This window comes from Mirounga leonina, unplaced genomic scaffold (assembly GCF_011800145.1).
Source record: "Mirounga leonina isolate KUSES-001 unplaced genomic scaffold, KU_Mleo_1.0 Mir_173, whole genome shotgun sequence".
Taxonomy (NCBI): Eukaryota; Metazoa; Chordata; class Mammalia; order Carnivora; family Phocidae; genus Mirounga; species Mirounga leonina.
In genome coordinates, this window is record NW_023270447.1 from 1,864,748 (window position 1) to 1,925,461 (window position 60,714).

The 60,714-nt window shown below is 36.2% G+C and overlaps 1 protein-coding gene across 5 annotated transcripts; it reads left to right on the forward strand.

Annotated features, from left to right (window-relative positions):
* The first annotated feature begins 20,462 nt into the window (after window positions 1–20,462).
* Window positions 20,463–37,149, forward strand: LRIF1 (ligand dependent nuclear receptor interacting factor 1). Of its 5 annotated transcripts, XM_035017797.1 has the most exons (5): window positions 20,463–21,028; window positions 21,771–22,049; window positions 31,899–33,408; window positions 34,575–34,847; window positions 35,836–37,149. In XM_035017797.1, the coding sequence occupies exons 3-5, from the start codon at window positions 31,912–31,914 to the stop codon at window positions 36,271–36,273; spliced, it is 2,208 nt and encodes a 735-aa protein (XP_034873688.1). In that variant the 5' UTR covers window positions 20,463–21,028; window positions 21,771–22,049; window positions 31,899–31,911; the 3' UTR covers window positions 36,274–37,149. The 5 variants fall into 5 exon arrangements, with proteins under 5 accessions (XP_034873688.1, XP_034873687.1, XP_034873691.1 ...); XM_035017796.1 differs by lacking the exon at window positions 21,771–22,049; XM_035017800.1 differs by lacking the exon at window positions 31,899–33,408 and having other exon boundaries at window positions 20,487–21,028.
* The last annotated feature ends 23,565 nt before the right edge of the window (window positions 37,150–60,714 follow it).

Below are 60,714 nucleotides of genomic sequence, written 5' to 3' on the forward strand. Positions count from 1 at the left end.
AGAAAGAAAGAAAGAAAGAAAGAAAGAAAGAAAGAAAGAAAGAAAGAAAGAAAGAAAGAAAGAAAGAAAAAGAAATAGCAGTGGGAGTCCATGGGAAGGTTTTTAAATATACTGATTCCTGATCTTCAATTCTAGAGTTTGTGGGTCTGAGGAAGAGTTTGGGGATATACATTAGTTTGGGTGAAATGTATATTATTGATGAAAAAATCCCTACAATATTGATTCATTTCCTGGTTAATTAACTTAGGATATAATTTACATTAAATAAAGTTCAGTGACTTTAAGTTCAGGAAAAACAAAGGGGGGGGCCTATCCACCAAGAACATCTAATAATTGTAAATATTTATGCCCCCAACATGGGAGCAGCCAATTATATAAACCAATTAATAACTAAAGTAAAGAAACACATTGATAATAATACATTAATAGTGGGGGACTTCAACACCCCACTCACAGCAATGGACAGATCATCTAAGCAGACGATCAACAAAGAAACAAGGACTTTGAATGACACGTTGGACCAGATGGACTTTGTAGATATATACAGAACATTCCATCCTAAAACAACAGAATATTCATATTTCTTGCAAGGCTGGTTTAATGATCACAAACTCCTTTAGTTTTTCTCTGTCTGGGAAATTCTTTATCTTGCTTTCTATTCTGAATTATAGCCTTGTTGGATAGAGTATTCTTGGCTGTGGATTTTTCCCATTCAATACTTTGAAAATATCATGCCACTGGTTTCTGGTTCACTAAGCTTCTGTTGAGAACTCTCCAGGTTGCCTTTTGGGTTTTGCCTTGTAAATTAAGGACTTCTTTTGTCATTGCTTTTAAGATTTTTTTTCTTTATCAGTATATTTTGCAAATTTAATTACAATGTGTGTTGGTGTTGACCTACCTTTGTTGATTTTTTATTATTTTCAGTTAGCCAGCATAGAGTACATCATTAGTTTTTGATGTAGTGTTCAACGATTCATTAGTTGCATATAACACCCAGTGCTCATCACAACACAAGTTCTCTGTACCTCCTGGATATGGATGTCTGTTTCCCTTCCCATATTAGGGAAGTTTTCACCTATTATTTCCTCGAATAAATTTTCTGCCCCCTTTTCTCCCTTTTCTTCTTCTGGGACTCCTATAATATGAATCTTATTACCTTTGATGGAGTCACTGAGTTCCCTAAGTCTATTCTTGTGTTCCATAATTTGTCCTTCTCTCTTTTGCTCAGCTTCACTATTTTCCATTATTTTATCTTATATATCACTTATTCATTCCTCTACTTCTTCCATCCTTGTGTTCATTACATCAAATCATTGTGAATATTGGTTAGTGCATTTTTCATTTCTAACTTAGTGCTTTTAACTCTTTTATATCTTTGGTAGGTGCCTCCCTGAAGTCTTCCATTCTTTTCTCAAGCCCAGTGAGTAACCTTATGCTTACTGCTTTAAAGTCTCAATCAGGCATGTTACTTATATCTCTTTCACTCATCTCTGGCCATAACCTTATCTTCTTCTTTCATTTGGCATGAATTCCTCCATCCTGGCATTTTATGTGTCTCTGCCTTCTTCTGTGTATTAGAAATTTCTGTTATGTTTCCTGCTCCAGAGACTAATGGTTTCATGAAGAAGAGATCATATAGTGTAGGACCTGATGCTTCAGAGGGTGTCTCTTTTATGTCCTGTGTGTGTTCTGCTGTTGTGTTTTGACTGCCCTATCCTTCAGGCCAGTCATCTGCAGGGGCTCTCCTTTCCTGCAGTGGGCAGGGTCTGGACCTTTGCCAGAATGTGTTGAGTTTTACCTAGGTGTGCTCTGGTCTGCTTGTTAAATGAGACCTGATACTACTTCCACTAGAACTGAAGCCCTGCAGAAATGTCTGGTTGGGAGAAGTGGTGTGAGCAGGGGTTTCAGCTGGTCTTCTGGGGAAGGGGCCTGCCATGCTGGGACTTAGACAAACTTAATGAAGAAGAAGGTCAGTACTACCAGAGTGCAAGGGTGTGGGATTCAGTGTAAGCAGGTAGGTAGCCAGTTTTGTTGCTGTGCTGCTTATTGCAGGTTGCTCTCATCTTATCCTGAGGGGTAGGGGAAGAAAGTGGGGCCAGTCAGTTTCTTTGTCCCTGGAGCAGTGCCTCCATGCTTGCTGCTCCTCTGGGAAGCACTCCAAGAAGAGCAAATAATTTTCCCCTTGGGTGTCCTAGGGATTTTTCAGATGGCTGTTTCCACACTGTCTGCCTCTGGGTTTTTTGCTGGCTTTCACTCAAGGAGCAGGGCAGTGCTCCCAGGTCTACCCCGGCCAAACCTACCAACTTTTAAAACTCCAGTCTTTAAGCCCTGGTGGTCACAAGTACTCACAAAAATAAGCCCCTCCTGTTTTCCCAGCCAATGACTTTGGGGAAATGTTCCCCCTGTGTATTCATCTGTGTGCTCCTCTTTCTTGCCTTTCTCTGCAGCAATGGCTCCTTCCCTTCTGCAGCACCCACAACCCATTTCTCTCCCAAACCATGTCTCCCACTTTCTACCTTTTTCAATGTGGCTTCTTCTCTCCCTTTAGTTGTGGAATTTGTTCTGTCAGTCTTAGGTTTATTTCTGGGGTTTTTAGAATGATTTGATGGTTATTTAGTTGTGTTCAAGGGATGAGACAGCCTAGAGTCCTCCTACTACACTACCATCTTAGCTCCCTCCTATCCCATATACTTAAAATTTATATAGTTTATTGTATGTAAATAATACTGATTAACAAATTCTTACTTTTATGAAAAAAATTATTTAAAAAATCAAATTCTCTAAAAAGAAATGCAACTTAAAAGGACTCAAGAATCAACACAAACAAATTTCCAAGAAACATGATTTCACATTCAGAAACCTTACTCAGAGACAATGGATAGCAGAGTAAGTTCCTCAAAGATTTTTAGGTACTGAAGTAATCAGTAAGTATCAAGGTATAGGAGAATATGTTCACTGTATTTACAGAGTAAAATAAAGTTAGAAGACATAAACACGTATTAAAAGCCATAGACAAACAGAATTGAAAAGGAACTGGATATCCTAGGAAGGAAAATTATAAATATTGAAATTAAGGAATCAGTCAGCTGTCCTGAGAAAACTTCTAGTTCTAACTAGGATAGAGTAGGTTATATTTTACTAAGCCTGTTTCATATAAATAAATATATGTGTGTGTGTGTATGTATGGTAAAAAATCTATATAAGACAAAATTTTAAAGGCATTGGAGAGCAAATAATGGAGTCAGGAATTGAGGAACTATGTTCCTTGTGAGAAAAAAAGCATATAACAAAGAATCATATTTATTCTGACCTATTTTCTGAGGGCCTTTTCCAACATGGGGACTACAGTCAAAGTATAAAGCACAGTCATTTTATTTTTTAAAAAAAAATTTTATTTGAGAGAGAGAATAAGTGGGGAGAGGGGCAGAGGGAGAGACTCTTCGAATAGACTCTCTGCTGAGCACAGAGCCCAACACAGGGCTTGATAGCATGACCCATGAGATCATGACCTGAGCTTACACCAAGAGTCAGATGCTTAACTGACTGAGCCATCCAGGTGCCCCAAAGAGCAGTCATTTTAGAATAAATTGGCAGATATCAAAGTTCAGAGATGCTATGTGGCTGGGATTTAAGAAAATTTCAATAAGGGAAGAAACCATAGTGAAAAAGCCCAGCTACAAATACACCTAAAATCATTGGCCAAATCCCTAACTGCACATACAAAGGCAGAAATACAATAAATTCATCAAAGAACAGCAGTTGGGAGGTTAACAAACTGAGCACAAGTTTCAGAATCCATGTTTTACTGATTAAAGAAAGATTGGAGTTCAAAGCTTGCTATGTGAAAGGGTTTTTATAAACATTCAGGGTTTCAGTTGAGAATCCACAATGGCCACACTCTAGAAATATGGACCATGCCATAGAAGTAATAATAAACCTGAAATAGATTAGTCCTAACATAGTCTCAAACCAACCCTCTAAAGGTTTAATATGGTCCCTTGGTACTCTATCTGCTTGCCAGAAAATAGGTTAATCCTTAAACATTTTAAACATACAATGCCCAGCATTAAACAAAAAATTATAAGACATCTTATAAAACAGGAGAAAATGACAAAAACAAAGAATAAAGTAGACAATAAAACAGACCCTGAAATGAGTTAGACTGGGAGCTAACAAACAGTATTTTAAAGTATAATTAACAGACACATGAATATAAATTTTAAAATGGAAAACTTTATTAGACACAAAATATAAAAAAACAATTAAAATGAAAGTTCTACAACTGAAATTACTAAATTAAAAGTAAGAGTTACATAGATTGGTAAAATAGTTTGTTAGACATTATTTTTTTTTTAGTTGGTAGAGATTTTATTTATTTGCTTATTTTTATTTTTAAAGAGAGATTATCTGTGTACCTCAAAATCATTTTTCCCCTAACATGTTTACCCATGTTACAATCTCATGTTTGTGCTTTCACATGAATATCTTAAAAACAAAACAAAAGAAAACAAAAAGGAAACAAAAGTAAATACATTTAACCTTTTAACAAAAATATGTCATAGCATCTGTTTATAGAAATAGGATATTCATGGGCACCTGGGTGGCTCAGTCTGTCAAGCATCTGCCTTCGGCTCAGGTATTAGACATTATTGCACAGAGATTTGGTAAACTGGAGAATAGGAGAAAAGAAAATATTCAGATCAGATAATAAAAATAATAAATATTGAATAGATATAGGAGATATATGGGACATTGGTCAAAGGTCTAACACAAGTGTAATTGAAGTATAGAAAGGTGTGGGGGGGGGAGTGAGGGAAAGAGAGGGAAGGAAAGATAAAGAAGGAAAAGAGAAGGAGAGAGGAGGAAAGAGAGACTGAGAATCAATATTTGAAAAGGTAGGGAATTTTCCAGAATCAATTAAAGTCATCAAAACACAGATTCAATAATCTGTGTATTTCCTAAACAAGATAAATCAAAGAGAATCATACCTAGGGTCTAAGCTTTAAAGTTCACTTTCATTTTTTCTGAAACATCTAGTCCTCCATTAATCCAATCCAGTACATTTTTCTATTTCAGCATTGTAACTTTCTTCTCTGGGAAATTTTATTTGGATTTTCTCTATATCTTCCATGTCTTTGCTTAAATTTCTGAACATACGATATACAGTTATAATATTTGTAGTAATATCCTTCTTTCTAGTTGTAACATCTGGTTCAGTTTTGCCTGAACGATCATTCTCATTATGGATCATATCGTATTGCCTCTTTGTATGCCCAGTAATTTTGGATTGGATTCTAACATTGTGGATATTTCCTTGTGGAGTGCTGGATATTTTTGTATTGCTACATATTTTCTTGAATTTTGCTTTGGGATACAGTCATTTTACTTGGAAACAGTTTGATACTTGAGGTCTTGTTTTTATAATTAATTAGGTGGATCTGGAGTGTAGAAGTACCCTATACAATACCCATGAAATACGAGTTTTCCAGTCCAGATGTTCAAACAGGCACTATTTCCAGCCTTGTCTGAGTGCAGGTACTTTCCCTATTCCTTTTGGATGGTTCTTTATCCAGCTCTGGATTGTTTCCTTATAGGTATGTGCTCATCAGTACTCTGCTGAATACTCAAGAGAGACAGCCAGCAGATCTCCGGTATTCTGTATAATTATTTCCCCTCTCTGATAGTCTATCCTATCAACTCTAGTTGCCTTTTTCCCTGGAGTCTCAGCTCCATTTTCTTAGCTGAGCTAGTTTTCCTTATTCTGCCTTAGTTTCAGTTTCCTGAGCTGTGGTCTGGAAAATCTCAAAACAGTAACCTAAGGCTTACTCATTTGTTTTTTGGCTTTTAGGAATCAGTCTGTTGTGGACTGAATGTTTGTGTCCCCCCAAAATCATCTAACCTAACAACACCCCTCCCCAATGTGATGGTATTAGGAGGTGGGGTCTTTGGGAGATAATCAGGATTAGAAGGCATGTAGGTGAGTCCTCATGAATGAGATTAGTGTCCTTATAAGAGTCAAGAGAGAGCTTGCTTCTTCTCTCTGTTCTCTGCCATGTAAGGATACAATGAGAAGTCAGTAGTCTGTAACTCAAAAGATGGCACTCACTAGAATCTGACCATACTGGCACCCTGATCTTGGACTTTCAGCCTCCAGAACTATGAGTAATAGGTTTTTGTTGTTTATATGCCACCCATTTTATGGTATTTTGTTATGAACAGCCTGAGCTGACTAAGATATTGTTCTTCATTGTCTGAGTCCAGTGTCTTGAAAAGTGTTGTTTCATGGGTTCTTGTCTGGTTGTTGTTATTGTTGCTTGAAGTAGGAGGACAAATCCAGTCCCTGTTACCCTGTCTTGTCCAGAAGTGGCTTTACAAAGGTTTTTTATTATCTTTGCAGTTTTGATATAACATGACATATACATTCCTAAAATCACCACACTATGCAAAATTATACAGTAAAAACCCATTATGCTCATGGGAAAATGAGGTTAGGACCACAACACCAAAAAATTCTGAGACATAAACAAAGAGATAGGGACCAAATAAAAATGGAAATACAGTTTTTAACATGTTAAATGGTTAATAAATATATAAATAGTGTAATAAACATGGTACTTTATCTTGTAAAAGGACTGAGATTTATTGTGGAAGTAAGTGCATGCTTGTTCTCCTGCCAGCCTGTCCATCTCCTGCCCCCACCATGCTTTATGGGTGAGGAAGAGAACAAAAGAGATATTTTTTAAAAGGAAAGAAATTGTATATATACAATGGAATATTACTCAGCCATAAAATAGAATGAAATCTTGCCATTTGCAATGATGTGGATGGAACTAAAGGGTATTATGCTAAATGAAATAAGTCAGTCAGAGAAAGGCAAATACCATATGATTTCATTCATATGTGGAATATAAGAAACAAAACAGATGAACATAGGGGAAGGGAAGAAAAACAAAATAAGAAAAAAAAACAGAGAGGGAGGCAAACCATAAGAGACTCTTAATTATAGGGAATATACTGATGGTTGCTAGAGGGGAGGTAGGTGGGGGGATGGGGTAACTGGGTGATAAGCATTAAGGAGGGCACTTGATGTAATGAGCACTGGGTTTTATATGCAACTGATGAATCACTGAACTCTACATCTAAAACTAATAATACACTATATGTCAACTAAATTGAATTTAAATAAAATTAAGAAAAAAACCCAGCATGCCCTTCCACAACATGATAAAGGACGTTTATGAAAAACCCACAGTGAATATCATCCTCAATGATGAAAGACTGAAAAAGCTTTCTCCCTAAGATCAAGGATGCCTTTCTCACCACTAATGGTATTCAACATTGTACTGAATATTCTAGTCAGAGAAATTAGACAAGAAAAATCAATCTAAGGCATCCAAACTGAAAAGGAAAAAATAATACTATCTCTATTCACAGATGACATGATCCCAAAGAATCTACAGTAGCTAAAAAATGAACTCAGCAAAGTTGCAGAGTACAAGATGATCACACAAAACTCAATTCTCTTTCTATTTACCAGCAATGAACAGCAATCCATAAAGAAAATTAAGAAAGCAATCACATTTATGATATCATTTAAAGAATAAAATACCTGGGAATGAATTCAACCAAGGAGGTGAAAGACTTGTACACTGAAATCTATAAAACATTCCTTAAAGAAATTAAAGAGGACCCAAAGAGGACATCCTGTGTTCCTAAATAGGAAGACAAATATTGTTAAGGTGTTAATACTACCCAAAGTGGTCTACATATCAATATGATCTCTATAAAAATTCCAACAAACTTTTTGAAGAAAAGAAAAAGGCATTCCTCAAATTCATATTAAATTTCAATATGAATTGCTAAAGTAATCTTGAAAAAGAAGAACAAAGGTGGAGGACTCCCACTTCCGGATTTCAAAACTTAGTAAAAGCTAAGGTAACCAAAGCTGTGTGGTTCTGACATAAGGACAGACATAGAGACCAATGGAATAGAATTGAGAGTCCAGACCAAAAACCAAATAATCCAATTAAAAAATGATGGGCATGAAGGAGGGCACATGCCGTGATGAGCCCTAGGTGTTATACGCAACTAATGAATCATAGAACACCACATCAAAAACTAATGATGTACTATATGTTGGCTATTGAATTTAAATTAATAAAATAAAATAAAATAAAAATAAGCAGAGGACATGAACAGACATTCTCAAAAGAAGACAGACAGATGGCTAACAGACACATGAAAAGATGCTCAACATCATTGATCATCAGGGAAATGCAAATCAAAACCACAATGAGATATCACCTCACACCTCTCAGAATAACTAAAATCAAAAACAAAGAAACATATTATGAGTAACTATATGCCAACAAATTAGGCGATCTGGAAGAAATGGATGCATTCCTGGAAACTTATAAACTATCAAGACTGAAACAGGAAGAGCTTGAAAGTCTGAACAGACCAATAACCAGTAAGGAAATTGAAGCAGTAATCAAAAAGCTCCCAAAAAACAAGAGTCCAGGGCCAGATGACCGCCCAGGGGAATTCTACCAAACATTTAAAGAAGAAATCATACCTATTCTACTGAAGCTGGTTCAAAAAATAGAAATGGAAGGAAAACTTCCAAACTGGTTTTATGAGGCCATCATTACCTTGATCCCCAAACCAGACAGTGATCCCATCAAAAAGGAGAATTACAGACCAATATCCCTGATGAACATGGATGCCAAAATTCTTGCCAAGATCCTAGCCAATAGGATCCAACAGTACATTAAAAGGATTATTCACCACGATGACGTGGGATTTATTCCTGGGATACAAAGGTGGTTCCACATTTGCAAATCAATCAACGTGATAGATCACATTAATCAAAGAAGAGACAAGGATCATATGATCCTAATTGATGCAGAAAAAGCATTTGACAAAATACAGCATCGTTTCTTGATTAAAAGCCTTCAGAATATAGGGATAGAGGGAACATACCTCCATATCATAAAAGCCATCTATGAATAGCCCACAGCAAATATCATTCTCAATGGGGAAAAACTGAGAGCTTTTCCCTTCAGGTTAGGAACATGACAGGAATGCGCACTCTCACCACTATTGTTCAACATGGTACTAGAAGTCCCAGCCTCAGCAACCAGACAACAAAAAGAAATAAAAGGCATTCAAATTGACAAAGGAGACATCAAATTGTCTCTTCACAGATGACATGATACTTTATGTGGAAAACCCAAAAGACTCCACCCCAAAATTGCTAGAACTCATACAGCATTTCAGCAATGTGGCAGGATACAAAATCAATGCACAGAAATCAGTTGCATTTCTATACACTGACAACGTGATTGAAGAAAGAGAAATCGAGGAATCAATCCCATTTATAATTGCACCAAAAACCATAAGGTAACTAGGAATAAACCTACCAAAGAAGTAAAGGATCTATACTCTAGAAACTACAGAACATTTATGGAAGAAATTGAGGAAGACACAAAGAGATAGAAAAACATTCCATGCTCATGGATTGGAAGAATAAACATTGTGAAAATGTCTATGCTGCCCAGAGCAATTTACCCTTTCAATGCAATCCCTATCAACATACAATTGACATCTTTCACAGAGCTGGAACAAACAATCCTAAAATTTGTATGGAACCAGAAAAGACCCCAAATCACCAGGGGTTTGAAAAGAAAACCAAAGCTGGGGGCATCACAATGCCTGACTTCAAGCTATTTGACAAAGCTGTGATCATCAAAACAGCATGGTACTGGCACAAAAACAGACCCATAGATCAATAGAACAGAATAGAGAGCCCAGAAATGGACCCTCAACTCTATGGTCAAATAATCTTTGACAAATTAGGGAAGAATAGCCAATGGAAAAAAGTCTCTTCAATAACTGGTGCTGGGAAAATTGGATAGCCACATGCAGAAGAATGAAACTGGACCATTCTCTTACACCATACACAAAGATAAACTCAAAATGGATGAAAGATCTCAATGTGAGAAAGGAATCCATCGAAATCCTAGAGGAGAACACAGGCAGCAACCTCTTTGACCTCAACTGTAAAAACTTCTTGTTTTTACACGTCTCCAAAGGCAAGGGAAACAAAAGCAAAAATGAACTTTTGGGACTTCATCAAGATAAAAAGCTTCTGCACGGCAAAGGATACAATCAATAAAACTAAGAGGCAACCCATGGAATGGGAGAAGAGATTTGCAAATGACATATCAGAGGAAGGGCTAAAATCCAAGATCTATAAAGACTTGTCAAACTCAACACCCAAAAATCAAATAATCCAGCCAAGAAATGGGCAGAAGACATGAACAGACACTTCTCCAAAGAAGACATACAAATGGCTAACAGACACATGAAAAAATGCTCCACATCACTTGCCATCAGGGAAATACAAATCAAAACCACAATGAGATACCACCTTATACCAGTTAGAATGGCTAAAATTAACAAGACAGGGAACAACAAATGTTGGCAATGATGTGGAGAAAGGGGAACCCTCTTACACTGTTGGTGGGAATGCAAGCTGGTACAGCCACTCTGGAAAACAGTATGGAGGTTCCTCAAAAAGTTAAAAATAGAGCTACCCTACAACCCAGCAATTTCACTACTAGGTATTTACCCCAAAGATACAGATATAGTGAAAAGAAGGGATACATGCACCTCAATGTTCATAGCAGCAATGTCCACTATAGATAAACCATGGAAGGAGCCAAGATGTCCTTCAACAGATGAGTGGATAAAGAAGATGTGGTTCTTACATCTAATGGAATATTACTCAACCATCAGAAAGAATACCTACTGTTTACACTGACATGGATGGAACTGGAGGGTATTATGTGAAATAAATCAATCAGAGAAAGACAATTATTATATGGTTTCACTCATATGTGGAATATAAGAAATAGTGCAGATGATCATAGGGGAAGGGAGGGAAAACTGAATGGGAAGGAATCAGAGAGGGAGAAAAACCATGAGAGACTCTTCAGTACAGGAAACAAACTGAGGGTTGTGGAAAGGGAGGTGGGTGGGGGGGATGGGGTAACTGTTGGGTGATGGGCATTAAGGAGGGCATGTGATGTGATGAGCACTGAGTATTATACACAACTAATGAATCATTGAACATTACATCAAAAACTAATGATGTATCAAAAAAATAAAAAAATAAAACAACAACAACAACAAAAAAACAAAACTAATGATGTATCATATGTTCACTAGTTGAATTCAAATTTAAAAAAAGAAAATTATGAAGTAAACCAAAAAAATGCCAGAACAACAATGTTGGTGAGGATTTGTAGAAAAAGGAACCCTTGTGCATTGCTGCCAGGAATGCAAATTGGTGCAACCACTGTGGAAAACACTATGGAGTTTCCTCAAAAAGTTAAAAATAGAACTACCTTATAATCCAGGAATCACACTACTGGGTATTTACACCCAAAATGCAAAAATACAAATTCAAAGGGATACATGCACCCCTATGTTTATTGCAGCATTATATACAATGATCAAATTATGGAAGCAGTCCAAGTATGCTTGATGTATGGATAAAGAAGTGATATATGTATATATAATGGAATATTATTCAGCCATAGAAAAGAATGGAATCTTGTCATTTGCAACAACATGGCTGGCTCCAGAGAGTATAATGTTAAGTGAAATAACTCAGAGAAAGACAAATACCATATGATTTCACTCATATGTGGAATTTAAGAAACAAAAGAAATGAACAAAGGGGAAAGAGAAAGAGAGAGAGAGAAACCAAGAAACAGATTCTTAACTATAGAGAACAAACTAATGGTTACCAGAGGGGAGGAAGCAGGAGGAGGGGGGAATTCAGTGATGGGGATTAAGCATACATTTATCATGGTGAGCACTGAGTAATGTATGGAATTGTTGAAATCACTATATTGTGCACCTGAAACTAATATAACATTGTATGCTAACTATACTGGAATTACAATAAAAACTTAATTTTAAAAAAAGGAATTGAGAATCCAGAAAAAAAAAAAAGAAATTGGAGATAGAAATAATGGAGAACATAGAGAAAAAAGTAAAAATAGGCTGACAGGAAAGAGGAGAAAACTGAAAAGAGAATGTGCAGGGCTGAGCAGCCAAGATGGCCATCTGAAAGACTGCAACTTGTGAACCATTGTGAAGTCTGGAAGGAAGGTTATCTGATGTAAGATGGAAAGTTGTAATACCAGATGTGGACATGTATGACTCATTGCCCTTGAGGTATGTGGGAGCATGTTTTATGTCTTACACTTCTCAGTTCAGCTGGGTACAATCTTATGCACTCACCTAGTGTTTCTTAGGTATGAAACTGTGCCTAAGGAATTACAAAATTTACGTCATGTTCAAATTCTTCCATAATGTATCAGTTGAATAGGAACAAATCATGTGTCCAGAATAAGCATTATAGAAGAACTGTACTTCCCTTATTTTCTCAAGGTTTTCTGGAATCATTTTTCTTATTATTTTAGTATTTAATCAAAGATATTTTAAATTTAAGGAGAACCGTGATGTGACGAGCACTGGATGTTATACGCAACTGATAAATTATTGAACACTACATCTGAAACTAATGATGTACTCTAAGTTGGCTAATTGAATTTAAATTAAAAAATTAAGAGTAAAATAAGACTAAAAAATCTTAAATTTATGTCTTAGGGTAAAAAAAATTTATGTTTCAAGTCTTTTATTAATTTTTAATTAACATATACTGTAATATTAGTTTCAGAAGTAGAATTTAGTGACTTATAACTTACATATAACACCCAATGCTCATCACAACAAGTGCCCTCCTTAATACCCATCACCCATTTAACCCATCTCCCTACCCAACTCCACTCAGCAACTCTCAGTTTGTTCTCTATAGCTGAGTCTCTTACAGCATGCCTCCCTCTCTCTTTTTTTTCTTTCCCCTGTGTTCGTCTGTTTTGTTTCTTAAATTCCACATATCAGTGAAATCATATGGTATTTGCCTTTCTCTGACTGACTTATTCCCCTTAGCATAATATACTCTAGCTCCATCCACATTATTTAATGACAAGATTTCATTCTTTTTGATGGCTGAGTAATATTCCATTGTATATATATATACACCACATTTTCTTTATCCATTCACCTGTTGATGGACATATAGGCTCTTTCCATATTTTGGCTATTGTTGATAACGCTGCTATAAACATTGGGGTGCATGTGCCCCTTCTAATCAGAATTTTTGTATCACTTGGATAAATACCTAGTAGTGCAAAAATTCTTATGAAGCTTTGAATGTCATATTAAATGACATTTTTGCTACAAACAAATTTCTTGGTTATTTCAGAAAATTTTGCAAAGACTTTAAAATGCAAAAAAAAAAAAAAAGATGGCTGGTGTTCTTTCGGTGGAATGCTGGATATTATCTAGAAGATGTTTTGGGATTATCAGATTCTATAAGGTTTGCACTTTCCGTTATCTTTGGTCAAATTTTCAACTCTTTAGTGATATAAGTTAACTTGTGGAGGGCTGATAGTAATGATCCAAATCGTTCCTGTTCACAAGGATGCAAACGAATGGTGGAGATGCATTGATTCCATGCTCCTTCCCAAGTCTCTATGGAAGAGATGATCTCAAATATTGCATTTAATTTTATTGCCCTGTGGATATTGACTGGTTTTACATCTGTTATTAAATTATATCTATTAGCATTTAAACATTATCCATTGCCTAAATAGTTGTCTGTTCTTGGGATTCTGTTTTGGATCTATTTTAACATCTTAATGGTTCCCTTATTAATTAATAAGTTAAATGAGATCATGAATACATGTTCATTTAATTTTTCATAGAAGCCATAGTTTCTTTTCTTTTTTAAATTTATTTAAATTCAATTAGCCAAGGTATAGTACATCATTAGTTTTTGATATAATGTTCAATGATTCATCAGTTCAGTATAACACTTACTGCTCATCACATCACATGCCCTCCTTATGCCTGCCCATCACCCAGTTACCCCATCCCCCCACCCATCTCCCTTTCCACAACCCTCAGTTTGTTTCCCAGAGTCAAGAATCTCATATGGTTTGTCTCTCTCTCTGATTTCTTCCCATTCAGTTTCCTCTCCTACCCCTATGGTCCTCTGCACTATTCCTCACCTTTTCAATTGTCCTTTAGCATTTCAAAATTCCATTGTATTTTTGTATCAAATGTTCTACTGGGATATCCAATGCCAATATAAGTTTTTTAATGCTTGCTCATGTGGCAGGCAGACTCCATGATGGCCTCCAATGATCCCTCCCTCCTAGTATTCACACTCGTGTAATCATCTTCCTTTGAGTATAGGCTGGCCTAGTGACTTTCTTCTAACCAATAGAATTCAACAAATGTGATGGGATATCACTTCTCTGTTTAGGCTAAGTAAGAAATAAAATCTTCATCTTGCTACTAGACTCTTCCTTATTGACTTTGATAAAGCAAGCTGCCAATTTGGGAGGCCCTGGGTGCTGATGAGCTTTCAGCACATAAAGACTGCATCAAAATCTCTGCACCAGGAGACAACCAAACTCTAGTATGACTTTAGCAACATAAAGCTGTGCCCCTAGGATGACCCTAACTGCTCCTCAAAATGCCTGCCTGAGAAAGCTCGGTACTGTCAGGAGAATTTACTGTCTGTTCTAATCAACACCTAATGAAGGTTCCTGACCTCCCTCTTACAGAATTTCCTAAAAAGGACTTACAATTTTGAATCCTTCCTACGTCTCTTTGAGATGTATATGTATATCCTACAACTCAGATGTGTCTTTTTCAAGGACCTGAAAGTCACTGCTTTGAAATACAATCATAAGGAAGCATAGGGCCCCTGTCTCCCAGTCTCTGTGGGAGCATAGAATTTGATCTTTGATCATTGCCAGCTAGCAGACACAGCTGGCCTAATTGCATTTACTCTGATCAAACTTTTGTAATTTTTCACTTCATTGACTCTATTTGAGCGCTCAGTCACCCTTCCCCCACTCTCTCTTAAAACAACCAATTACTTCTGCACAAATTGGAATGGGTTTCAGATCTTTCTCCTACTGTTAGTAGTTACTGAATAAAATCTGTTTTGACAGCCCACATAGCAAGGAACTGAGAACAACCTCTGGCAAAACAACCAGCAAGAAAGTGAGGCCCTTAGTCCAACAGCACAAAGAACTGAATTCTGCCAACAACAAGAGCTTGAATTTGGATTTTTGACTAGTTGAGCCTTCACACGAGACCCCAGCCCTGGCCAACACCTTGATTGTAGATCTGTGAGAGACCTAAAGGCAAGTAACTCAGCTAAGCTGTGCCTGGACTTCTGATCCACAAAAATTGTGAGATAATAAATGTGTGGGAGTTTTTTAGCTGCTTAATTTGTAGTAATTTTTTATGCAGCATTATATAACTAACATATTCTTCCTCTGGAAACTTTAAAAAAATTTCTCTTTCTTTTTGATATTCTTAATTGTTCTTAATATTCACTATTTTTAGGGGCACCTGGGTGGCTCAGTTGGTTAAGCGTCCAGCTCTGTTTTAGCTCAGGTCATAATCTCATGGGTAGCAGGATTGGGCCTGTCTCAGGCTTGTGCGCAGCTCAGTGTCTGCTTGAAGATTCTCTCCCTCTGCCCCTCGCCACTCTCTCTCTTTCTCTCAAATAAATAAATCTTTAAAAAATATTCATTATTTTTATGCAATTTTTTTTATCTCCCTTACTCATTTTTTTTATTTTTAAAGATTTTATTTATTTATTTGTCAGAGAGAGAGAGCACAAGCAGGGGGAGTGGCAGGCAGAGGGAGAAGCAGGTTCCCCGCTGAGCAAGGAGCCTGATGTGGGACCCTGGGATCATGACCTAAGTCGAGGGCAGATGCTTAGCCAACTGAGCCACTCAGGCATCCTTCCTGTACTCGTTTCTTCATGGCTCTTTTCATCTGCGTCTTTTTACTTTCTTTAATCCTGGAAAAATAGTTTTTAGAGTTTAAAAAATTGTTTTTTCTCCTTTTGCAACTCCTATTATCTAGATATTGGCACTTCTACCTTAATCTTTTTTTTTTTAAGATTTTATTTTTTTAAGTAATCTCTACACCCAACATGGGGCTCAAACCTATAACCCTGAGATCAAGAGTCACATGCTCTACCAACTGAGCCAGCCAGGCACCCTGCTTCTACTTTTATCTTACACAGATGTTAACTTTTCTTTTTATATTTGCTTTCTTTTTATCCTTTCCTACTGCCTTTCAACTTTTTCATTAATCTGTTTCCTACATTTTTCTTTAGCTGTATGCAATCTACTATTCATCGCATGTTGTTTACTTTTTATTTTAACTTATATATCTTACACCTCATATGTTCATTTTATTCTTTTTTGTGATTTTGCTTGATGCAGTTTCCTATTATTTTAATTTACCTTATAATCTTAACTTGATTGATAATGCATATTTAAAATTTTGGTGTGTTTTGTAACTCTTCTTCAGGTTATATTATGTTTCAATCATTCCATCCATTTTCTTCTAAGGGAGTTGTACAGTTGTACAGTTTTTAGTTACTTTGGTTTTTGATGTCCTATTCTCCTGTTGTTTTTGTCTGCTTTACCTGGTAATGTGTTTTGGGTAAGGGCCAAAGGCCTGACCCTTATCTATGTCATTTTCTAGTAAAATGGAGGGGGTGGGTTTGATCTCTAGGACACAGAACTCCAGGGATCCCCAAATCAGTTAATTATTTCCACTTGCTGCCCCCCCCAACCAACTCCTCCAGGCAAGGTCTTATTGGCCTTAAAGAAGGTGTAATTTTGGAAGAGGCTGTGTCCCTAGACTGTGATTCCTTAGGATTTTGAGGGAGAGAGATATAGAGAAATGAATGCCTGAGTCTCTCAGTAAAATTAATTTATTTTATTCATGCTTCACCTCAGCAGTGTTCTTTTGCTGATTTACCCAGAGATCTGGATTATTTCCTTAAATTTCTTCTGAAAGTAGACAGGCATTGATTGCCCCAAGGCAATGTGGGAGACAACAGAATAATTTGAAACTTCCTTTTTCTAACCTGTTCTTTCACTGTGTCTGCTAACTGTTCTCCACCCCAGACTGGAGCTACCTTCTTCCCTTGCAACATACATTCATCACTTTAAAACAGCCTTCAGGAGGACAGGTACTGCATGGAGCACTGGGTGTTATATAAACAATGAATCATGGAACACTACATCAAAAAGTAATGAGGTACTGTATGGTGACTAATATAATAAAAATTTAAAAATTACATACATACATACATATATACATACATATATAAAATATATATACATACATATATAAAATAAAACAGCATTCAGCTCCCTCAAAAATTCTTAGTTCTTAAAATGTTTTCCTTTTATAATTTAGATAAAGGAACCAGCAGCTAATGGTAGTTTGTCATTGTAGCAGGATTCAGCAAGTGTTGTATTTTAACTGCTGTTCATAATACAAAGAAAAATCTCTATTGTATTTATAGTTTTCCCTTTTTATTCTGTATTTTGCTTACTTGTATCTTCTTTTTGGCTTGATCAATCTTGCTAACAGTGTATCCCTTGTTTTTACAGATTTTGTTTGTTTGTTTATTTTCAGGGGTAGGGACAGAGGGAAAGGGAGAGAAAGAATCTCAAGCAGACTCTGCACTGAGCAGAGCCTGATGTGGGACTCGATCTCATGACCCTGAGGTTATGACCTGAGCTGAAACCAAGTCAGATTCTCAACCGACTGAGCCACCCACATGCCCCATAACAGTTTATCTCTATCATTGGTCTTATCAAAGAACAAGCTCTGGTCTTGTTAATTTAATGAAATTTTTTTGTTGTTATATACTTTACTTATTCTTGTTTCTTCTGGTTTTGTTTTTTCTAATACTTCTTAAATTGAATGCTTAACTCATTTAATATTCTTATGACTAATGTATTTAAGTCAGTTTATTTCCATTATTTCATCTTTAATTCAAGGGTAATTTAGTAATAGCTTATTTAGTTTCTAACTGTCTCAAAGCTATTCTTTATTATCTGAACTGCTAATTTAATCGATTTGCAGTTGGAAAACATAGTTTGTATAGTATTGATTCTTTGGAACTATTAGGACTTCATTACCTAATACATGGCTTATTTTTATACATATTCTACATATGCTTAAAAATAATGGTGAACTAGGGTGTCTTACTGGCTCAATCAGAAGAGTATGTGACTCTTGATCTCAGGGTTATGGGTTTGAGCCCCATGTTTGGTGTAGAGATTACTTAAGTAATAAACTAATTAATTAAAAAAATAATGGTGAACTATCCAATGAATGGAGTTATTTACATATCTACTGGCTTGATCTGATTTATTGTTTAGAAATTTGATATCTATGCCAATTTTTTGTCTGCTTCAACTATTCATTTCTCAGAGATGTGTTTGTAAAGTCATCCTCTACATGTATTGACTTACGAATCTACTCATTTTTGTCAGTTGTTCCTTAAATTTGTCACTATCTTTTGCTATTGAGATACATATTTTAATATGCTCTAATTTCTTTTTGGTCTTACTCTCAGCCCTTTATCTAATCTTGGCTATGTTATTCTCTGTGCATCAGTTTCTTTATCTGTAGTAATTTTTACTAGTTGTTAAGAGTAAATGAGTTAATATTTGTAAAATATTTGAATAGTGCTTGGCACATAGTATATGAGCGTTTAGTTAGTATTTCAATGAGCAGAAGTGGTAATTAAAGCTATGGGCATGCCATAAATCATTTGAGGAGACATGACAGTTTGAGAAAATAAGACGATCAATGATGAAGATTTAAGAAACTCTTTTATTTAATGGCTGAGAAGGGAGGGATACACCTCCAAAAAAGACAGGAGTAGACAAAAAAGTAGGAGGAAAACCAACAAAGCATATTCCCAAATGCATCAAGAGTGAAGGAATAATTAATAGTGCTGAATACAGATCTGAATGAATGTGAGGTAAACAGCATTAATTTCAACAGTTGAATGAGGGATTTAATGAGTACTGTGGATGCTGTGACGTATCTCTGGGACCTCCCTTGAGGAATAAAGGTCTTACTCCACCAGTTGCTGGGAGTGCTGCCAGCAGACATGTCTCAGCTATTAACCTCCTTGAGTAATTGCCTTGGCTAAAGAGATCCTCCTTGCCTAGGGTCATACACCTTTCCTTGGCAAAGCCTGCATTCCTACTGGGGAAAACTTTGAAAGTACATCGCATCTTAGAGGTCTATGTGGAATTGGCTAAGGCCTTTGTTGAGACTGGGCATCACAACTTAACTTCTCCCTCTTCCCAATTTTACTTCCTTTCCCTCCATTCCCCAAATACTGATCCCTAATAAACTTCCTTCACACCAAAATACATTGCAAAAGTCTGCTTCACAGGGAAATCAATCTGTGACAATGAGTTTCATTTATAGGAAGAGGTGATGGACATGAGAACTGAGAATGCAAAAGGTAAGAAATAAATGATAAAAACATGGAAGAAGCTAAGAAAGGTCAAATTATTCAAGTAATTTGCTTTCACAGATCAGAGGATGACCAAAACCAAGACAGTATAAAAGGCTCACCACCCTGCCCCTTCTTTAGTATGGGAGATATCTGACTGAAAGATAAATGCCAGTTACACATACAGAATTCTGTATTGCTGAAACTAACCTTTCTGTTAATGTATCAGGACATTAAGCTCTTTAATCAGGTACTGGCTCATTAAAGAGTCAGAGGAATGAGTAACCAGCATTTTAAAAAGACGAACATAAACTTATGAATTGGCCACCTTATGCCAGCCCTCTAAATTTGAACAGTCAGTATGAGCCAGCTTACATTTTTATTGCCTATACCTGATAAAACGATCTTCTAAACCACTCCTCCCACAACTTCCTTCTAGCTCCAGCTGAACTAAAATGTCTACTCTTTAAGCCAGAGACTTAACCCGTTTCTCAAATAAGAGATTCAACAACAGGAAATTAAGACTTCTGAAAAGAATTTCTCTGGAGATCCAAATGAAGATGAAAAAAAAAAAAAATCTATATGGAGAATGAAACTTTTGGAGAATTAACGAATTAACCATATGACCATAAATAATAATTTTGACCGAGGAATGAGATAAGCCTGGGGTGGAGGAAAGGTTAAGACTATAAGCAAAGCTTCAAGAAAGGAAAAAAACGAGAAACCCCAGAAAGCAGCAAGAAATACAGCGCTGGCTACACGCAGGCGTTTTAAAGGTTCACACACCACCAGTGCACAACGAGTCCAAAAGAGCCCTCCGACATCTTTTAAAGCACTGGCGGGAAAGAAAAACTTACACTAGCGGCGAACACAGAAACAGAAAATTTACGAATGACCCCGGAAACATTTTATTTTGCGTAGGTATCTTGAGAATATTCTTTTGTGATTCGTTACTTGATCCGGAAGAAGAGATAGCAAACCTCACTTGCGATTGGGTCCTATCATAAGGGCGGTGCTTCAGCGAGCCAGTCACCTTGGCAACCGGACGTGACGATCCCGGAAGCGGCTGACTGAGCTTTGCCCGGCTGGCGGCTTCGGTGGGCGGGGTCGGCCGAGCCCTTCTGGCACCGTCTTCTCCACGGACCCGGCACTGCTAGGGGCGGTGCCAGTAAGGCCACGCCTTCCGTGTTGACTCCGGATGGCTCTGGAGCGATGTCGTAGGCCCGCGGGGGCGGAGACTCGGGCCGCTCCTCTCTGAGGCTAGGGCCGGAGCGGCGTCGTCAGGCGCTTTGATTCTTCCGGTTTCTGGTGGCTGCGTCGCCTCTTTCCAAAGGCTGGGGATACGCCCTCTCTAGACCCTGCTGTCGCCCTCCTTTCAGCATCGAACCTGAGTTGCTCCGGGACACCTCCGCCCAACATTCTCTCGCTCAGGTTCTCGCCCTCTGGAGGACCTCGGCCCCCCATTGCCCACTTTCCTGGATGTGCTGGCCCCTCCCACCCCTCTAAAATGTCCAATAATCTACAGAGGGTCTTCCTGAAACCCGCAGAGGAAAAGTCAGGCAACGCCTCGCAGTGGTAAGTACCGGTTTCGAATCTCCCTCGACACACCTGCCCCTCGCCCGCCTCTTAGCAGGGTGCCGAGTCGGCCGTCGTTTCCGGACGCTCCCCCGCAGTGGGAGCGACTGCAGGGCTCGTCACTTGGGCCACTCAGAGCCCTCAGCGCGCCTCTCTTGGAAACGTAAACCCTCTTCAGAGCCTGACGCGGGCAGCCTCGGCCCTGGCTCCGCAGGACTCCAGCGTCTCAAGTTTCGTAGGCGACAGAGTAGATCTCCACGGGAGAGGAAAATCAACATGGCCGACGCTCCTGTGTGACTAAAACCTTCTGGAAGATTCTCGCGCACTCGCAGAAAAACACGCAGAGCCCGGCACGGAATAGCAAGTGCAGCCCAGGTGGCGCTGGACCTTCAGTGAAAAAAGCTATCATTTAAGAGAGTTAGTGGAAAGGAGAAGAAAAATTTGTGTAGTTGATGAGTATATGAATTTAGAAACTGAGAATTTGATAGAGTGAGGGAATGGATTTTTTAAAATTTCAAATAATAGTTTTATATGCAAAGAAAGAAAAGTAGAGTAATTCTCATGTGAAATCGATCCTTTGGAACAGCGTGTTTGAAGCAGGTGTAATGAGAATGCCGTCTCTAAGTGGATGTCTCTGTAGAGGAACTGTGACATAGTGAGATCGTGGTGTTTCTTAAAAAGACTTAGTTGCACATTTACAAAATAGTTTATCACTAAGTCAGTTTTTTTTTTTTTCTTAAAGGTTATGTTAGTCAAGATGAAATAAAATGGGAACAAAACTGTTAAAGAAGATGGAATATTTTAAGTTGTAGACTCCATGGTTAGTGGATGTATAATCAGTGGTGAGAAAAAACTTAATGGGTCTCTGCGGAAGGAAAATGTGAAGAAAGCATGGAAATTGAGTTGTAAAATTCATGGAAGAAGATTTATGTTTGAAGAACATCAGGCTGCCTAAATTTAATTCTAGCTTTGACATTTACTGTTCGTGAGGCCAAGTGCCTTCTCTCCAGTCTCCTTTCCAGTAAGTAAGAGTGCCTAGAGATATTTTAAGGACTAAAAGAATGAGTATATGTAAAATACTTAGTATAGGAAAAAAGAAAAGCGGTACTTACATGTTAGCTATTATTATTATGAGAATAAGAGTTTATTTCTGTACAAATTTTAGCCCAGGAAGTAGGTTTCTTTTAATTACAAGTAGATGCAAAGCGGAATTATAATAACGACTGAAAAAGCGCGCACAATATTTTAGGAAGAAATGATCACTAAATGCGGTGAGCCAAAACAATATTGAAGAACTGCAAAGAAAGAACCATTGCGTTTCAAATCGTAAAAAGAGCCAGCTTGTGTGTACGTATAACGTTTGTTGGTTTACTTTTGGTGAAAGCTGGGTGGGGAGAGGCAGAGATGGTGCTCTGTATAGATAACGAAAAAGTAGAATTACTTTCTAATGGTTGTTCATTTCTTTTCTCTTGTTTTGGTATCTGGATATTCGATGCCATCTGACTTACCCTAACTTAACACAGTTTGTTTTAGGATTGCATTGTTTTTCAACATTAGAAATAAGGTAGAATAAGAACTTAACGTTTTTATTTATTGTGTACTTTAATTCTTTTATCCAGTTTCTAAGCCTTTGGCTATCTGTATTTGGCATTTTAAAAAATATTACAAATTGAAATATATTTTGGTTACATTCATACGTCATTGGAAGTTCATTAACTCATTGGTTTATGCATTGTTTTCATCATCTTCAAATGCATTTATTTCTTCAAATCACTGAGGTTTGACATCACATATTTGGAACATTTACCAGATGCTTTTCTGAAGCTATTGGACTCTTATTTTGCTTATTGCTTACGTATTTGATTATACTCTGTTTTGTAAGTAACAATCTGCATGACGTACAAGTATAACTTAAAAATCATTTGATTAATGTCAGCTCTTTAATTTATTGGAAGCTTGGTTTCCTTATTTTTCTGATAATTTTGATGGTACTAAATCATTTCATAAACTTAAAATGAGTATATCATTTTATTTTCTATAGATGCTTGGATTATTCTTGAGTTACTGCTGCTTTTTACAAAGTTTTTCGTTATTGCTTTACAGAATGTTTATTGTTTAATGTATCTCTAATTCATCAAGGCATAAATTTTAAGAATAAAACTTAATCTTAGAGTGCAAAGGAAAAATCTGGAAGATATTTGTGATAGTAGGCATTCAGTTTTAGATTGGGGCTTTTTTTGCAAAGAGCAAAGCCGGAGTTAGAATGGTATAGTAGAAAGACGGTAGGCTTTGGAGTTAAAGCAATCTAGATTCCTATCCTAGTTTACCAGTATTATCTGTATAGTTCAAACATTTGGTTAAAAAACATTCACTGAGTGCCTACATGATAGACTGTGCTAAATGGAGACACTGACTAAAGAAGAGGATATGAACCATGCCCATGAAAAACCTTAGAGTCTAGGGGGAGGTGATATAATACAATTTTAAACAGTGTTATGCACAGGATGCTGTGAGAGCACAGAGAAAGGAAATTGTAGGAAAGGTTTCTGGAGCACCTGAGTTTTGGAATGTAAGTGTCCGCTATCCAATTAAAGATGAATGCAGGCTGTGCCCAAAAAGGGAACTGGTAAATAAAGCACTGGTATGACTTATTACCAGGAGTCAGTATTTTTGTTTGATTCTGTACTACAAGCAGGATAGATAGATAACTCTTAAGGGTTTGGTTTGCTCTGCTAGAGAGATTAGACTTCATCTAGTGAAGGTCATTCAGAGGATTTTAAGAAAAGGTTGTCATGTTCCTGTGTGCATTTTAGATAACTGATGGCAGTGCGGATTTGGGGGTGAGGGATCAGGCATATAAAGATTCTGTAAGTTGTCCTTTCAGAGATTTTTGAGGGCCTGAACTAGCTGATGTAGAGTAAGGGTTGGATTCAAAGAAACACAGAAGGGAAAATAGGCAGATTTTGTCAGTGAATTGGCATGAAGAAAAGGGGATCAATTATAATGCCAGTTATCTGGATAGATATTGGTAAATTGAAATGAGGAGAACACACCAAAAAAAACCCAAAAAACAAAAAACAATCAGAGAGGTATTTGAATTTGACACTCACGCAGGGTCAGAGCTGAAATTAGATACTTAAGTCATCAGTTTAGAGTTATTATAATAAAAGCCTGTGATGATACGTCTCACAATAATGAGAATTAGGATGTGACTGGCAACTGGCTTCTGTCTGCACTTAATCCTTTGTTCTTAAATGGGGAGCTAAAATGAGTGTCCTCAGCAGTGGGTTTGGTTTGGTTAGAAACGTGATGTTTCATTATCAGTTTATTCTGCATTTAGTTTTGTACAGTGTGTTATATTATCTTTACTGTTTGGGTGTGTAAGAGACATTGACACGTATACCTTATAGGCTAACTGAAATCTCTTTCTCATTAATCACTTCATGCAGTTGAATTTTTTGGACCCTGTTATGTTTGGTTTATGCTAAAGTAAATTCAAGAAAGAGGATTGGATTGTCGAAGAGAGCATGTAGTTATGAATAAGTTATTTAATATTACTGAATCTCCAGCTATAAAATCATAATGGCAATACCTACATTGCTGAGCTGTTTATCAGAATTAGAGTTAATGACAACTATTTACAATAATGTATCTATTATGTATATAATATTACATAGTATATATTATTGTATGTTATTACATTATGTATATTGTGTATGTACACAATGTTAAATCATAGATGGAAAAAAGGTCTAGCAGTTGAAAAAATATATTTTGCAACAATATCTGCAAAATGTTCATTAGCGTGTGAAATTTTTATTATTCCATTTCTTATATGTGAATGTTTTATGTCAATATTAGAATAATTAAAAATGTCAGAAGTTATGTAAGTATCTTTAATATACTTTTTATGAAAATTTTCATACCTTTTTATCCAAGTTCTTATATTGTCAAAAAACTACCGGATTCACTTACTTGTTCTTGGACACCAATTGTGTATTTTAATGGAATATGATAACTAGCATATATTGGGAATTTATCATAATTCCAACCAGTTATTTCATTTATTTCTCATAGCAAGCCTTACTGTCCCCATTTTGCAAATGAAGAAACAGATTCAAAGAAGTTAAGTAAATTTACCAAAATTAATTAACTAACAATTGGAAGAGCCAAGATTAGAAGTCTGTAGACTTTCTAATGTATTCTTCTTTTTGCTTTTTTTAAAAAGTCTTAAACTGTTACTGTGTTTGCAGTATAGTTCTCAGTTCAAACACCAACTGGTTTAAAGTAACTAGCACATTGATGATTTTTCTAAATTTTTAAGTAACCAAACCAGAGCATGGGATGCAGAATCTGATTCTAATTTTAGTCCTAACATTAGGTAGCAGAATTTGATTTTTAAGAAACAGAATCTTTATAAGATTTTAGTTATAGTTACTCTCTTAAATGGAAGATCTCTTCTAGAGCTGAGAAAAAAAAAAGTATATTAATTGAAGAAGTGTGAATTTCATCCTGATTTATTATTTCTCTCCTTAGCATTCTACATTCCAGTTTAATTTTTAGGACTCATTCCATTTGCTACTAGGAAATCATAGTGGTGTCTTTTTGTTTTGTTTTGTTTTGTTTTGTTTAATGATGACTTGGAGGAGTTAATTCAGCTAACATTGTTTACAATGTGCCAGTTGCTCTATTAGGTGTAGAGGATATACATATGAATTGGATAACCTACCCTTAAGGAATTTATGGTCTCCGGTAGATTATGTGAATCTCTATTGATATACTGGCATAGAAGAAGCTGTATTTTCCTTTGTTTTTTGGAGGGGAAAGAAAGAGAGGAAAAATGATTAGGCTTGAAAATAGTTTGTGCAATAAAAATGTTGTGCAATATAAATGTTTTCTGTAGAGCAGGAACATAGAGGCCATATAATGAAGTATGTGAATGCAGTATCAGAAGCCTGTGTCCTTTGTTTAAAAAACATACCAGTTAAAAATGTACATTCCCATATGCAAATAATTATAAAAGCATTATAAAAGTTCTGCTCTGTTGAAGTTTCTAATCCGTGAGCCAGATGTTATTGACAGATTCATTGACAAAACTATGTAAATAAACAAAAGGAGACTAGAGAAAAGGTATTGAGATAGTTCAGTTAAAGTGGAGATTTGAAAAAGCTCCCTTTTTTATATAAGTTTTTTGAGGGCCTACTATATTTGGTATTGGGAGAACAATTACAAAGTAAATGATATAGTCTCTGTAAGAAAAACAAAATTTTACTTATTTTTTAGAAGACATTATATAGAAGGCATTATATAACTCCTAGCATTAGTGGCACCCGGGGGAGTACTGGGGGATTTTAAGTTGGAAGAAATTAATGTGAGTTTGAGGGACTTGCAAATATTCATGGAGAAGATGGAGTTGATCCTCAATTTATAGCTATGTTTTAAATTGTTGGAGAAGAAAAAAAATACCCTGAAGAATACTTGGAGTAAATAATATACTTGGGATAATCAAGAATAGTAAAGAGACCTCTCTGGGAAGATCAGAGATTTTTAAGTTGAGAAGATGGTACTGATGTAGAGATTGGTTGGGTCTAGATTTTAGGTGATTTTCAAGTCAAGCTGAATTGGCAATGATGAATCATTGGAACTTTGAGAAAGGAGGTAACAGGATGAAAACAATGCTTTAATCTGCCAGAGATACATCATAATAGTTGCTGAAGTCAGAAAAACTAGTTTAAAAGTCAAGCAAAATATAGGGTTGAGATAATGAGGTGATGGAGGTCTGATCTAGGTAGTAGAAGTGGCCATGGTGAAAGAGAAGAATGAGTAAGAGCTGTAAAAAGGAAAAAAACTTTACAGACTCAGTGATTCATTCACTATGCATTTATTGAATGTTTACCCTTTATAAGCATCTATACAGGGTGCTTTGGGTGAATCAGAGATAAATAAGAAGGGTGATAAAGGTAAGTCAGAGATGACTAGGTGATTTAAAACCTAAGTGACTTGGGAAATAGTAGTGCTGACATGACTGGATTACTGGATGGTAGGATTAGAGTAATAGTTTTCAGTAGAGAGTAATTTTAACTTTAAAGTCATGGTTTAAAAAATGTCATGGTATTAAAAGTGAAAATGTTTGGTAAGACAACACAAATATGGAACTGAGGTCAACATTAGGGAATAGGAATAAAGGATATAACAGTGGGAGTCATTAATTGCAAAGGAAATAGTTGAAGCAATTGATGCAATAGTTGAAGTAGTTGGTACAATCTAAGGAAGAATGTCTTGAAGGAGAAACAGAGTCAAGAGTTGTGCTTTGGGGAATAGTCATAGTTGGATACTTAAAATGCAGAAAATGAATGAGAAAGGAAACATTAAGAAAAACAAGCGAATTGTGCACAATGGAACTCATGTTAGGTAGAGGTTCAAAATGCGCAATTAGCTAGCAGTATCAGTTTCAGTAGGGAGCACCTAGACAATGAGGATAAAGACAGATTTAACTGTGAGAACATATTTGGTAATCTTTGAGAATGAGATGTAGTAGAATAATGGGAAAGAAAATAGACTGCAAAAGAGAGTGAATTTCTAGACAACTTTTTGGCATACCAGTGACTGGAAGTTGGTAGGTGGTCTTAATTGTGGTTCATGAACATCATCTACCAACTTCCTGTCACTGAATTGGGAACATAAGTCATAATCATCTCTCTAATCCTATGTGACTTTAGCATCTATATGGATAATCTCTTTGTCATCTAGTCTTTCATCAGTACAAAGTTCTTTTTCTCCGGTGATCTTAGTCTCCATTCTGTCACTATCCATCCACTTCTGTAGTTCTTGTTGTCAGATGGGATTGCTGCATTTATGAAATTCTTGATTCAGGCATTCTCTTTGCTAAACACCATTTGTAGTATTTCTAGCTTACTTGTTTAAATACCCCACTTGGACTGTTTTTTAACTTTATCTGGCCCTCCAGTCCAATAATCACTTTATTTTCTGCTTATACTTTTGCCTTTTGTGTTCTCATTTTCTTCTCCTCCTGTTTAGTTAATAATTTTTACCAATATCCTAAACTCTTTTGTTCCTCTTTGAATTTTTTGCACCATTCTTCTGAAGCCACTCCCTGGATAAACTCAGGGATTTACTTTTACTTTGCTTATACCCAGTGAAACAAGGAAAATCTCACAAAAGCACAGATTGGTCTCACTATAAATTCATAATCACTACCTATATCGTTGGACCATCAGCGTTGTCTGATGACTCTAATATTTTGTGAAGTCAACTTATTCTCTCTCAGACTGTTTCACATCTTTTTGATTCTCCTCAAATCTCCATTTTTGCTCCTATTCTTAGATGACGTTATGTCCTTTTCACAGGAAAATTAAAGCCATTAGATCAGAATTACCTCAAACTTCGGGCATCAAAACTATAAACTTAACTGCAAATGTGCCTAACCTGTTCTTTCAGTGCCAATGGAAGACGATATTTCTCCACCTCTCTTTAAGGTTCAATTCCTTTACCTGTCTGCTGGTTCCCATTCCCTATATCTTCTTATCAAATTTTACACTTAATTAGCCCTCTTTGTCCTCTTCCTCTTGAGAACTCATATGAGCATTAATATATGCTCTGGTTTATCTAACCTTAAAAAAGAGAAGACAGATCTTGACCCCATTGAGCCTCCATCTACTTGCCAGTTCATAAGAGTTGGCCATACCTTCTATCTTAATATCCTTCCTTCATGTCAATTCCTCTGCAACTTTTTTTCTCCACCAAACTTTTTTTAAAACCATCAGTGACCCTCATGCCGGTTTACATTTTAATCTACATCCTACTTGGCCTGTCAGAAACTTTTAAATAGACTTGCCCATTTTCTTGAAACTCTCTTCCTTTGGCTTCCATTGCATCAAAATCTCTTGGATTTCTTTCTACTGCTCAAAGAAAATGGGAAGCTGCTAAAATATTTTAAGCAGGGAAGGGTCAGTTTTAATGTAATGAAAGCTTTTAAAGGGAGAGGATGTGGTTGAAGAAGAGACCAGTTCTGAAGCTACTCTAATAGTCCAAGCCAGAGATACTGTTTCCTTGAATTAAAATGGAGAGAGATGGTTTGGAAAGAATTGAAAAGATAAAATCGGGAAATTTAGGAGTTAATACCAACAGGATTTTGTGATAGATTAAATGTAGATGATTAGAAAGCAGGAAATTGCTTGTTCTGATTTAGGCATCTAAGATGGATGATATGTCATTTATCATACAGAAAGAAAAAAAAAAAACATGGAAAGGCCATGTTGAGTTTTAAATGCATTTGAGATTCTGAATGGAAATGTCTTGAGGGAAGTTGGGTATATATATAAGCCTGAATCTCAAAAGAGTTAAGATGCAAATCTTTTAATTGTTGCTGTATAAATGGTAATTTAATTGAAGTTATGAACATAAAAGAAATAATTGGGAAAAGCTTAAGAGTAGGAAGAGAATTCAGTCTAAGCTTTGGTGAATTCCAGCATTTGAAGGTTGATTCAGGTAGGATGAGTTGACAAGGAAGACCAAGGATTCATTACGGAAGTAGGAGAATGTCCTATCTAGGAAGCCTTGGGTACAGAATGTTTTAAGAAAAGGAGCAAGCATTTTTGTTTTCATGTAAATATAGTGTATCATTTATCTCACTTAATGATAATTGCCTGTTTACATGTCCATATAACCAACAGTTTAAGTTCTTTTGGGGATTGTGGGTTGAACTAGCTTGGAGACAAGCAAATATTTTCTGTAAAGGGCCAGATAGTAAATATTTCAGGCTTTGTGGGTCGTATGATCATTTCTGGTGTAACTACTCAACTCTGCCATTGGGGCTAGATAGTAAATATTTCAGGCTTTGTGGGTCGTATGATCATTTCTGGTGTAACTACTCAACTCTGCCATTGTAGCATGAGAGCAGCCATATACAGTATGTTAAAGATGAGTGTAACTATGTACTAATAAAACTTTATTTATGGATGCTGATATTTGAATCTCATAATTTTCACAGATAAAAAAATACTATTGTGACTTTTAAAAACCATTTAAAATAGGAAAAACATTCTTAGCTTGTGGGCTACACAAAAACAGGGAGGGAGCAGAATTTGGCCAACCGCTGTAGTTTACTGATCCTTTTCCCATAATTGAGCCTGGTGCCTGAACCATAACAGACACTCAAGTAAATTTTTGTTGAATAAATTAAAGTTGAATAAGTTCAGGTCTTTTCTATGTTTTTGGGGGGCTGGGGAGGTAATTAAGGTAGGCTTTTTGCTTTTAAGTCCTGAAAGCAAGAATTCATACATTTATGTTCATGCATCTCTTTAGAGATTAACTTTTAATTTGCTCAAAGTAAATTTAACATTTTGAAGCACTATCAAGTGGCCAGAAAATGGTTTTAAATATTTAAAAGGATATAATTATATTATTTTGGGTTGCAGAAAAGTAAAACTGAGTTCCAGGGCTTCCTAGAATGCATAGACTTTTTGGCTTTGCTTTTTATTAATATGTAGGTTTAAAAACACTTGTGGGCAGTAAAATACACTTTTGCATCATTGAGAATTCTAATCATTATTATTATTATTTGTCTTGAATTTTTGTTTTCATTTGATCTTAGTCATATAAGGTCATACTGTTGGTAGGACATGAACTCTGCATTTATGTTGCTAGAATTTAGCATGAGAGACAGTCTATAAGCAAGTGAACAAATAGATTAATATATATTGACAACTTGTGATGTGTACCATGAAGGAAATGAACAGGTGTAATATTATACACTAATTATGAAAGATGGGCAAAGATAGTTAAAGTGGTCAGAGAATGTATCTCTTGGTTAGTTACTTACGCTGAGACCTGAGTTATATGGATGAGAGAGGAGAGGAGTATCTAGGTAGAGAGAGAGAGAGCATGTGTGATTACTCTGAGTCCTATGAGAACTTGGTATTTTCCAGGAACTGAAAGGTGGTTTTAGGCATAAGTAACTTGAGGTAGCTGCATTGAAGAAATCTACAAATAATTGCTTACATAACAGAGATTGGTATATTTTGGATTTTTAAAAATCAGACAATCTGTACTAAGATACAGCTTATAAGTATCAGGATCAAAATTGGCTAGGTTAAAAAAAAATGTCCCGTGTGTTCCACATTCATTGGAAACCATTTAGCTGAAATGACGTTGCTGTTATGTATATGGATTGACAGGCAGTTGGAACTAATGTGAATAATTCCCATACCAAGGGCTATTTAGCACTAAACTTCAGATATGCTGAAACAATAAGTCAAGGAAGAAAATGGTTCCTACATGAGTAACTCCATTTAGTCTCTGAAAATGTGGCACACTAAGCTATCACCATAAGAGATGCCTTAAGCAAAAGGATGGCTGACAGTAGGACTTGCGAGTCATTGTCAGTGGGAAGAGCACAGCAGATTGGAAAGAGGGTAGAAAAGAGTGAGGGAAATAGAATAAGCATAAATGGAGATGAAATGAGAATCCTGGGCAAATCAGAGTGAAGAAGGAGGACAACAGGAAAGAATTCAAGTAAAAAAAAAGGGAGGATGCTAATAGTTTAAGAGGAAAATATTCTAATAGGCATAACTTTATACAGGGTAAAACCTTAGAAAAGTCTAATTTACCCATTGCCTGGTCATATGAGAAATTCTAAATCAAAGCTGATCATATCTTTGATTATCTCTTCTACTTCAAAATCTTTGTTTTGCAATATTTCACTTTGAAAACTCGAAGTGACAAATTATATACTTTTACGATATTTTATAAATTTTTATCTTTTTAAAATAATATTTGCAAATATTTGTTTTTAAATAAAATGTATATACCGTCTAGTATGTTGTATTGATTTACTCAATGTTCTTTTAAGTGTTTCAGGCTGCATGTACCAAGTAGTTCAGACGATTGGCTCGGATGGAAAAAATCTTCTGCAATTACTTCCAATTCCTAATTCTTCTGGAAATCTTATACCGCTAGTTCAATCTTCAGTCATGTCTGATGCTTTGAAAGGGAATACAGGAAGCCCAGTTCAAGTTACTTTTCAGACTCAGATTTCCAGCTCTTCCACAAGTGCATCAGTTCAATTGCCCATTTTTCAGCCAGCCAGTTCTTCAAACTATTTTCTTACAAGAACAGTAGATACAGCAGAAAAAGTTAGAGTTACTTCTGTGGGAACTGAACATTTTACCTCATCAGTTTCTAAAGTTCAGAGTCATGGTGTGAAAATTGATGGACTCACCATGCAAACATTTGCTGTTTCTCCCTCCTCAACACAAAATGATTCACCTTATATTTTAGTAAATACTCAGAGTCTTCCAATGACTGTGAAGTCTCCAGTTTTGCCTTCTGGGCATCATTTACAGATTCCTGCCCATGCTGAAGTGAAATCTGTACCAGCGTCTTCATTGCCTCCTTCAGTTCAGCAAAAGATACTTGCAACTGCAACCACAAGTACCTCAGGAACAGTTGAGGCCTCCCAAATACCAACCGTTATTTACGTATCTCCTGTAAATACAGTGAAAAATGTAGTTACCAAGAACTTTCAAAACATTTACCCAAAACCTGTTACAGAAATAGCAAAGCCAGTGATACTAAATACCACACAAATTCCAATGAATGTTGCTAAAGAGACACAATTAAAAGGTGGTCAGCATTCTCAAGCTGCTCCTGTGAAATGGATTTTTCAAGAAAATCTACAGCCTTGCACTCCATCTCTTGTTCCTGTTAAGTCTTCAAATAATGTGGCTTCAAAGATTTTAAAAACTTTTGTAGATAGGAAAAGTTTGGGAGATAATACTATAAATATGCCATCACTGAGTACGGTCAGTCCTAGTGGGACACAATCCAAAAGTATGCCTATTAAAGATAATGCCTTGGTTATGTTTAATGGGAAAGTCTATCTATTGGCTAAAAAGGGGACAGATGTTTTGCCATCACAAATTGACCAACAGAATTCTGTTTCTCCTGATATTCCACCAAGAAAAGATACATCACAAATAGTGAGTTCGAGTCCAGTCACAGAAATATCCAGAGAGGTTGTAAATATTGTTTTGGCTAAAAGTAAATCTTACCAGATGGAGACAAAATCACTTTCAAATACTCAGCCTGCTTCCATGATCAATCTAAGGGCAGAGAAGAATAAAAAAGTGGAGAAACCATCTCTTTCTACCCCAAACCCACATAATATGAATCAATCCATTAACTACTTAAAACAGAGTAAGACTTTATTCACAAAGCCAGACTTTCCAGATGGATTTAGTGCAGTACAAAATGCCCCCAGAAAAGGAAATATCATCCAGAGCATAGAGAAAATAAGTTCCTCTGTTGATGCAACAACTTTTACTTCACAACAGTGTGTTTTCAGAGACCAAGAACCAAAGGTAATTTTCCCATGTCAGGGTGTTCTTTTTATCTATCTATATAGAAAATTTTTCTTTCTTAATTCTCAAAGTTAGTTACCTATGATACCTCTTCCCCGCTCCTTTCCCATCCTCCACTCCATCACACAAATACCATACACACATGAATGCTTAATTAAGTCAAAGCTTTCATCTGAAGGAAATGTTTGAGGAAGATAATAGAGTCTTTCTCTTAAATCATTTGGCATGCCAAATCTTTAAAACAAAATCAAACAAAAAACTCAGCAACAAGGTTTAGATGAGTTGGTGAAAGATAATGTGAATTCACAGTTTGGTAAAATTCTGTGTGTGTATATATATACATGTATACACATATATATATACATATGTACATACATATATTTACTAGATTAATGTTAGTATATGGAAAGATCAATATTACGCATCTAGGAGAGCTGGGTTTTTTGTTTGTTTTGTGATGGTAGGGAGATACTGGCAATTTTTTTAGGTAGATGGTAGAAGGGGTAGAATGGGGCTGATCAGTACCTTTCAGTCATTTGTGGAAATAGGATTTATCAACATCTTTTTTTTTTTTTAGTAGACAAGTTTCCCCCTTTTTTTTAAACCCTTTCTGACTCTTCAATTATTCAGCATATCCACATAGTTACTTTTCTGTTCTACTTAAGATATGTGTGTCTGTGCTAAGTATTTGTGCCCACTCTTTCCTTATGTAGAGATCTACTTAATAATGTCAGTGTTTCTCCCCTTCAGTATGGAATTCATTGACTTCTAGATATGTAAGGTGGTAAATCCTGAAGTGTAAGATTGATTAAAGGCATAAGACTTTTCCAGAAGACTACAATTTCCAACTAATGTTTTATAGATTATTTTTAACTTGTCATTAGTCTGTATTCTTATTTCAGTTTGAGAAACAACTATCTGTTAACCTTCCCAGTGCAAGAAAGCAAAATAAATGAGAAATTTTAAAGGAACAGTTTTAAGTTTGTACTCAGTTAAATTCATTTTTTCAAGTGCGGGTGGTAAGGCAGGGGTAATGCAAACCAACCATTTAGGACTTTAGAGCATGATGTTTTAAATAAGATGAGATGAACACTTAGTTGCTAGTCTGATAAAATAGCCTAAGTAATTAGTAGTATTGTTTGTGTGTTTTGTTTTCCTAATTCCAGATCCAGAATGAGATGGCATCAACATTAGAAAAAGTTACTCAAGAAAGAAATGACAAGAACCATTCCCAAGGAGGAAGCAATAAGGCATCATATCTGAAGAATGATGCAGAATTTAAAAAGATATTTGGTCTCACTAAAGATTTGAGAGTGTGCCTTACTCGGATTCCTGATCATTTGGGCTCTGGAGAAGGTTTTGATTCCTTTAGCAGTTTGGTGAAGAGTGATACTTACAAAGAGACTGAGTTGATAGTGAAGGAAGAAAAGAAAAAACAGGTAATAGATTTTTGGTGTCCTTTGTAGTTACTCCAAAGGTTCATGAATGCATTTTCTTGATTTGTTTTTTTTTAGTCTGTACATTAATATGAATGATAGTTATCAAATTTGCATATTTGTATATATTATATACCAAATCAGTGTTAAAGAGAACCATATATACAAAGGTAAAAATACATCCCCAGTTAAAGTTGTTGTATTAAGTGTTTCTATTCACCTGTTTATTTTTTTTCATCAAAAAATTATAAGACAATGCCCATAACTTTTTAAACTACTTATCCTACTTTGAAGAGCCTATCTAAAATAATCCAACATGATCCGATGAGCACTGGGTGTTAAACACAACTAATGAATAACTGAACACTACATCAAAAACTAATGATGTACTATATGTTGGCTAGTTGAACTTAATAAAAAAATTAATAAAATAAAGAATCCAGATGTAGGGAAAATATAAGCATGTAGATGTTCATTACAGTATTACCCTTAATACAAACATTTTAAGAACTCTACTTGGTCGATAATGATGAAAAACATCCCTACAACTTTGCCTATTGTTATTCTACTTAGGAATATATCATTATACTGCTTAATATCCTGAACTTTAGATTAGACACCAGTGAACCTTTCCCAATGAAAATCTTCCATATGTGCTTACTGTGGGAAAGGAAGCACAAAATTAAGTCAATTCTTTTTCTCAAGTTCTTTACAAATGGCTGTTATATTTTGGCAATAGATCAATACACCTAATATTTAAGCAAGGAAATGTAAATTAAGCAATTTTCTTCTCTGTGAATATCATTAGGACATTGCTATTCACTTTAGTACTGTACAGTGCTAAACAATTTTTTGCTGTAGTTCTCAGTATATTTTGTTGAGTTGAATTTAATAAGTATGTTACCTGCAGTATCCTGTTAAATTTGAGAGCACACTGTCTATGTGGCAATAATTTGTTTTTCTTTTGGAATCTTACTCAACATAACAACAGGGTTTTGATAAGAAAAGAAAAGCAAAAACCGTTAAGAAGATGGATCACACAAAGAAGAGAAAAACTGAGAGTGTTTATAACACAGCTATAAATGGAGGAACTAATGTCAACAATTCCCAACTCGTCAACAGTATTTTACCAACTTCGGATGTATCACGCCATAACATTCTCACAAGCCGCAACAAAACCAGAGAAGAAAAGAGAACTGAGGTTGAACGCTATACCCCTGAGAACCAGGAAAAAGGCACATTGAGTTCAAATGCAGCTTTTGAACAAAGTCATTCTTTTAATAAAAATTATACTGAAGATATTTTCCCCATGACACCACCAGAGTTAGAAGAAACCATTCGAGATGAAAAAATAAGAAGACTTAAGCAGGTGCTGAGAGAGAAAGAAGCAGCTCTTGAAGAAATGCGTAAGAAGATGCACCAAAAATAATAAAATGTTGCTATACTTAAAGACTGCAGTGAAATAGCTGGTTTTTTTTCATAAACTTTTGCATTAAGTTAATTATAGATGCATTCTGAAAGTGTCTGAATATGAAACTTGTTTTTCCATCAGTTAATGATTAAATTTTATTTAAGGACTACAAAAAAGGTTGATTTCACACATGACTCTTGTGAATAATCTACATGGGGTATCTAAATCTTTGTCTAGATACCTTTTTTTGGAAGGAAAAATTTTCTATTTTTCTATTATTTTAATTAGAATTCCCAAAGTTTGAGTATTTGTGCAAGGTTTTTTTTTTTATTGTTTGCATCTTTAGCTGAACCGCTCAGGTGTTATTCCAACAGTAGATAATTATTGTATACTACTGAAATTATACAATGCAAGGGAGGAAATCAGCTCTAAACAGCCTTGCCAATGGGCTTATATATGTACTCAGTCTGTATCCATGATACCATTGTTGTAAATTTTTGTTATTTCATGAAAAAAATGTATTATAGCAGTATTATTTAAAAATTCAAACATTTCTCAGAGTGAGGGACACTTGTGGCTTTTACAAAGTAATTTTATATAATCCCAAATGGGTTTTAGAATCCAGGCTATATAATGTATTGGTTGCTTAAAGTGGTAAGTTATTATTCCTAGGTAAATACTTTTTCTTCTTGATCCTCCCCCTCCTCCTCTTTTTCTTATGCTCCTTCTTTTTTGGAATATGTACATATGTAACTGTGAAAAATAAATCTGAATGGCCACATTTAATACGTTTTAAAATTGTAAAGTATACCTTTTCTTAGTGGAGGCAAACATTTTTCTGTCTAATTATGCTTGATTCAGAAAGTTCAGAAGTTGTGTGGGGATAGGGATTCATGGGAAGAAGAAAAAGTTTACCAAAAAAAGAAAAAAAGAAAGAAAAAGACAAATCTCTGGAAGTAAGGTCACATAAAACCTATACACATTGAGAGGGAGTATAGAGCAAATGCAAACTGATCAACTAAATTCTCGTGCCTTTTATTTTTTTTCTTGTAATAACAGTTTTATTGAGATAATTCACTTACCATAAATTCACCCTTTAAAAGTATACAATTCAGTGGGTTTTATTCACAGGATTGTGCAACCATTAACATGACCTAATTTTAGGACATTTTCATCACTTCCCAAAGAACCTCATACCCATTAGTAGTCACTCCCCAGACCCTCCACCCCCCAGCCCTAGGCAACCATTAATATAGTTTATGTCTCTAGGGACTTGTGGAAATTCAAAGCAGGGCACGTGGGTGGCTCAGTCGTTAAGCGTCTGCCTTCAGCTCAGGTCATGATCCCAGGGTCCTGGGATCGAGCCCTGCATCGGGCTCCCTGCTTGGTGGGAAGCCTGCTTCTCCCTCTCCCACTCCCCCTGCTTGTGTTCCCTCTCTTGCTATGTCTCTCTCTGTCAAATAAAATGTTTAAAAAAAAAATTCACAAGCATGGTAGGAATTAATTCAGTGTGTTTTCTTATGTGATTGGCTTCTTTCACTTAGTTTAATGTTTTCAAGGCTTATCGGTTCTGTAGCATGTATTAGTACTTCTTTTTTTTAATTGCTGAATAATATTCCATTGTATGAATATACCACACTTTGTTTTCCATTCATCTGTTACGGACATTTGGGTTGTTTACACTTGGCTTCTAGGATATTATGTTGCTATGAATGTTTGGGTATAAGTTTTTATGTGGACATATTAGTGTATTCTTAGGAGTGTAATTGTTGGGTCATATCCTAACTCTGTTTAACATTTTGTGGAACTGCCAAACTATATATAGGTGTTTCTTACCCTCCTCCACCAAAATGGATCTTGTCAAGGACACCAGTGACTTCCATGTTGCTAGATCTAGCAGTTGTCTTAATTTATCTATCAAGGGAAATACAAGTTCATGAATCATTGCCTCCTTTGAAAAATTTTAAAACATTTTATTAAAGAAGCAGTACATGTGCATTGTAGAAAATTTAAAAATACAGCAAGCTACAGTATTAAAAATTGAAGCTTCATATTCTCATCACACTATAAAATATTGATGTTGGGGCTTGGAGATACATAATTACCTCTTTCATTAGGTTTATTTGCAGGTATCTTATGGTTTTCAGTGCAGTTGTAAATGGGGTTGATTCCTTAATTTTTCTATTCCTTCATTATTGGTGTATAGAAATGTAGCACATTTCTGTATGTTGATTTTGTATTCTGTGACTTTACAGAATTTGTCTATCAGTTCTAGCAGTTTTCTGGTGGAGTCTTTGGGGTTTTCTATATGGAGTATGAAGTTATCTGCAAATAGTGAAGGTTTGACTTCTTCCTTGACAATTTGGATGCCTTTTATTTCATTTTGTTGTCTGATTGCTGTGGCTAAGACTTCCAGTACTATGTTAAATAACTGGTGAGAGTGGACATCCCTGTCTTGTTCCTGACCATAGAGGAGAAGCTCAGGTTTTCCCCATTGAGGAGGATATTAGCTGTGGGTTTTTTGTAAATGGCCTTTATTATGTTGAGGTATGTTCTCTCTAAACCTACTTTATTGAGGGCTTTTATCCTTTCTTTTATTAATGTGGTGTATCACATTGATTTGTGAATATTGAACCACCCTTGCAAACCAGGAATAAATCCCACTTCATCACAGAGAATGATTCTTTGAATGTACTGTTGGATTCTGTTTGCTAGTATTTTATTGAGAATTTTTACATCCATATTCATCAAGGATATTGGCCTATACTTTTTGTGTGTGTGTGTCATTTATTTATCTGGTTTTGGTTTCAGGGTAATGCTGGCCTCATAAAATGAATTTGGACTTTTTCCTTTTTTTATTTTTTTGGAATAGTTTGAGAAGAATAGGTATTAACTCTTCTTTAAATGTTTGGTAGGGATCTCCTTTGAAGAAGCCATCTGGCCCTGGACTTGTATTTGTTGGGAGATTTTTGATTATTGATTCAATTTCTTTGCTGGTTATAGGTCTGTTAAAGTTTTCTGTTTCTTCCCATTTCAGTTTTGGTAGTTTATATGTTTCTAGGAATTTGTCCATTTCTACCAGGTTGTCCAATTTATTGGCATATAGTTTTTCATAATATGCTCTTATAATTTTTTTGTATTTCTGTTGTGTTGGTTGTTATGTCTCTTCTCTCACTTGTGGTTTTATTTATTTGAGTCCTTTCTGTCTTCTTTTTGATAAGTCTAGCTAGAGGTTTATCAGTTGTTTTTTTTTAAAGAACCATCTCCTGGTTTCACTGATGTGCTGTTTTTGTTTTTGTGGTCTTTTTGTTTTTTCTATATCATTTATTTCTGCTCTATTATTTCCTTCTGGCTTTAGGCTTCATTTGTTCTTTTTCTAGCTTCTTTAGGTTGGAGATACATAATTAAAGGCTGTTAGTAAATAGATAATTTGAAGTCATAGGTCTGAATAACATCACTTAACACATCGAATAATATCACTTAAGATGGTATAAACAGAGGGTAAAATTGTGGGCTCATGTCTGAGTACATTTAAAGGTTGGGAAAAGGACAATCATGAATTTTGAGGATTGGAAGAAGTGAATATTAAATGAATTGTATTTATAAATTCTTGAATAGTGTCTGACACACAGTGTTCATTAAATAAAATAAATTCAACTAAAATCACCCTGATATATTGCATTCACCTTCCATTTCATTTCATTTTCTTACCTGTTTGTTTTAGTCTACATTCTCCTTTGATTTTTCTGCTTTATATTAAGGTTTTATTGATAATGAAATGATTAAGCACCTACATTTCTTCTGATATTATATACCATTATGCTGAAATGTGGCTTGAATCCTTTACAGCAAAATCCCCAGTTTGTCTATGCTGATGGTCTCAAACTCTTACTTTCTCATTCTGAAATTCACTCAAATTAGTGTTTTCTCTTTACCACTCCACTGAAACTGTTTGTTTCCAACGTTAAAAATTTGCTAAATCTAATGTCAGTTCTTAGTCTCTATCTTACTTGACCTGTCAGTAGCATTTGACAGTTCTTATCAGTCTGTCAGTGAAATGTGTATTTTACTCTGCATCCAAAGCACCATATTCTTGTTTTCCTACTTCCTTATTTAAGGCTGCTCCTTCTGTCTCTTTGGATGATTCCTCACCTTCTCCATGATTTCTTATATGGCTCAGTGCTTGTATGTCTTTTATTTTACATCTATACTCGTGTTGACCTCGTCTAGTTCTTAAGCATCAGTGCTTCTGCATACTATCTTCAGGAACTTTCCTTTGAACTTCAACACTGTATATCCAATCATCCTGACATTACCACTTAGAAATTTGATTAGCATCTCAAAATTAACATGGTTCAGACCCAGCTTCTGATTATCATCCACACCCCAAATTTGCCTCAACCAAGATTTTCTGTAAGTTAATGACAAATCTAGGCTTCTGTTCATTCAAGTGGAAACACTTGAGAGTCCACCTTGATCTCTCTTTTGCTCATAAGGAAAATTTTCTGGTTTACATTCCCATGATACCTGCAGTGTGACCATGTCTCACCATCTCTGCTGTGACTACCTTGCTTTAATTCATCTGGATTATTGAAATAACCAACTGTCTCCCTGCTTCCATAAGTATCCTCCTACAACCTGTACTTAGAAAGATAGCTGAGTGATTTTGCTGAAAGTGTATTACAGTAAGGAGGGGGAAGGAGCCAAAAACCCAATAGAAAAATGGGAAAAATACATGAACAGACAATTCACCATAAAAGATTTTAAAACAACCTGAAACATACTAAAAATGTTCACATTCACTCAAATTGGACAAATGCAAATTAAAACCACTCAAACCATTTCTCATTGGTGAGACTGGAAAAGATCTGAGAATATGGCAACACATTCTGTTGGCAATGCTGTGAGGAAATAGACATGCTTATACATTGCTGATGGGAATACAAATTGTACAACTCTGAAGAGAAATTTGGCAATGTCAAACAAAATTTCATATGTATTAAGCTCTCAACCAATGCAGCCAGCAATTCTAAGAATCCACCTTGAAGCTATGCCTCCAACAATATGAAAATATATATGCAAAAGTTTTTAATTACAGCATTTTTAATCACAAAGTATAGGAGGCAGCCCAAATGCCCATTCATAGGAAAGAGTTGAAAAAACCATAGTATGTCCACACCATGGAATACTAGGTAGCTGTAAGAAAAGAATGAAGAACTTAACTGATATGGAGTGATTTCTAAGACATGCTGTAAAATGAAAACAAAGTACCAAAGAATATATATAGCATCCTACCCCTCATATAAGAAAAGAAATAGAAGAAAATACATAGACATCTATTCATTTGTACAAAAGAAACATAGGAAAGATAAACCAAAAACTATTGACTGTCTAAGGGGAAGAGAAAAAGATGGGGAATGGGTTAACAGGGATGAAGTACAATAACCTGTCTCTGATAATATTTTTTTGTCCATAGCTCTGACTCTTAGAATCATAGAAGTGTTTTTGAATACCCTTTACATACCCCCGGATAAACAAATGATTAAAACGGAAAAGGAAATAGGGGAACCCAAAAGGGAATGCAAATACTAACAAATGAAAGCATATATTACAAAAGAATAGCATGAGCACACTTAAGGGAATGGGAAAGAAAGCTAACCTAAGTGACTTAGGAAGCGGTATCTTCACCAGGCACTGAAAAGCCAAAGGCTTAAGTGCTGTAATCTACTTGGTAAAAGTGTTTCCCACAGGGGTATGAGTTAGCAATCCTGACACTACCTTTAGTTGTGTACTAGAATTGAACAAATAAGTACACATATATTGTAGATAATGAGAGACTGGTTTCTCACTGTTGGAAGATATTATAAGGAAAGGAGGAAGGCTAAAATAAACCCTGTGGTATTGGGTTAGAATAAGAGGCATTAGTATAAACTAAGGTTTTTAAATATATATTCAGGCAGATAATACACACATGGGTGTATGTGTGGGTTATACATACATATATACACTCATATGCTTCCTAACTTTGTTGGGATGGCCTAGAAGAAGTGACACTCCAGAACAATGAGCACACCTAACACAGAATCTTGGTTTCTAAACCCCATTCTTCAAATAAAGAACCAGGGCTCATTGTAGAAGTGGATTCCAGGACAGGCAACAAAAATACAAGATGAGCTTGGAACATCTTGTGATGTCAGAAGGTAAGGAAATGCCCCCCAAAAGATGGGGGAGTATTTCAAAATGAGCCAATTTGAAGGATCTTCTAAAGGCCAAAACTGGAATAACTTGAACAATGAATAATGATGGTATTTGACTTTTTTTAAAATTTTATTATGTTATGTTAGTCACCATACAATACATCATTAGTTTTTGATGTGGTGATCCACGTTCCATTGTTTTTGTATAACACCCAGTGTTCCATGCAGTGCATGTCCTCCTTAATACCCATCACCGGGCTAACCACCCTCCCCCCCCCCCAAAACCCTGTTTGTTTCTCAGAGTCCATAGTCTCTCATGGTTTATCTCTCCCTCTGATCCCCCCCCCTTCATTTTTCCATTCCTTCTCCTAATGTCCTCCATGCTATTCCTTATGTTCCACAAATAAGTGAAACCATATGATAATTGACTTTCTCTGCTTGACTTATTTCACTTAGCATAATCTCCTCAGTCCCACTCATGTTGATGTAAAAGTTGGGTATTCATCCTTTCTGATGGCTGAGTAATATTCCATTGTATATATGGACCACATCTTCTTTATCCATTCATCTGTTGAAGGGCATCTCGGCTCTTTCCACAGTTTGGCTATTGCGGACATTGCTGCTATGAACATTAGGGTGCATATGGCCCTTCTTTTCACTACATCTGTGTCTTTGGGGTAAATACCCAGGAGTGCAATTGCTGGGTCAGAAGGTAGCTCTATTTTTAATTGTTTGAGGCAACTCCACACTGTTTTCCAAAGTGGCTGTACCAACTTGCATTCCCACCAACAATGTAAGAGGGTTCCCCTTTCTCCACAACCTCTCCAACATTTGTTGTTTCTTTCCCTGTCCATTTTTGCCATTCTAACTGGTGTAAGGTGGTATCTCAGTGTGGTTTTGATTTGAATTTCCCTGATGGCTAATGATGATGAACTTTTTTTCATGTGTCTGTTAGCCATTTGTATGTCTTCTCAGAGAAGTGTCTTTTCCTATCTTCTGCCCATTTTTTGACTTGATTATTTGTTTTTTGGGTGTTGAGTTTGAGAAGTTCTTTATAGATCTTGGATACCAGCCCTTTATCTGTAGTGTCATTTGCAAGTATCTTCTCCCATTCTGTGGGTGGCCTCTTTGTTTTGTTGACTGTTTCCTTTGCTGTACAGAAGCTTTTTATCTTGATGAAATCCCAAAATTCATTTTTGCTTTTTTTTCACTAGCTTTTGGAGATGTATCTTGAAAGAAGTTGCTGTGGCTGATGTCAAAGAGGTTACTGCCTATGTTCTCCTCCAGGATTTTGATGGATTCTTATGTCACATTGAGATCTTTCATCCATTTTGAATTTATCTTTGTGAATGGTGTTAGAGAATGGTCAAGTTTCATTCTTCTGCATGTGGCTGTCCAATTTTCCCAGCACCATTTATTAAAAGACTGTCTTTTTTCCATTGCATGTTTTTTCCTGCTTTGTCAAAGATTCTTTGACCATAGAGTTGAGGGTCCATATCTGGGTTCTCTATTCTGTTCCATTGGTCTATATGTCTGTTTTTGTGCCAGCACCATGCTGTCTTGGTGATCACAGCTTTGTAATATAGCTTGAAATCGGGCAACAGGATGCCCCTAGCGTTGTTTTGCTTTTTCAACATTTCCTTGGCGATTCGGGGACTTTTGTGATTCCATACAAATTTTAGGATTGTTTGTTCCAGCACTTTGAAAAATGTCATTGGAATTTTGATCAGGATGGCCTTGAAGGTATAGATTGCTCTGGGTAGCATAGACATTTTAACAATGTTTATTCTTCCGATCCATGAGCATGGACTGTTTTTCCATCTTTTTGTGTCTTCTTCAATTTCTTTCATGAGTGTTTTGTAGTTCCTAGAGTATAGATCCTTTACCTCTTTGGTTAGCTTTATTCTGAGGTATCTTATGGTTTTTGATGCTATTGTAAAAGGAATCGTTTCTCTAATTTTTCTTTCTATAGTTGCTTGTTAGTGTATAAGAAAGCAACTGATTTCTGTGCATTGATTTTGTATCCTACCACATTACTGAATTGCTGTATGAGTTCTAGTAATTTGGAGGTGGAGTCTTTTGGGTTTTCCACATAAAGTATCATGTCGTCTGCAAAAAGAGAGATTTTGACTTCTTCTTTGCCAATTTGAATACTTTTTATTTCTTTTTGTTGTCTGATTGCTGTTGCTAGGACTTCTAGTACTATGTTGAACAATAGTGGCAAGAGTGGGCATCCTTGACGTGATCCTGATCATAAGGGAAAGGCTCTCAGTTTTTCCCCATTGAGGATGATATTCACTGTGGGTTTTCATAGATGGATTTTATGAACTTGAGGAATGTTCCCTCTATCCCTATACTCTGAAGAGTTTTTTTTTTTTTTAAGATTTTATTTATTTATTCATGAGAGAGAGAGAGGCAGAGGGAGAAGCAGGCTCCCAAGGAGCAGGGAGCCCGATGTGGGACTCAATCCCAGGACCCTGAGATCATGACCTGAGCTGAAGGCAGACGCTTAACCATCTGAGCCACCCAGGCGCCCTACTCTGAAGAGTTTTAATCAGGAAAGGATGTTGTATTTTGTCAAATGCTTTTTCTGCATCAATTGAGAGGATCATTGGTTCTTCTCCCTCTTTTTTTTTTTTAAAGATCTTATTTATTTATTTGAGAGAGAGAATGAGAGACAGCATGAGAGGGAGGAGGGTCAGAGGGAGAAGCAGACCCCCTGCTGAGCAGGGAGCCCGATGCGGGACTCGATCCCGGGACTCCAGGATCATGACCTGGGCCAAAGACAGTCACTTAACCAACTGAGCCACCCAGGCGCCCCAGTTCTTCTCCCTCTTATTAATGTGTTCTCTCACATTGATTGATTTGCAAATGTTGAACCACCCTTGCATCCTGGGAATAAATCCCACTTGGTCATGGTGGATGATCCTTTTAATGTATTGTTGGATCCTATTAGCTAGGATTTTGTTGAGGATTTTGGAATCCATATTCATCGGTCTGAAATTCTCCTTTTTGATGGGGTCTTTGCCTGGTTTGGGGATTAAGGTAATGCTTGCTTCACAGAATGAGTTTGGAAGTTTTCCTTCTGTTTCTATTTTTTGAAACAGCTTGAGTGGAATAGGTATTATTTCTTCTTTGAATGTTTGGTAGAATTCCCTAGGGAATCCATCAGGCCCTGGACTCTTGTTTTTGGGGAGGTTGTTGATCACTGCTTCAATCTCCTTACTGGTTATTGGCCTATTCAGGTTATCAATTTCTTCCTGTTTCAGTCCTGGCAGCTTATAGGTTTCCAGGAAGGCCTCCATTTCATCCAGATTGCTCGGTTTATTGGCATATAGTTGTTGATAATAATTTCTAATAATTGTTTCTATTTCCTTGGTGTTAGTCGTGATCTCTCCCCTCTCATTCATAATTTTATTAATTTGGGTCCTTTCTCTTTTCTTTTGGATAAGTCTGGCCAGTGGTTTATAGATCTTATTAATTCTCTCAAAGAACCAACTTCTAATTTCATTGATCTGATCTCCTGTGTTTCTGGTTTCTAATTCATTGATCTCTGCTCTAATCATAATTATTTCTCTTCTAATGTGTGGCTTAGGCATCGTTTGTTGTTTTTCCTCTAGTTCTCTAAGGTGTAGAGTTAGTTGGTGGATTCAGGATTTTTCTATTTTTTTGAGTGAGGCTTGGATGGCTATGTATTTCCCCCTTAGGACTGCCTTTGCAGTATCCCATAGGTTTTGGACCAATGTGTTTACATTCTCATTGATTTCCATGAATTAAGTTCTTCTTTGATTTCCTGGTTGACCCAAACATTCTTGAGCAGAGTGGTCTTTAGCTTCCAAGTGTTTGAATTTCTGCCAATTTTTTTCTTGTGATTGAGTTCCAGTTTTAAAGCATTATGGTCTAAGAATATGCAGGGAAGGGTCGCCTGGGTGGCTCAGTCATTAAGCGTCTGCCTTCGGCTCAGGTCATGATCCCAGGGGTCCTGGGATCGAGGCCTGCATCAGGCTCCTTGCTCCACGGGAAGCCTGCTTCTCCCTCTCCCACTCCCCTTGCCTGTGTTCCCTCTCTCACTGTGTCTCTCTCTATCAAAATAAATAAATAAATAAAATCTTAAAAAAAAAAAAGAATATGCAGGGAATAATCTCAATCTTTTGGTATTGGTTGAGAGCTGATTTGTGACCCAGTATGTGGTCTTTTCTGGAGAAAGTTCCATGTGCGCTTGAGAAGGATGAGTATTCTGTTGTTTTAGGGTGGAATGTTCTGTATATATCTATGAGGTCCATCTGGTCCAGTGTGTCATTCAAAGCTCTTGTTTCTTTGTTGATTTTCTGCTTAGATGATCTGTCCATTGCTCAGAGTGGAGTATTGAGGTCTCCGACAATTAACATATTGTTATCAATGTGACTCTTTATTTTGGTTAACAGCTGGCTTATGTAGATGGCTGCTCCCATGTTGGGGGCATAGATATTTACAATTGTTAGATCTTCTTGTTGGATAGACCCTTTAAGAATGATATAGTGTCAATAACAACAAAAAAAGAATGATATAGTGTCCTTCTGTGTCCCTAACTACAGACTTTAGTTTAAAATCTAATTTGTCTGATAAAAGAATTGCTACCCAAGTTTTCTTTTGAGGTCCGTTGGCATGGAAGATGGATCTCCATCCCTTCACTTTCAGTCTGGATGTATCTTTAGGTTCAAAATGAGTCTCTTGTAGACAGCATCTAGATGGGTCCTGTCTTTTTATCCAATCTGCAACCCTGTGCTGTTTTATGGGAGCATTTAGGCCATTCACGTTGAGAGTGATTATTGACAGATATGAATTAATTGTCATCATGTTGCCTGTGAAGATGTTGTTTTTATAGATTGTCCTTGTAAATTTCTGTTGTATATCACTCTTGAGGTCTTTCTCCTTTTATAGAACCCCCCTTAATATTTCTTGCAGGGCAGGCTTAGTGGTCACATATTCTTTCAACTTCTCCCAGTCTTGGAAGCTCTGCATCTCTCCATCCATTCTAAATAACATCCTTGCCGGATAAAGTATTCTTGGTTGCATATTCTTCTCATTTAGTGTCCTGAATATGTCTTGCCAGGCCTTTCTGGCTTGCCAGGTCTCTGTGGATAGGTCTGACGTTATTCTGATGTTCCTCCCTCTGTATGTAAGGAATCTCTTCCCCCTAACTGCCCTTAAGATGGTTTCCTTTGTTTAAGATTTAGGAGTTTTACTATTACATGCCGGGGTGTTGGCCTGTTTCCCTTGATCTTGGGAGGGGTCCTCTCTGCCTCTAGGACTCGAATGTTTGTTTCATTCCCCAGATTAGGGAAGTTCTCAGCTATGATTTGCTCAAATATATCTTCTAGTCCTCTCTCTCTCTCCACCCCCTCAGGGATTCCAATAATTCTGACATTGGAATGTTTCATGGTGTCACTTATTTCTGTGATTCTATTTTCATGGATTCTGAGTTGTTTTTCCCTGGCCTCCTCTTTTCCCTTTTTGTCTATTGATTGGTCTTTTGGTCACAAATTCATTCTTCTGCCCTCCTTACCCTAGCTGTTAGATTGCCTAGATTAGACTGGATCTCATTGATAGCATTTTTAAATTCTGCCAATTTAGCTTTCATTTCTGCCCTTAGAGACTCTATGTTGCCATTAATTGATTTCTCCATTCTAGCTATTGTCTTCACTATTGCTAGGCTGAATTCCACCTCTGACATCTTAGTTATATCTGCATCCATTTGTAAATCTGCAGCATAAGTCATAATCTCTGAGTGTTTTCTATTTTGGGGGTTCCTCCTCCTAGTCATTCTGTTGATGGGTAGTTGAGGGTATGTATAGAGTCCAAATTATTGACCAGAACCCAAGCAAGATGTACCTGTTTTCTAGGGACCTTAGGGTTGCAGGCCTCTTGCTCTCCCAGCCTGTCTTCTGGGGCAGGGGCCTGCCACGCTGTTACTCAGGCAACCCTGTTTGGGCAGAGTTGCCATGCCCCCTGTGGAGGGGGATGGGCTCAGTGGGAACCAGTTTTTTGGGGCTTTTGTTCTCCGTTGGCTCTCCCTGGCAGTTTTCCGCGTCTTTTCCAAGAATCAGAGCAGAAGAGACCGTTTCCAACCCTCTGCCTCAGAGCAGAGAAATCGCAGTCTATTCTTCAGTGTGCTCTCCAGGCCACACTATCTCCATTTCTGTCTATGCTGCTGTAAGCTGCAGTGTCCTGGGTTGTGTGCCCTTCTGCAGTGCCCCCAGTCCTGCCTCCAGGTCAGGGCATGTCTCTGCCCTTTGTGCTTCTAAAACTGCCAGCTGTTCCCAGTTTGCACATGCGACCCTGCTGCTCCAGGTTTCCATCCGGGGGGCTGCCCTAAAGTCCTTTCCCTGCTGCTACTGCTCTGTGAGTCTCTGCCCCGTCCCCAGAGAGCAAGGCTGTTGCTCACTGGCAATGTAGGATCCGCACGGCCAGGCTCCCTCCCACTGCCATTTATCCTCTGATATCTGCCTGTGGAATCATGGCTCCCCACTTTGTACCTCGAAGCCAACCACCCGCGATATTCTGTTTGTAGAGATCCAGATCTATTTTCTTACATCTCAGGCTGATTTCGTGGGTGCTCAGAGTGGTCTGGTAGATATCCATCTCAATTCTGGGGACTGGTTCGAATAGGGTCCACTACTCCTCCGCCATCTTTCTCTCATCAACCAGTATTTGACTTTAACCCCTAGAACAAAATATACCCAGTGAGTCTATATCATATATATAAAAATCAAATACATCAATGAGGGAGAAGGAACAGCTCTTCCTTACAATTGAATTCCAACTACTAGATGTAGACAGAAAGGGGAAATACAGAATCATCATTGCAATTGCCCCAATAACTGTTGTAGACAAGATTCACCAACGGATGCTAGAATAAGTGGGCAAAAGTTTGAGAAGAAATAGGATTTGCAGTCTCAAAGTATCTCCCCAAAGATGTTTATTAACTGTAGATGTAGAAATAGTATTTAGTGGAGAAACCTAGCAGACACCAACTCATACAAATGATCAAGGTAAATATCACCAGTAATAAGACATACCAATATCACAAATCCATTATATGATGCATAAAGTTGTGTGTGTGTGTGTGTGGTAGTCTCTCCAAAAATATAAAGCCTTTCTGTTATGACTGTTCTTTCCCCCTAAAATTCATACATATGGAGCCCTAATCCCCATTGTGGCTGTATTTGGAGATAGGGGCTTTAAGGAAGTAATTAAGGTTACATGAGATAATAACGATAGGGCCTTAATCCAATAGGATTAGTGTCCTTATAAGAGGACATATCAGGGTGCACCCCTCCTCTCTCTCCACACCCTCACCCCAGCACAAATGCACTAAGCCAGCATGCTGAAGCTGAGGAAAGGTTATGTGAAGACAGTGAGAATGCTGCCATCTGCAAGCCAGGAAAAGAAATCTCACCAGAAACTGAATTGACTGGAACCTTGATCTTGGACTTCTAGAACTGTGAGAAATGATATTTTTGTTGCTTAAGCCACCTAGTCTGTGCTATTTTGCTATGGTAGCCTTAGCAGACTAATACACTTTCCAAGCATGAGAAATTATCAGATAAACTCAATTTGTAGGGCATTCTACAAAATTACTGATTAGTATTCTTCCAAAGTGTCAAGATCAAAAGACAAGGAAAAGAGTGAAGAACTGTTGCACACTGGAAGAGACTAAGGAGGGAAAAAAACCCAAAACAACTACATGCAATAGGGGACCCAGGATAAGATTCTGGAACAGAAAGATGACATAAGTGGAAAAAAATATGTAAAATTTGAATAAGGCCTGTAGTTTAGCTAATAATAATGCACCAATGTTAATTTCTTGTTCTTGTTGTAGGGTGTTAAATTTAGAAATAGGATAAGGGATATAAGGGAAAATTTTTTTTTACTATTCTTGCCTTTTTTCTGTAAGTCTAAAATTAGATCAAAACAAAAAGTTTAAAAACAAAAAATCATTTAAAAATGTAAATCAGAACATTTCCTCCCTTGTTCAAAATCCTCTAGTGGCTTTCTATCTCACTCAAAATAGATGCCAAATTCCACACAACAGCCTAATAACCCTAAACTAATTGTCTCCCTGTTTTCTCTGTAACCTCATCTCCTGCTAGTGCCCCCACCCCTACTGAACTTTAGCCAGACTAGCTTCTTGCTGTTCCTTAAATATAGCAGGCACATTCCTGGCTCAAGTCCTTGCATGGTTTTTTCCAACTACCATTGGTTGTTCCTCCTCTAGCTAACTGCATGACCTGCTCCCTCACTATTTTTGTCTTTACTCAAATATTACATCAGTGAAGCATTCCCCACCACCCTGTTTAATTTTGCACCAACCAGCCTCCTGCAATTCCAAATTCTGATATTATTTTTTCCATAACCCTTATCATTAACAATATTCTGTTTTTTTTACTTATTTAATTCTATTAGTATATGTTGACATACAATAGAGTTTCTGCTGCACCTAAGTTTAAGTTAGGGGAGGCTGCTTTATCTCCAATGTCTCATTCCAGTTTCAAGAGTGGGAAGAAAGAAGCAATAAGGAAGAAAACAATATGAAGAAAACAAAACTTTTCTTACTGGATCACTGGCCAAATTGTGTTACGTGGCCACCTTTAACTGCAATGAAGGTTGGGAATATTACTGTTCAAACAAAATTTACCTTCTGTTGGTAAAGGAGAAAGAGAGTGAATACTGGGTAGATTGCTGATAATGCCTGCCACAAGAACCATATCTACCACATTTTCACAAAAAGTTGAGGTTATAAAGACAAATAATAAATACTTTAACCTCTTCGGACAAAAAAATTATTGAAGGTAGACCAAAACTTTCATAATTTCTAATTTTGTTTCAGAAATACTAAGGGGAAAAAGCAAGAGAGCTTTAGAGTTCTGAGGAGAAAAAAAATGTAAATCAAGAATTTTCTACATATCTAAGTTTTTAAAAAAGATTTATTTATTTGAAAGAGGGAGAGAGAGCACGAGCAGGAGGGGCAGAGGGAGAGGGAGAGAGAATCTCAAGCATACTTCACACTGAGCATGGAGCCAAACACAGAGCTTGATCTCATGACCCTGAGATCCTGACCTGAGCAGAAACCAAGAGTCCGGTGCTTAACCAACAGTGCCACCCAGGCACCCCTGCATATCTAAGTTTTGAATGATGTATGATATCAATGAAAATATATTCTCATATACTCAAGAGCCCAGAAAATATACTTTTCATCTTTTCTTCTTGAATAAAATTACTTAAACATGTACTATTACAACTGCTCATTGTGTCTTCTTTAAAAAAAATATTCCTACCTTTGGTAACTTTGTAGTATGTCAATTTGACTAGGCTGAACTACATTTCCCAGAATTCCCTTTGGTGTACATTTCCAGGTAGGGTTACAAAGAGATTCTTGTGGGAGAATTGGAGGGCAAAAGTGAAGCAGCAGTCATTTTGTAGCTCTCACACGTTGTCTCTGATCTATTGGCTCATCTTGGCAAGAGACAGTGGCCAGGTCCAAAAATACTTTATCTTCCCCTAGATCTTTCTTCAGTTTCTCTTACTCTTTGGCCAGGTGACTGTGTTTAGCTATGTGAAAAAGATCCCTGGCTTCTCTAGGACATGTGTACCCTCAAGATCAGAGACAACAAGAACTGACAAAGATTTCAGTCTGTTCTGGTGGCCTTCAGCTTGTGCCTGTGTGTTCCAATTTGTTCTTGCTTTCCCTCACACTACATTCATCTTTTCTTCCTGACTTTCTGCCCTGTGGACTTCAAGTTCCATGATCAATGGGAAGACAGTATCTTCTCACAAGAAGGCAAGAAGATCAAACTCCTGAAATCTTTTTACACACAAACCACATTCTAGTAGTTCTGCTTCTTTGACTGAACTCTGACTGATACACTACTCTTGAATTTATAAAGAAATTCTCCCATAATTTCTTCTAAGGGTTTTAGAATTTTGCTTTCAAGGAATGGTCTTTACCTCATGTTGATTTTTGTGTATAGCATGAATAAGAAGTCCAATTTCATTTTTTCTCCATATGTTTAAAAAATTGCACCAGAGTTCTTTTTTTTTTTTAAAGATTTTATTTATTTATTTGACAGAGAGAGACACAGCGAGAGAGGGAACACAAGTAGGGGGAGTGGGAGAGGGAAAAGCAGGCTTTCCACCAAGCGGAGAGCCCGACGTGGGGCTTGATCCCAGGACCCTGGGATCATGACCTGAGCTGAAGGCAGATGCTTAACGACTGAGCAACCCAGGCACCCCGCACCAGAATTCTTAATTGAAAAATCCATCTTTTTTTGAACGACATGGAATAACAACTTTATCATATAGCAGGTGTCTATATATGTATAGACTTATTTTCCTTGTCTTTCTCTTAGGTTCCATTGGTGTATCTATGTCTCAGTAAATGTGTTTTGATTACAATAGCTTTAATATAAATCTTAGCAAGTACTCTATTTTACTCCTCTTTATCAAAAATATCTTTGAATTCTGAAACAAAAATATCTATGAATTCTTGATCTTTTTCATTTTAATATATATTTTAGAATTATCAAATTCCATAATGCAATATGTTGGGCAGGTGTTGGGGTTGAATAGAATCAATAGAATAGTTTGAAGATAATTGACATGTATACAATGTTGTTAGATACAATCTCTAAGCATGGCACATTTTTCCATTATTTTAGCCTTCTGTAATGCCTTTCAATTGAGTTTTAAAACTTTTTTTTATTATGTTCAGTTAGCCACTGTATAGTACATTAGTTTTTTATGCAGTGTTCAATGATTCATTAGTTACATATAACAGGACCATCACATGTGCCCTCCTTAATACCCATCATCCTGTTACCCCCTCCCCTACACCCCTCCCTTCTGAGACCTTCAGTTCATTTCCTGGGTCCATAGCCTCTCATGGTTCATCTCCCTCTCTGATTTCTCCCCCTTCAGATTTCCCTCCCTTCCCCTGTAGTCTTCCATGCTATTGCTTATGTTCCATATATGAGTGAAACCATATGATAATTGTCTTTCTCTGCTTGACTTACTTCACTTAGCATAATCCCCTCCAGTTCCATCCATGTTGATGCAAATGGTGGGTATTCATCCTTTCTGATGGCTGAATAACATTCCATTGTATATGTGTACCACATCTTCTTTGTCCATTCTTCTCTTGAAGGGCATCTCGGCTCCTTCCACAGTTTGGCTACTGTGGACATTGCTGTTATGAATGTGGGGGTGCATGTGGCCCTTCTTTTCACTACATCTATATCTTTGGGGTAAATACCTAGTAGTGCAATTGCTGGGTCGTAGGGTAGCTCTATTTTTAACATCTTGAGGAACCTCCACACTGTTTTCCAGAGTGGCTGTACCAGCTTGCATTCCCACCAACAGTGTAGGAGGGTTCCCTTTTCTTCACATCCTTGCCAATATTTGTTGTTTCCTGTCTTGTTAATTTTGGCCATTCTAACTGGTGTAAGGTGGTATCTCATTGTGGTTTTGATTTGTATTTCCTTGATGGCTAATGATTTTCTCAAATTCAACACTCAAAAAAACAAATAGCCCAGTCAAAAAATGGGCAGAAGACATGAACAGACACTTCTCCAAAGAAGACACACAAATGGCTAAGAGATATGAAAAAATGCTCAACATCATTAAAATATTTTCTAACAAGGTGTTGCACAACTTTTTGAATATTTATTTCTAAATACTTGATATTTTTGATATATTAAAATGGTAACTAACAATATTTTTTAGTGTGAAATATAACACTCTAAAAGTGCTTAATGGAATCACACTCTATGTATTTATCAGTGTGCTGCCTTTTTACTCAATATTATATTTTAAAGATTCAACCATTAGCTCATTCATTTTCATTGCCATGTGATATTTCATTGTATGTATATACCACAACTTATAGCAGCATAATACTCTCTAGTTCCATCCATGTCACTGCAAATGGAAAGACTTCATTCTTTTTTATGGCTGAATAATATTCCAATATATATCACATCTTCTTTATCGATTCATCTATTGATATACACTTGGGTTGCTTCCATATCCTGGCTACTGTAAATAATGCTGCAATAAACATAAGGGTGCATATATTTTTTCAAATTAGTTTTTCTTTTCTTTGGGTAAATACCTAATAATAAAATCATTTGTTCATATAGTATTTCTATTTTTAATTTTTTGAGGAACCTCCATACTATTTTCCACAGTGGCTGCACCAATTTACATTTCCACCAACAGTGCACAAAGGTTCCTTTTTCTCCACATCCCCACCAACACTTGTTATTTCTTATCTTAGATTCTAGCTCTTCTGACAGGTATAAGGTGATATCTCATTGTGGTTTTGATTTGAAGTTTCCTGATGTTAAGGGATATTGAGCATCTTTTCATGTGTCTGTTGGTCATCTGTATGTCTTCTTTGGAAAAATTGGCCATTCAGTTCTTCTGCTCATTTTTAATCAGATTATTTGGGGTTTTTTTTTTTTTTTGGTGTTGAGTTGTATAAGTTCTTTATATATTTCAGATATTAACCCGTTTTCAGATATATCATTTGCAAATATCTTCTCCCATTCAGTTGTTGCTTTTTGTTTTATTGATGGTTTCCTTTGCTGTGCAAAAGCTTTTGTTTTTAATGAAGCCCCAATAGTTTATTTTTGCTTTTGTTTTCCTTACCTGAGGAGACATATTTTAAAAATGTTGCTAAGGCCAATGTCTGAGAGATTACTGCCTGTGTTTTCTTTAAGGAGCTTTATTGTTTCCAGTCTCACATTTAGGTCTTTAATTCATTTTGAGTTTACTTTTGTGTATGGTGTGAGAAAGTTGTCCAATTTCATTCTTTGGCATGTAGCTGTCCAGTTTTCTCAACGCCATTTATTGAAGAGACTTTTTCTCCATTGTATATTCTTGCCTCCTTTGTCATAGATTAATTGACCATATCAGTTTTGATTTATTTCTGCGTTCTTTATTCTGTTATACTGATCTTGTGTGTCTATCTTTGTGCCAATACCATACCGTTTTGATTACTATAGTTCTGTAGTATATCTTGAAACCTGGGATTGTCATACCTCCAGCTTTATTCTTTCTCAAGATTTCTTTGGCTATTTGGGGTCTTTTGTGGTTTCATACAAATTTTAACATTTGTTCTAGCTCTGTGAAAGATGATATTTGGGGATTTTGATTGAGATTGCATTGGATCTGTAGATTGCTTTGAGTCATATGAACATTTTAACAATATTAATTCTTCCAATGCATGAGCATAGGATAACTTTCCATTTGTTTGTGTCATCTTCAATTTCTTTCATTAATGTTTTATAGTTTTCATATAACACGTCTTTCATCTCCTTGGTTAAGTTTATTCCTATTCTTAGGTATTTTATTCTTTTTGGTGCAATAGTAAATGGGATAGATTTTAAATTTTTTCCTGCTACTTCACTATTATTGTATAGAAATGCAACAGATTTCTGCATATTTATTTTGTATCCTGCAACTTTACTGAATTCATTTATTACTTATAATAATGTCTTTATATTTCATAAGTCAAATCTCCTACAACAGTATGTTGGCTATTTCCAGTTCTTTGAATTTCTATATATATTTTAGAATCATTGTCAGCTGTTGACCTACACATACACAATATTGTGCTTTTGATTGTGATAATATTTAAACTATAAATCGATTTTGAGGAGAATTGACATTTTTATCAGTGTTTTCAATCCATGAAATAGGATATCATTTTATTTAGGTCTACCTTAATTTCTCTCAATAAAGTTTTGTGGTTTTCTCCAAATATTTTCTCCCATTCACTGGTGACTTTTTGTGTTGTTGATGGTTTCCTTTGCCGTGCAAAAGCTTTTTATTTTGGAGTGATGCCAAGAATTTATTTTTGCTTTCATTTCCCTTGCCTGAGTAGACATACTCATAAATATGTTGCTAAGGACAGTGTCCAAGGGATTACTGCATAAACACATTCTATTTTCCATACCTACTTTTCATATATAGTTGTTTTTGTTCACCCTTATTACTTCTAGTGGTTTTCATTACATGTATTAATTAGAATTTTTTATCTTTAGAATCCATAATTTCTAGTAAAAACTAAGAAGTAAGCAATTGTGGACTGGCAAATTTATAAATATATAGCATAATTTCTAGAAGTATATGTTTCCTCATAGCAAAATTTTCAGTGTAGCACAAAACATGCTTATTAATAGACCCAAATATTTCAGTCTTTCTAAAAAATTAAAATCCAAAAATAAACTTATGTTTAGCATTTGATGTTTACCTTGTTTTGAAATGATTTAGATATCTAATGAATAATCATTGTTTAGTTTAACTTAGTATAAACTATCTTATTTACATTATTTAAATTTATTTAAATTACTTGCTTTTAACAATTATGCTTGTATTAGACATTAAACAGCTAACCATCATCTTATTTTTCTTGTTGAAAATTTTTGAAGACATGCCTGCTTATTTTTATTAAACAAAATTTATTTGTCAAAAATTACCCCAATCATGTGAACATGAAACACATTTAAGTTAGTCTATATTTCTGATATTATGCTTGACTTATATAAACACTTAATTGTCTTTAAGGCAATTAAATAGAGCTCGTTACAAATTAATTTTGATAATACCATCTGAAAGTAGATAAATATCACATGTCTATAATGTACATGTGTAGATACACATAAATATACAGACAGATACAGAGATCTTATAGCTTTTGCCTTAACATTTTAAACCACATCTCAGGTACAAAACTCAAAAGAACAGTTGCATTTGAATTGTGTTTCAGAGAGATAGACTAAGTTAAGTTTACCAGCTCAGATGGCCGAAGTTTTTTACTAAAGATTTTTTACTTTTGTGCTATAGGAATCCTTTTAAAGCTGTTTTTGTAGTTATTTTGTCTTTTATAAGCTTCTACAGGTCACTCAAAGAAAGCATTCCATTGCCTCTGAAAGGTTTGAAATCCTCTCTTTTAAGTGTGCGCCCCTTATAGTGGACTTATCTAAGTCAAAATTCTCCAAAATGGCCATTATAATTCCAAAAGTTCACCCATTTTCCAAAAAAGCACAAGATACTTGTCCATCAACCATGTGGAACCAATATTTGCTTTACATTCTCTAAGACATCTTAACTATGAGAGGCCCTGTTTTCCATCAACTGTCCAAGACACAGTGAATCTATATGATTCTTAACCCCTTCCCACCCAGAAACAGAATGGGTTGACCTACCAAAAAATTTTTAACAAACAAAATACAGAAAGGCACAATAAAATTGGAGAGCTCCAAATGCAAAGAGCAGAGTTCAGAACCAAATACACATCAAAACCACAATGATATCACTTTACACTTGTCACAATGGGTAGTATCAAAAAGATAAGAAATAACAAGTGTTGGTGAAGATGTGGATAAAAAGGAACCTTCATGCACTGTTGGTGGGAATGTAAATTGGTGCAACCTTTGCCCACTTTTTAATTGGGTTGTTTTTTGCTATTGAGTTGTATGAGGTCCTTGTATATTTTGGATATTAATCCTTTATGTGATATGTAGTTTGAAAATATTTTCAATGCCATAGATTGCCTTTCCATTTTGTTGATAGTTTCCTTTGCTGAGAAGAAGTTTTGTATCTGATGTAGTTCTACTTGTTTATTTTTTTTTTATTGCTTTGTTTTTGCTGTCAAATTAAAAACAAATCTTTGCCAAGACCAATGTCAAGGAGCTTACTCTCTAATTTCTACTAGGAGTTTACGGCTTGGGTTTTATCATCAAGTCTTTAATACATTTTGAATTGATTTATGTGTATGGTATATGATAGTGGCCCATTTCATTGTTTTGCATGTGGCAATCCAGTTTTCCCAACAATATTTATCGAAGAGACTCTTTTTCCCCACTGTATATAGTTGGCTTCTTTGTTGTAAATTAATTGAAAATATATGTGTATTCCATTGATCTATGTTTTTGTTTTTATGCTAATACTGTACTTTTTCATTATTAAGTTATGTGGTATCGTTTGAAATCAGGAAGCTTGATGCTGCCATCTTTGTTCCTCTTTCTCAAGATTGCTTTGGCTGCTCAGGGTATTTGTGGTTCCATATAAATTCCAGGATTGTTTTCTCCTATTTCTGTAAAAAAAAAATGCTATTTGAATTTGATAGGGATTGCAGTGAATCTGTAGACTGTATTGCAGAGTATAAAGGTTTATTTTTTTTTCAAAGATTTTATTTATTTATTTGAGACACACACACACAGAGAATGCACAAGTGGGGGGGGGAGGGACATAGGGTAAGGGAGAAGCCGACTCCCTGCTGAGCATATACCCTGTGTGCCCATACATACACATTCTCTCCTGCTATTGAGATCTTTCACTGCAGTGATATATATGATGAACCTACACTGACAACATCATAATCACCCAAAGTCCATAGGTTACATAAGAGTTCACTTGGTGTTGTGCATTCTATGGGTTTTGACATATATTTACTATCATAGTACCATACACAATAGTTTCACTGTCTTAAAAATATTCTGTGCTCTATTTATTCCTTCTCCCTCCTAACCCCTGGAGATCACTGATCTTTTTACTGTGTCCATAGTTTTGCTTTTTCCAGAATGTCATATAGTTGGAATCATACAGTATATATCCTTTTAAAATTGACTAATTTTACTTAGTAATGTGGATTTAGTGTTCATCCATGTCTTTTCATGGCTTAATAGCTCATTTCTTTTTAGAACTGAATAATACTCTATTGTCTGGATATGCAACAGTTTATTCACTCACCTACTGAAAGACATCTTGGTTGCTTTCAACTTTTGACAATTATGAGTAAATTTGCTATAAACATCCATGTGAAGATTTTTAAATGAACATCCTAAGTTTCAACTCCTCTGGATAAATACCAAGGAGCATGATTTCTGGATCATATGGTAAGAGTACGTTTAGTTTTATAAGAAATTGCCAATTGTTTTCCAAAGTGGCTATACTATTTTGTATTCTTATCAGCAATGAATGAGAGTTCTTATTGTTCCACATTTTTATCAGCACTTGGTATTGTCAGGTATTTTGGATTTTGGTCATTCTGTCGATGTGTGGTAGTATCTTATTATTATTTTTTTTTAAGATTTATTTATTTACTTGAGGGGGGAGGGGCAGAAGGAGAGGGAGAGAAAGAGAGAGCATCCTCAAGCAGACTCTTGCTGAGCTCCGAGCCTGATGATGATGATGTGGGGCCCAATCTCAGAACCCTGAGATCATGACCTGAGCTGAAGGCAGATGCTTAACCATCTGAGCCACCCAGGTGCCCCTCTTTGGAGGCTTTAAAGACTTTTTGACTTTGGATTTTTACAGTTTAATTATGATGTATCTATGTATGTATTTATTTTTGTTTATTCAGGTTTACTGTTTCTTTAATATGGTTATTTGTGTCTTATTTGTTCTGGAAAATTCTCAGACATTTTTTACTATTACTTTTGCTATTCTTGCTCTTCTCTCCTACAACTCTGATTAAACATTTGCTAAATCTTTTTTTTTCTGAATCTTTCATATTAAAAGATATCCTTTACATGTCTATCTTTATTACAGACTACAATGCCCTTTCTGAATAATATATCCTGTTATATTTTCTAGTTCACTAATTTTCCTTTCTGCTGTATCCAATCTGCTGTATCCAATCTGCTTCAAAGTAAATCCACTGAGACTTAAATTTTATTTATTGTATTTTTAATTTCAAGAAGTTATACTCATCCTATGGATAAAGAAGATGTGATACACACACACACACACATACACACACACACACTAGTTATCAAAAAACCCCGAAATATTGCCATTTGCAATGATGTGGGTGGAACTAGAAGGTATTATGCTAAGTGAAATAAGTCAATCTGAGAAAAACAATTATCATATGACCTCACTGATATGAGGAATTTGAGAAACAAGACAGAGAATCAGAGAAAGGAAGGGAAAAATGAAACAAGACGAAACCAGAGAGGGAGACAAACCATCAGAGACTCTTAATCTCAGGAAACAAACTGAGGGTTGCTGGAGCGGTAGGGTGTGGGAGGGATGGGGTGGCTGTGTGATGGACACTGGGGAGGGTATGTGCTATGGTGAGTGCTGTGAATTGTGTAAGACTGATGAATCACAGACCTATACCCCTGAAACAAATAATACATTATATGTTAATAAAAAAAAGAAGTTATACTCATCCTGTTTCATATATTCTGTTTATTTTTCCATATTCTGTAGG

Coding starts and splice junctions, on each gene's coding strand:
- LRIF1 (XM_035017796.1), top strand. CDS start 20,961: ATGTCCAATAATCTACAGAGGGTCTTCCTGAAACCCGCAGAGGAAAAG. Junction 21,029..31,898: donor TCAGGCAACGCCTCGCAGTG/GTAAGTACCGGT, acceptor TGTTCTTTTAAG/TGTTTCAGGCTGCATGTACC. Junction 33,409..34,574: donor TCAGAGACCAAGAACCAAAG/GTAATTTTCCCA, acceptor TCCTAATTCCAG/ATCCAGAATGAGATGGCATC.